Source organism: Phaethon aethereus (assembly GCF_964289735.1).
Source record: "Phaethon aethereus genome assembly, chromosome: 10".
Classification (NCBI taxonomy): Eukaryota; Metazoa; Chordata; class Aves; order Phaethontiformes; family Phaethontidae; genus Phaethon; species Phaethon aethereus.
In genome coordinates, this window is record NC_138586.1 from 14,252,131 (window position 1) to 14,324,219 (window position 72,089).

Sequence of the window (72,089 nt, forward strand, 5' to 3'; positions counted from 1 at the left end):
GGTGGGCTGAGATGAGTTACTGGATTGTTTATGAGCAGATTTAGGCACTAGTGGAGAACTTGTGTGCTCATGTGCTGATGTATAGCCAAGAAAAGTATTAAAAGTACTTGATATATTCATATTAACTGAAAAGCAGTTTGCATTAAACAAGTATATATGTGATAGGTATTTAGTGAGCTGCTGTATTTCTCATTTAGCTGATTCCAATAAGTTAACCAAATAATTTAAGAGTCAGAAAGCGGGAGAGAGCTCATACCTATATTTTTGGTGTTGACTTCTACAAGATGAAATGTAATGATGGTAATTAACTTAAAGTTGTCTATTCTGCCTTGCTGGAAGGCTATGTTCTAGGAGAGGCTATTGCACTGCATGTGTTAATAAATCAGAGCAGAAACAGTTGTACTCTGCAGCTCTATTAAGGAATGTGATTTTATGGTGGACTCAAGATTTGATACCTCTAACAGTTGCTTTTACCTATGCCTTAAAAGCAAGTTGGAAATGAAGTGTGGAATGCCTTTTTACTGTGCCTTAATGCATAAGGTGCATTATCCTCTTCCTCAAAGTGCGATGTAGCTGTGATCTCAATCCCCTGAATGTGAGCAGACATCTAGCATGGAGTAAGTGACTCCATGTTTCTGGAGGAGTATATCCATAGATGCTCCTTGTCTAAGGTCTGTTGGACCTGCTGCAGTTATGGATAATAGTCCGGATAATTGGAGCAATGGCTGAAATCTGCTAGGGCTGGGAAGGGTAGAAAAGAGAATCACCAGGGTCTCTTTCTAAGAACTAAAGTGGCTGAGAAGTTTGTGATGAGCCAAGAGATATAGCATGAACTCTTTTGGGGGGATGGGATATGTTTTTAGACTTCACCTCTGACTCCTCTTAGGAAACAAATTGTCCCTGTGCAAGAGACATGTGGAACAACAGAAACCCCCATCTTATTTTCTAGGCTGGCTTTGTCAGCTTGTGAAGCTGCAATATGTGTATTTATGAATAATTTGCATTTTTCTTATGCAGAATACTGGGTTAAAGACTGCAGTTTTCCTCTAGGAAACCATGGATGCCTCCTGTGTCTTGCTGTAATTGTAGCAGCCAGCTCTGGACTATTGCTGCTGCTGTTAATCCAGCCTTTGCCTGCTTGCTCATAGCTTCAGACTTTTCTATCTGAATTAACATTTTTGAGTGAAATGTTTCTATAAATGGCAGCTTTATGCTCAGCAAAAGCATGGACTGTGTTGCAGCTCTATTAGCTCAATATCAGAACTGAGCTATGGAGGTTTTGAAAGCTAAGCATTGCACTTATCCAGTACATTTTCTTTTTCAAGCAAATGAAATATGTGAAACTAGGTATTGCCTTATTGTTTGGGTGTTTTTTGTTTGTTTGTTTTAAAGTAATGAAATATATTTTAAACTGTTCATTGCTTTTTAGTACCTCATGAACTTTGTCTCTTGGTATGTGTCTGTCCCCTTTGCTAATTTCTTGCCTCTTTAAAATTTTGAATGAAAACATTAAGAAAAATACTAATGTTCTGAAAACTATGGTTCTGCCTTTTATTTAAAGGGGGCAAACTTATTAATATGCCCTAGGCATTTATCCTTGGTAACTGTAAGCTCAGTGTAAATCTGTCTGTAGAGTGCCTTATGGGGCCCTTCTCCCGCTTTAAGTCCAGAGCAGTGTAATTGCATAGTAGTACTTAGAAAACAGACAGCATGAGCTGTGATTCTTTTAATGAAATTTTAGATATTAACTTTATTTCTAATGTCTTAGTCTACTTTACAAGCCCTGTTCTATTGTACATGAAAGATGCTTGGGTTTTTTATGTAATTGTTTTTCTTTTACTTTCCAGTCTTACAAAAACCAGAGAAGTCATTGCTACTCCTTTTAAGCTTTGCTCAGCTCTGTGATAAAGAGGGTGAATGGGGCTTGTTTACTGAAGATGTTGGTCTTAGCAATAAGAAGATGGAAAGTTGGGGAGCAAAAAAACCCCTCATCTTTAAAAACACTTTAACTGGAAGGCAGCAGCTGTTCATTGTCCTCTTAGTGTATTCCCACTTGCTATAGATCATAAACTCCAGTGTGTACAGCTTTTGCCAAGCCTCTAACCTTGCCAGGTTAACAACTGCAGCTTGTTAGTACATTGTAATTCCAGCTATTTCTTCAAAATTATAAAGATAATAGCACTTCTGCTTCAGCACGCAAGCAGTAGCATAAGTATATATTTTAATGAACTTAAGATTTCAGTGACGTAGTAAGCAGAGGTCAAATTAATTCAAATTCTGCTCTTGACTTCAAAAGGACTTTTGGTCCCTGAGGTTGTTAGGGATATGTCAGGTCTCTGTGCACTTTCTATTTTGAGTGTCACTGATCCCAGAAGACCTTTAGGGTCTTGTCTTACACCCACAGTGGCACCATGCAAGATACAGGGGACCCTCAGTGCTGTGTGACCCAAAGGTCAGGTTTTGCTATTTGGCCTTGAAACAACCAGAAAACAACCTGTTTGTTTTGGTTAGTAGTACAGATGGGTTAGCTATTAATGCTGAAGAGTGTTATCTTGGATTTATAATGAATAACCATATGAAAATGCCAGCAGTACCCAAAAAAGCAAACTGAATGCTAGACTTTGTAAGGAATGGGACAGAAAACAAACCAGAAAACATTATGGTATTAACGTAACTGCATCTTGAATACTGTATTGTGTACTTGTCCCATCATTGTAAAAAGGTTATCATAAAGAATCTGTCTCACCAGAAGGTTTTCTCTAAAGAGGACACTAGACAACACCTGTCAGGAATGTTAGAGGCTTGGGAAATGACATGGGAAGAGGCATCATGGTATAATTTTTCCAAATGTCTTTCTACGTGGATCTATGATTTATATTATCATTGCAGTGACTTCTATTAATTAAGTTCACACATGCAAGTATGCGCTGGTACATTCCCATTCTAAATCGTCCAGGTTGCCTTCCTACTGCAATTTACTCTGTTGCTGTTCTCCAGCCTCAGGATTGCCCTTAAAAATCTATTTCCTCTTTAGCGTTTGTAATCCATTGGTTCAATTCTGCTCTGCTACTTAAGTAAAGCTCACCCAGGACATTGCCTAGAAAGAAATGGCAGGATATACTAATGTGAAATTCAATGACCCACTATGTAATTAGTTAAGACTTCTTTTGCATCTGATTTATTAGATTTTATCAAATCTTGAACTCTTTAATTGGAATGAGTGCCTCATTGGAAAAAATGTTGCTTATCAGACATTGCGTTTGTTACTTTAAATTCAAAATTTGATATAATATGGGACTAATGTTTAAAGAAGTGCTTTTGTTATATGAATTCCTTGCTTTACATTACCTTCCTGTATGTGAAAAGGATCTGTGTATCTTTTCACTACCAAATAGGTATGAAGAGCTCTGTTGCCTGTTTTATTGTTAGCTGATGTGTGGTATGTGATCGATATAAACCCAAATATACATTTAAGAGCTTCTCCTGCTATAAAAGAGGGAATTAAGGATATGCAAATATATGCAAGATATGCAAATGCAGAGGAAGTGAAGCCTGTTGGAAGAGCTGTGGTAGCTCTATGGTAGGCTACAGCATATTGTACAGCTGTCACTGCCAGGGAGCCCATCTTTTTCCCCTTTTTGCTGTACTTCTACTCGTTGTGCTTGAAAAAACTTGCTGGGAGACTCCTTTGCAAAACTCAAAATCAAGTTGCAGACTGGGCTCCGAACTCTATATTCCTCATCGTGAGGTATTCCCGCACGCACTTCCTCCTGACACAGGCACATGATCCTCTCAGGATCCCACTGGCTGTAATTCTTAGAAGGAAGAAGAAAAACCTGTTGCTACCACAAGTTGTCATCCTTGTGTGTGGGGAACTGCAGTGTCTGTTAGTTGGAATCCGCTTTCGGTACGGGTGAGAGCCCTGTCTCTGTGGTGAAGACCATAGCCAAAATTATTTCTTGGCTTCATCAAACTATTCCTTTTAAATTTTTCCAAGCTGGAAAGGGCAGTTCCTGTTTTGGTGAAAGGAACCTAGAAACGACTCTTGGATTGAACCAGGCTTACAGGGCAAGAGTGGAAAGCACTGTGGAAACGAGCTACAGCAAAAGACAAAAATCCCTACAAGATGTTTGTGCTGGGGATGAAGGCCTGCCATATGCAAATATTTACACCTTCACAAATCCAAACAAATGTCTCTTGCCTGAGAAAGATTAATTGTTACTCTCTTCAGCTGGCAGTAGGGGAAAGCTGGGATGTGGAGTGTATAAGAGCCTTTAAATATAAGTGCCTGAGAACATTATATCTTGAGGACGAAAAGGAATATTTTCTCCCGTTCGCAAGGACCGATCCTGATAATGTGCCAGGGCTGCAAGAGGAACAACCTTAGTGATTAAAGTTAAGAGTACAATTTTGGTTTAGTGAGTGAAAGAAAGAAGTGTTACTCTTGCAAGAACAAGGCAAGGAACACAAATTGTGCCTGCTGAGGAGCACCGAGGACACGCAGGATAAGCAGAGAGGTATTCAAGCACTGGAGTGAAGTGGAAAAGTAAATGAGGAAAAGAAAACAACAGGGATATAAAAACAGGCAGTGTAACAGTAAAGAGAAATATGTGGCTGTGCTGCTCTTCTGTGCTTGCCACTGCTCCTCCTCCTTTTATTTTGGGGAAAACTGAAGTTTATTGGCCTGAAATGTTGCGGGGCCCTCAGGCAGCCGCTGTGCCGATGCAGATATGGTAAGTGCCCCACGTAGGTGATCGTGTCTCCTGTACATTATGATCGACATGTGGTGGCTCTGCCGCAGCAGTTGGGTGAACCGGAGCAGACCCTACCCCAGCCTGCGAGCAGAGGGGGAAGCCTCTGGGAGCCATGATGGGCTCTGCGATGGCACACATCTCTTGTGCTGGAGAGGTAAAACCTTTGAAACCTTTGCCAGGTTAGCTTGCCCTGTGCAGCGTGCGGGTGACGGCTGTGCCAACAACGCTGGCCCAGAGGGAAGAGGGGGCAGCTGCTCTCCAACGTGCAGCTCCGATGAGACCAAGAGCTGGAAAAGGGGAATATGGCCAGCAGTGCCATGGTTCAGCCACTGTTTGCCAGCAGCTCTGTTGCCTGGTGCCCTTTCTGGGAACGTTTTTTCTGCACTCAGCTTGTAAAAGTTACTAAAATTTATCATGCCAACGCTATAGCCAATGATGCACTTTCTGACTAGACTTCCATCCCCCGCCGTGGCCTCTTACTTACCTCTTCTTTAAGAACTATAAATCCTCAGCCCTTTTAGAGTGATCATTGCTCAAAATTGCTGTCAGACAAAAAGCATAGTAGTGATTTCTTCAGAAGGTGAAACCTTTTCTTATTAAATAATAGCCCTCAGCTTTCAGATTAGTTTAATTAAACACCACATTCTAAGCCTAGTTCATCTAAAAGCTGTTTCCCAGATGCTATTTAGCTTGAAACTGAAGAGCTGTTCTATTTTCTGTTTTTTCACAAAAGAAAATTCTATCCTCTATTTCCCCAAAAGCTTGAAGAAGTTCCTGGGCTATGTCACCTAGTTCTGAATTTCAAAGTTCAAGCAATTTCACTGCCACTAGAAGTGGCAGCCCCTTTTTGACTGTTCTACAAAGAGCATAGTTCCATTAGAAATCTTGATTATTAAATCAAAGTAAGATTGTTTCTTTCGGAAACCCAGATTTGCACTGATATCACAAGACAAGATTGTACTCAAATTGATAACTGTCCTAGGCTTGCAGTGAGAGTTTTGCCTACATGGATATTAAATTACATCTGAGCCGTAGAGCTAGAAAGAAGCGTGTTTCTGGGGTTTCTACCACTAGTTACCACTCTTTGATTACTAGTTGGGCAGAGATCTGAAAGTGTTTCCATTTCCAGAGTGACGTTTCCTACCTGTTAAAGCAGGCTGGAAAAATGTGTATGAAAAACATGACATTTTCTTGATTCACTTCTCTAGAACTGGAAAAGAAACATCAGCATTAAAAAGCATTTAATGTTAGATTCTGTTAGAGAAGAGATTGATCAACTAATCTTCCCAAATGCAAACCGATGGATGAAAGTGTCTCTGAAGAAACCTTAGAAGTCTTTGATCAAAAAGGCAGCACTGGCATTCCTTGCCAGGACCCTAGCAAATGGATTTCAGCAGTTTGTATTTGATATGTGCTTGCTTGGTGGCTTCCTTTAGAGCATTTTCAGTTCTGCAGTATTTTAGAAAATCAGCAGATTTGAAAGCACAGACCTGAACTTTCTCTAGAAAATGCTTTAAAGCTTTTTTTTTAAAAATTATTTTTATTTAAGATTTGTCCATATCTAAAGGTCTTTTGCAGAAAAATTCTTTTGCTTACATGAGCTTCCCATGAAACCCTGGCAGACTTACTTCAGCTTGCCCAGTGGCCTGTTGGTCACTGCTGACACCGCTGTGGTCCAGGTCCAGACCTTGGCCCAGCCAAATAAGGTCAGAGCTCTGGAGACAGCAGAACTGGGAGATGAAAGATGCATTTGTTCCTGGGAGAAGCAAACTGCTTCATTTTCTTGGAAAAGCACCTACAGTTTCCAGAAGAATAATATTCACAATTTTGCTTCTGCAGGAAATAAGGCATCTTTAAGGCTTTAGTTCGATTCAGAAATCTTTTGAAATATCAGAATTGCTCTCAGAAAAGGAGTTACCAGCTTTGTCTAGAAGCCAGTGATACTTGTCTGTATGCTTTATCTTTCTGCGTTTGGAATAGCTTTGATCTGGATATACTACTTGATTTTTTTAATCTTACTATTCTGTAAAATACTGCCTTAAAAATGATGACTTTCAAGTACTTCTTTGTCAATACTTTGCTTAGGCTGGCTTCGTGCTTGTCGTGGGACATCAGCCTTGTAAAAACTTACGATGCCATAAAAAGCATTTTCATACTGTTTGGGCTTTGCAGAGATAGGCAGTTAGGCCGTTTAGGGAGAATCAGTGGAATCAAGGAATGGTTCAGGCTGAGGTACAATCCTTGAGAAAGATTATAAGGCGGGGGGAGCACAAGAGGGCCTCTGTCCTGAAAATTTTCTCTGACTAGCTTTTTAAAAAGAAAAGCTCTAAATGCAAAAAAAGATGCAGTTCCTTCTATTAATGCACATTTTATTCCTTGGTAACTGTTTCCAAGCTATATTGTTAATGCTGAAAACGAAATCCAAACTCATTCTAGCCTTTGAAATTGCTTGACAGTTTTTCCTCTCCTGTTTTAAAGCTTGTACGGGTGGGTTGAATCAGTCTGGTTAATGCTTTTTCTGTAGTAACTTCAGTGGCAAGGAGTCTCAGGCTGGAGTCAGTGGCTTGAACATGTAGGGAATTCCTGAGCAGGGTTAAACCTTTCACAAAGAGCAGCAAGCTGTGCCCGTTAAACTAACTCAAGTGTTTGAGTCCCTCTGCACCCCTGTGCCACTGTCAGTAGCTCGTGTACAGCAGCAACAGAGTAGGTGGTTGCACAAATTCCCCAGCAGTTCAATGGCATGTGTGCAGTGAGTTTGTAGGGGCTTTTTTTGCCTTGCCTGCTTCAGCTCCATCTGTGTTTCATATTGGAAATCTGCAGCTGTAGGGATGTTTGCAAAGGATTCCTTGGCGGTATGCTGTCAAACACCAGCCAGGGAACATTACACTTTGGATGGAGGAATCGTTCCATCTCTCTGAAATTACTTGTTTTCTTGATTTCATGGTGCTGAGTCCAGAAGGAGGAAAATTGGTGGCTAGCAGTGTTTCTGCTTTGGTTTAATTGAAGAGGTCATTCAAAAAAAATCTTCGTGATTTTTGCATTCAAGTACCTCTTTTCCCTATTTCCCAACTGCATGGAAAGCATTTTGAATTTAGTGCCAAAACTTGTCTTTTCCTAACACACAGACATAAACCTGAAAGTGAGGTTTTTGATATTCTGAAGGATAAGGTGAGAGTGTGTTGAATGAAGAGAAACTGTATTTGACTGTAGATGAGTGAATTTGCATCAAAATTATTGTTTGTTCTTAAAACAAATTTTCTTTTTTCTGAAAGCTGTGTAGATTTTAAAAGAACATTTACCATCTTCTTAATCTAGTGATCCATGTTTGCAGTCAACTCATAATTATTCCCAAAATAGAGACTTATAAAACAGACTAAAGGTCTTTTCAAAAACAAGGTAGGAACCTGTTGCTATCCAAATTCAGGTAAAACTTGAACTTACTGTTATGTAATGGCACAGATATTACATGTTATAGTTATGTACTAACAGAGATTTCTGACAGTACCATGGCACAGCAGAAATCATGATCATCTGCTCCAAAGATGATGGCAGTTTTAACTTCTGACCAAGGATTTCTAATGGACAGAGTGACCCTGGGTGAATCACTGCACTGTAAGTCTCGCACCTTGGAAAGTGTAACATACAAAATCTTTTTAGGAGAAATTAAGTTTAAAAACATGTAAAGACCGGACTATAATAAAAAATCTTCAGCAACAGAATCTGATCAAAGGTGAACGAGGCAGACAAGCCTCAGTCCCTGTGTGCTCAGGGTCTCCTGAGAGCTGGCTTATGTGATTTCTATCACAGGCGGAGGGGAAGCTGCTGGTGTCTGAGCTGTGCCATGGTTTCAGCCTTCAAGGGATGTGGGAGCAGGGCGCAAGACAGCAATGCCTGCTGCAGGGGGGGCTGACTCTGCTCCACAAAAAACACCTGTTGCTAAGTTCCCAGGCACTCACAATTCAAAATGCACATATATAAAAACCCGCAGGATAAGCTGGTACCCAGTCTGCAGCCCAAATGTCATGTTGTCAGGCTGATACTGGGAAGTGGATTATTTATGGTTTATTTTAAATACATTAAAGATATTAAATTTATTAAATATATTTAAAATAACTAAATATTATAATAATATTTATTATATATAATAAATAATATCTTCATTAATGTGATGTTCTACTATCCTTTATCAAATCAAATGTGGAATTTAGTATTTACTGACTGTCCACCTTCCCTGGGCTGAAACCCTCAGTAGAGAAATCAGGTTTAAGTATTTATCTGTAATTGTATTTCGCTTCTGTGTAATTGTGAAGATTAATTGACAATCTGCTGTCCCATCAGGGACACTTCACCCTCTGCCTTTGGCCAGCAGGTGTGGGTGAAGGGCCTTCTGAGTCCACTCACAATTGTTTCCTATGATAAGAGCGTATGTGGTGTCTGTTTTCAATCTGTGAAAATCCACGGGTCTTTGAAGTTGTAGCAAACTAAGTATGCTGGGACATCAGTGGTGATTTCAGGACCATGAGGACGTGGGGGAATTCTTTAAACAACCTGGAGTTTTGCTGAAAACGCCCCAGTGCTTCAAACTGAGGCTTAAACTGATACCATGATAAAAAGTTGGTATGTCATTTGTTTTCCTTGATGTAGAAAAAAATACAAACCCGAGGAGGCAAAGCAGGGAGGAACAAGTATGATGCTAAATATATTAATACCTACTATAGAAGCAGCTTTCCTTCTTCAATATTAATTTTGCTGAGAAATAAATGTGAAGCACTTGTGAAATAAGCAATTTAATTTGCCCATGCTAAATTAGTTGGTTAAACTGAAGAAAATGCAGTTTATGTTTACTAATGTTACTGTAGCTATGAAGACTTTTGCTAAAGAATTCTCAGTGACATTACTGGTGGCTAATTTGGAAAACATTTCTATATGTGACTTCCATACGCATCACTGCTGGCAAGGGGAGATGGAAGCCTGATTGTGCAGGACCTTCATTGTTTCTTCATGTTTTGGAATGGATTGAGGAATATACTCAACTTGGAATAAAAAATTGCCCAGCTCTGCTGACTAACCCAAATGTGCTTCCAGTATGCTGCTGAAGTGTTACTCATTGGGATTATTTAGAGGTGCCTCGCTCATTCTTGGTTCCCAGGCGAATGTGGCCACTGGCACAGAAGCCAAACGTAACTGTTTATGTATAGTATTATCTCTTCTGCGCTCATCATCAGTGTTAAAGAGGCCCTGCCAATAAATGCATGGGGTATGCTGAATATTGCTGCGGAAGGTCAAGGTTTTGTTGCTCTTTGCACTTTGGTACTGAAGAACTTGATAGAGAGGAAAAGAGGGCAAACTGCTGTAGTTTCCTCTCTTTCCCACTCTGGAAGAAAGAGCATCCAAGATGCTTTCCTTCTGGCTTTGCCTTTCCTTTGTGGCTCCAATCTGAGCTGATAATTGCAGGTGTACCTAAAGCTAAAGAGCCTAATGCGGAGGTGAAGGAAGGATGCAACAGCAGGTTCCAGTACAGAAAACTACTTGAAGTTGTTTACATGCACCTGAGTTTACAAGCTCAAGCTGTAAGTAACTAAACTGAAATAAGCTCTGTTTGTTATGAATCTTTATTGACTAAATTATTTATAGTGCAAGTAGCTTCTACAAATGACCGCAGATGTAGGTAACTTTATATTGCCTTTCTCACTAATTGGAATAATGTCACTTTGACTCCATGTGACATTGGTTTGGATTAATTACAAACTTTCCATACAAACTTTCCATACAGTTCTCCATCCTTGAGACACACAGTGTGGTAAGACTTTTGGAGGTGGAATGATTGATACCAAAGAATAACAAATTTAATAGCAGCTTTTTCACTTCCATCCACAAACTACCACTCTTTGTTCTTCTGTTTGGCTACAACATGTAGATGGCCTGGAGTTTGGGAGAACAATTTTAGAATTGATGAACATCTCAAATAATTATTCTAAAACAAGGTGTTGTTGCTGTGTGTCGCTGTGGTTGTTGGGCACGTGACAGTGGTCTTGCAGTATGTAACAGAAAATCAGAAGGGTCAGGGAATCGGTGCACCAGGCTGTCAGTTCCTTCATACATCTGCATAGCTCCTTCGCTTCAGGCTATCTCCATCTCCCTACCACAGCAGTGTTCCATGAGTAGTGGAATTTGTGTCCCTTTTTGATTTTGCTGCCTAACACGGGAAAAGAAGTAGGCCCTTATCTTTGTTACTGACAACAAAATAAAATTAACATTTTTGAGATGACTGGAAAAAATAAAACAATTCACTATCATAAAAGACTTTTTTTGCAATGCTTCTTTCAAGTATTGTAGAATTACAATATTTCATTATACTAGTTAATTTCCAAAATAAAACTGTTGCTTTTTCAGGTCGGGTTCACTGTGTGTTATATGAAAAATATTTAGTGTCAATGCACAAAAATATTCATGTAAGCCATCCAAGATATCAGAATTTCTAGAAAAGAAAATGATTACTAATTGTGGATTTTTCCCAACCTACAGAAAATTCTATTTTTGAATATATTTAACATAATTTCTCATTATGTAAGTATGTTAAAATGTACAACACCCTTACCACGTCGTCTTGCATTGAATGTCATGCTGTGAATTACAAATCTGCTAATGTAGATGTAGAACTTGCACATTCCAAATGTGAAGATCTATTCTCTGTTCCAAGTCTTTTGTAAGACCATCTGTGATTGCCAGTTTGTAAGAAGTGGATAGGAGCAATACGTGCTTCCATGCAGGTTGTACATAAACTCTGTACTCTTGCTAACTACTGTAACATGCAGTTTGTCAGCTTTAGAACACCAACCAATTTTTTGTCTTAAGTTATGATAATTTATGCAGTATTTATGTATTGAAGCTTTTCCATAACTGCTTTCTGACTAAGAAACCATTAGAGGCCCAAATTACGAAAATCATAATTAACTGGGTATGTGGTATAGCTGTCTAGCAGTGATCTCTTTATGCAAGAGATGTGGTCTGCCTTACAAATGAGGATTTAATCATCAGCTCTATACTAGATTAGTACAGGGGAGAGAATCTATCACTACAGGTTAATCGGGCATAATGGGGGCTTTTTGACAATGGAACTGGCTCAGCAAGAAGTGTAGCGCTGTGCTGCTGCGTGGATTAAGCTGGCAGAAACCCAGGTGTGAAGTAGAGGAGTCCTAGGGTGACAGAGAGCTCTGTGGTTCGGTCCCTTTTCTGGGACGGAGAGGGGTTAGCTGGCTGCACTGGGACTGCTGCCTTGTAGAACCTACTTGCGCTGCAAGTGTTGTCAAGCGGGTACTGACATCAAACTGCTCAGCAACCAGAACTTGCAAGAGACTGGCATTTTGGGTTTTCTTTGGTGTTTGAGTTGTTTTTTTTTTTTTTTCTCTTCTCTCTTCCTTTGCAGGACAGAATTATTCTTTTCAGAGTGAGGCTGATGCTACCCATCAGTGTGGGGAGGCCAGTTTAGCAAGGACACAGCTGGAGAAAGCCCTGAGGGATTCTGGCAAGGTTAGACCATGTTCTCTCTGAGTCCATCCATGCATACAAATGTGCTGCTTTTGTCAGCTGGTAGTTATTTTTTTGTCTTTTCTGCTTTCACCAAATGGCAAAGTTGCAATGATCCTATGGATTGTCTTGGATTTATGAAAGTCAAAGTACATGGAGAGTTTTAAAGCAAAAGATGGTTTAGGCTGCATCACTGCTGTTACCCACAGTCCAGCAGGTGTGTGTCTTGGGGAAGACCAATGCACACAGCAGTACCTAAAGCTATCTGAAACTACGCTGTCTTTTTAATTTGAGGCTTCTCTTTTTCCCGTAGGACATAACTGTCTGTGTCAAACAAGGTGTGCAACAGCATCCATGTTGTAAGACCTGGACTAAGTATGACATGCTGGTCTGGGACATAAACTGCTGTGGTTGGATGCTGGGCAAGCTAGTGATCCTGTGATGACTTGGGCTTGTGAAGATTGAATGGGTAAATAACTGTTGAATGGGTAACAGTAACTGGTCTGAGGCACATATGACAGAGGCAGAGAGCAAAGCCCAGCTTTGCACGAGTGTCCTGAGAAGGGGTGATGAGCAAGACCCATTGACGGACTTTCTGGGGTGATCACTGTTTAGGGCACCAGGGAGAATGGGAAGCAAATCCTTTCTCTGCTGTAAGCTTCTTCTGGACTTTGGGGAAGTCCTTCTTTGTGCTTCAGTTCCTCTGGGACAACAAGAAGTGTGGGGACCTGCTATGCAAGGAAGACTGCTCAGATACTTGGGTGAGCTGCTGCAGGGTCACATTAAACAATTCTTTGATGTGAATGAGACTTTGCCAGGCTCTGTCTTGATTCACTGACTGGCTCGGCCATGGCTCTGTATGTTTCTCCTAAAATGGTCCTTGCAACTCTTTGTGAAACTAAAGTATAGTTTTATTTTTTTTAATATATGTATTCTTTTTTTTGTATGTATAAATCTTTTATAGAAAGAAGCAGCAAAGCTTCCCTCAAATATTTTCTGTCTTAAAAAAAGGAAAAAAGAATCTCGATAGAAAATGTGATTCTTCTGTGTGTCTCACTGAAATTGAGCATTTTGGGTTTTAATCAGGATGTTTTTTCACCTGTTCATTGTGTCTTTTGTTGCAGCTTGAGTTAGAATGTGTTTCTGGTCGAGATTTCTGGTGCCCAACCTTGCAGAGAAGGAGCAATGCCCAAGAGGCAGGCTCCCATTCTGACTTGCCAAGATGCCCTGAGCATGATACTTCTTATTGACACACAGCCCAACAAACCAAGTAATATTTTATAAAATAGATGAAACTAAGCATCTTCAATGCAGCTATATGAAAATATTTGAATTACAAGTACACTTTTGCGGAAAGATAAAGTCGGGTAGTTACAGAACACTTGCTTGACCTGCCAGCTGGCAGAAGAGCTGTGTTTCTCCCCCAGCCTCTCCATCTGAATGCAAGAGGTCTCTTGTTGCCTGTCATGGTTCTAATTTTGCTGGGGAAAAAAAAAGGAAAATCTGCATCAATGATGCCACAGTCTAAACTATTAGGAACTGTAGAGTTTTTTGAGCATTTCTTGATCGGTGTGGATTACCACAGATAATAATAATATCTTACCACTTTTCCTCTGTGCTGCGAAGATTGCTGTCAGATTCTAAAGACTGCCTGATGCTTGTCAGGGGTTAGCAAAGCAAATTAACTCGGTGCAGGCTAAGTGAGGTAAAGATGAGCTTAGGATGCTTTTTACTTGAACATTTCACCAAACTTCAGTTAAATGTTTTTAAGGATTAGAAGACCTGACCTACCACCTCCTACTTATTCCAGACCATGTCCTGTCTGTCTGTCAAGCAGAAGCTCTTCTCATCTGGGGGAGCAGTGTTTGTTCTGCCTTCCCCCCAAAAAAACCCCAAATGTTTGAAGCGTTGGTGGGTTTCTGTTCCCCCACAAATGAACTCCTGAGCTCTGCATCACGCCTGTCAGTGGGCCTGTCTTCAGAAGCAAGTATAAATCATGCATTTATTTTAGCCCCATTTCCTGAGGCAACTAAATCTTATTCAGGCACATTGCCAGTCTGCAGTCCGTCCCTCTGTGTTCACCTGATAACTTTTTAAGTCCTTGACAGCTTTTACCAAAATCTGACAAAGATAGGTATCTAACTTATGGAATTCCTCCATATTTTATGAAAACAGGTGGCTAATGAAAGGAAAGCAACCCAATTAGTGTCCGGAAGGGAAATGTTTCATCATGTACTTAGCCCTTGAATTCTTCAGAGAATTTACATGAATTAGAAGAATCCTAAAAAATACTTGTACCCCAAATATAACAAAACTTCCGCTAGTGCCAGCAATGTGTTATGCATCACAGAGTCCAACCACAAACCTACTGGCATTGTTAGTCCTGCAGCTCATACTTTCTTGTTTCCATTAAGTATTTTAATGAAAACAAACAAAACTATTTAGGAAGTTGATGTAAGATTTGTATTTCCACACCAGCTGTTTCTTTTACACCATTATTTTTGTATTATTGTAGTAAAAATAAGCTTGTATAAAGATGTGAGGAAACTAATGTTGTGAACTGTCTTGTTCAGTTTGGGATGGATTTTCTCAGTGTGAGTGTGTGTGGAAGGGGACAAAGAGCTGTTGTCCTGGGCTCTGAATTGGTCTGGGGGTGAATTCAGCTTTGACCCAGCTTTGAGCAAGAGATTGGACTAGATGACCTCCTGAGATCCCTTCCAAACTTACTTGTGCTATGGATTATAGCTTGACTTTTTAAAAAAAATTGTAATTAGTCATTATAATTCCTACCTTCTTGTTACATTTCCGTCTTTTTATTTTTCTTTCCGCCATTAAAAAAAACCAACTGTTTTTATTCCAGCACCCACCCCTCAGCATCGCCCAGCATCTGTGCTCTCCCAGAACACTTCCATGAAACTGTGCAGGGAGGCCACCGCAATTAAAGGCCGTTGGAGACTCTGTAAAATTACAAGGTATTATTTCTGATACAGTCACGGAGACACATTATGTCTGGCAACTACTAGCTAGCGGGAAAGAGAGGAACACTTTTTACATTGTTTTATAGCGTGTGTTTTCAGTACTGATGTTTGAACCACCTCATATTTCTGTGCCTGCTCTTGTACCGATCAAGCTGCTTTCTGGGCCTCAGCTAAGGAGATGTCAAAGCTAAATTAGTCCCTGTAATAAGGTGCTCTATCTGGATGCCTCACCTAGCTGGGGAACAGTAGCTAATGCGTGAGGATTGTAAAAGCGTGTACTAGTCTAAGAAACACGTTTCTTGATATAACTGCAAATTGTTCACCTGACAGGGCGAGGAGCAGAGCTTGGGCAGGCTCTTTGGGCGTGCTTCTGGGGACATCGTGCTGCACAGCTTGCTGCTGTGCTATTTTGACAAATGAGCTACTCGGAAAAGGCTAAGCTTTGAAGGTGCTCCATGGAGCTGGGATCACAATTTTGCTAATCATATTTATGTTTCTTTGACAGTAGCTGTAAAATTACATCAGAAGCCATAACTTTACTTCAATTTTGGAATCTACGACTGTGATAAGACCAAGATGATGCTCTTTATTGCCACTGAAACAAAATGATTTTTTTTTTTTTTTTTTTTTGAATTATGTTTAGTGATTAAATCTCTTTGGGAGGTGAGGGGCTTTTTAATTGATGAAAAATACGTTATATTATTTCAGAGAAGGTAAACGGAGTATAAGCAGAAGTAGAACATGGACCCCAAAGAAGATTGGGAAATATTGCCTCCTTTATTTAATAATAATTCTCCAGTTAGAGTTGAACAACTTTGTTACAGCTGTAACTGTATTTTTGGTCACAACTTTTATGACACGGAATACATTTAAGCTCCCTTTCCAGGGCTCAGGAGATGTTCTGTGTGTTTGGTTTGAAAAGTATGGTTAAGGTCACTTTAGACTGATATAGAATTAGGGTCATAAAACTGAACTGCTGAAACCATGCAAATTTTGAAACACATTTTACTATATTTGAATGTTTCATCAAATGTTGTGCATCGCTTCTTATGCTTTACTAATGAAAAAGCCTTTACTTGGGATTGTACTGCTGTAATGACTCCAAATTTGATTCCTGGGAGCTCTAGATAAAAAAAAAAAAAGCGCACACTAAAAATCTGAAGAATTTTAACCCATATTGCCATGCTATCCTTCATCGAACAAACACATTTCTAGCCAAAAAAGCACTAGACAGTCCCACTCCTTTTGTTCTATGTAAATCTATTTATGAAAGACAAACACTTTTTTTTTTCCCCCTTTTCCCAACAGACAGTTATTTAAACAAATATCACCCTCGAGACAGGAAAATGCTTTGACCATTCCCTTGCTGCCTTTACTGGAGAGAGACAAATCCATTAAGCAGCATCTCAAAACCAGGGGACTCTGAGAGGATATTTGTTTTAAACAAAACTATTCCTTTTAGATATTTGCAGGTTCATCAAACAGTGCTTAATCTACATGTCCTAAATATTATAGCTTTGCTTCTTCAGGTCTCAGACCAGTCTCTGCAACAATGCAATTTACTTACCCACCACAGCTACCCAAGTCTTACCCCCAGGTGCTATTCAGTGCCCTTTGCTGTTCTCGGAGGTTTGGTTCTGTGCTCCTCATGGCCTCTGCCTCAAATAGGGACTATTTTGATAGAGGAGGGAAGGAAAAGTGGCACATTTGTGAAAGCGGTGTTCTGTTCCAGATAAGGCAGTAAGATGGGGCAGTGAATTTAGAGAACAGCAGCATTATCTGTAAGCACATGTTTTCCTGTGCAGACCATGTGTGACAAAGGGCTTCTGGAAAAAAGTAATTGCCTTGCATTTCTTCTTAGTCCTCATATTCTTCGCGGAAGAACTAGTTTATTTCTCTCTTTGTCCACTGAAATAGCCAGTGCAAAGTCTCCAAAAGAGCTCGCAATAACTCTGTCTCAGATAAGCCCTTCTGCACTGTTCTTTTACCCACTTGCTTCCTTTGACATGTTTGAGCACAGTTACTGCTTCCAGATCTTGTCTTGGTTAACCACCATTAGATCATCATTACCTGGTGTTTTCTACTTCCTCTTGTTCTCTGACTGCTTCTACCTGTGCTGGATTTTGGGTTTTTCTGAATATGAACCTTTTCTTTGTTCTGTCTGCATGCTTGTGTTGTACATTGTTATATTCTGTATTATAATCCAAACAAACAGAATGTTAATAATTAGATTGGAAGGAGCCAAAGGAGACAAAGTTATGAATACGACTGCTTATTATCTTTCAGCTCTGTGATTTTGATTCTTTTCTCAAACTACAGAACTACCTCTGCAATTGAAGCAGCCACTATATTCAAGAAGTGTTTGAGTGGAAAATATTTTGGCATGTCATAGGAAAATGACACAAGTACTGGGAAAGGTTTGATGATGGTGCTATTCTGCAAGGTATTCATGCCTCCGAGGACCATCAGTTTCTCTGATAAATGTTAGAACAATGAGCCTGTCACAAGAGAGCATGTGCTAGCAAAAATACTTTTCATCTGAGGGTTGATGTTTTCAGAAAGTGTTGGTGTGTCTTCTGTTTGCCATACTTCACTCATGATGCTCGCATATGCGAGTATGCAGAGATGGCGTCTAAGGTTAAAAGAGATGAATGTGCAAGTTTTTTTAGGCACCTTGAAAAAATTGTCTCCAGAGGTCTCCACTCCAACTTCAGCCCCTGCCTTTCTAGGTGTGATGCTTTCAGCTCTTTTTTCTGTGTATGAACCCCAAATCCCAGCCAAGCTGGTCATTGCCGTCAGCAATACTAAGCAGCTGCAAAAGAGGAAAGGTATTGAAGGTGGCAGAGGAAGGTTTGGAGCCAGAGAGAAGAGAGAACACGGACGATATGGAGGGACCCCACAATGTCCTGCCATTGCACCTGAGGTTGGAGTAACTTCCCACAAGGACGAAATCTGAGGGTAAGTTTTGTGGTACGGCTGTCTGACTCTGCTAAGCCCCTCTGTGCCACCTTGCCCCTGTCCTGATGTCCAAGCACTGGTGCCTATTTGCCGTAAGCAACCATAAGAGCTCGTCATACAGGCAGCTAATGAGAACAGCGCCTGGGGGAAGAGCAGCTGGGGCACCGAGAGTGTGGGTGGGCACTGAGAACAAAGAGGATAGCCAAACTGAAGGGAAAGTTGCAATCTGCAAAATCAGGCTTTCATTCCAAAGAGGTTCTCAGAAACATTTATATGTATGCCATTAGTTTACTAGTGTGGTGGGCAAAGATAGCCATGTTTTCTATGTTGTGGAGAGCTACGTCTTAATATTGCACTTCCCTTTGAGAAGGCAGGGTCCCAAAAGGAGCTTCTAGGTGTTACCAGACCAGATCACCTGGGATTCACCTGGTAGAGCGTCTTCTTTCCAGGACAGCTGTAGAAAAAGAGGCCTTGAAGAGTGGGAGCTGATATTTTCCAAAATTTGTCAACATTCACTGTTTCATATCTTGCTGTTCTGGTGTTCCTTGCAGTGCCCTGCCTCTCTCTAGTTCTTAAATTTCTAAATCTCAGTGATATCTAAGGATAATGAGTTTCACAGTTTAATTGCACTGTGTAAAGCAGTATTTTTGTTTATCAAGTTAAAATTTCACTTTGAGTGAATGTCACATTTCTCTTGAGTCCTGGGACCTGAGGAACAAAAGACACTCATTCAAAAATACTTTAAATTGGCTAAGGTGATCTAGAAGTCAGGAGAGCAAGCCTCTACAGGTACATGCATTAGTCATCTTCTGAAGTGCTACTTAGGAAAATTTACGTTTACTTGAAATTCTGGAGATACTGCTTTAGCCAGCATCTGATTTCTTCTAATTATTTTGACTAATCACAGCACAACGGTGCCTGTAGAATAGAATATGAAAGCATCTTCCAGCATCTGGTGCCTGTCCCTTGCTTCAATATCATGAATTGATCATGACTCTTCTGGCATAAGTAGGTTTGCAGCTCCTGTGTAAAATCAGAGAGTGGACAGCTGAGTTGCTCTGCTGCAAGAAAAAATTTTAAATTTTCTTTTACTAACCTGATTCCTGAATGAGCCAGGGCCAGTTCTCTGCTGGTTTCATGACCCTGTGCCAAAGGCAAAAAAAAAAAAAAAAAAAAAAAAAAATCTGCCTTTTAGTAGGGCCTGTTACAATAGGACAAGGAGTAATGGTTTTAAACTAAAAGAGGGTAGATTTAAACTAAACTAGATTTGGACTAGGTCTAAGGAAGAAACTTTTCACAATGAGGGTGGTGAAACACTGGCCCAGGTTGCCCAGAGAGGTGGTAGATGCCCCATCCCTGGCAACTTTCCAGGTCAGGTTGGACAGGGCTCTGAGCAGCCTGGTCTAATTGAAGATGTCCCTGCTCACTGCAGAGGGGTTGGACTAGATGACCTTAAAGGGTGCCTTCCAACCCAAACTGTTCTATGATTCTATGAAAGTGGAAGCTGTTCTCTTTCAACATATAATCCCTTAATTTGGAATCTTTGCACAGTTTTGAAGAGAAAAGTCTTTAGTGCATGTAAGTAAGTATTCTTGTTTTAGGTTACTCTCCTTTTTGGGCATTTCATTAAGTAAGTAATTACGTTAGCCACAGGTCTCCTGACATCTGTTTCTGGCTCTCTCTTTTGCATCTAGGTAACAACAGTGAAGAATCAAAAAATAAACATAAAGATAAATTTTTTACTCTATCTGTTCACCCTACCATAAACATGTGGGAAATTTATGGCAATTAATTATGTTTGGTTTTTTTCCATGTCAAATAGCTATTAGCACCCTTGAGCTTCATTCTTTTGTAGATTTCTTACTGCCTGTGAGATTATTTTTTTTTCCGGTTTTGTTTTCCCTTCTCTTCTGATGGTGCAGAAGAATGGGTTAGACTTAATCTAGTTATTTTTGCAGTTCGAAGTGAACACACACGCACAGAGTAACTGCAAACTGTTATGATGCTGAGACTCCTCCTGTCAGGGTGGCTATTTTAAAACACAAGCCATAATGGCAACGTGGGCATCAAACAGGCTGGGAAAGAGAATTTCCCATGGAGTTAGTATCGCTGTGTATTTTGCTCCTAACCTGCCTACATAAAATACTTAGTTTTTCTATGAGATCTGCAAGATGAGCCACATCAGCTCTGAAATTTCCACCTTTAAGAAAGTTTGATAGGCCATTTCTTCCCACCTAATTAACAATTCTGTTACCTCCAACTACTCATTTTGCTCCTACAGTTTATGTAAGTCAACAGTACACAGGAGCCAGAAACCAGTTTATCATCATTGCTGTGCTGTATGGTTGCCTGAAGGTGTGGAGAGCCGACAACCAGTTACTGTCTGGGGACAAGATTTCACATAATTTTAGAAATGCAGTTTTAAGGCATCACAGTCTGTACTTTTGGGGATCCTAAAACTAGCTTTCCTGCAAAAACACCTCCAAACTCCTATAGGGTTAGAAACTCTGTAGAATAACTGGGAAAATGAATTTTCATTATGGATGTGAACTCACTGTTCTAAATAAATGTTAATACTCAGAAGTAGAGATGGAGTGTACAGATTTTTTAATACGAAAAGAAGATATATAGCCAGTACTGTTGTTCTTAGTGGGGTTTTTTCCATGGAACTTCTTATTAAAATAATTTAAGAAATTATTTTACCATGGAAAGCTAATAGCTTCAACCCTCCCAACCATCCCCAACTGATATATTCAATATCTTCAAAATATCTTCAAATTTAGATTTAAAAGTATTGTGTATAGTTTCTCAGAAAACATTTAAAACATAGTATCGGCAGACTTTTCTTCCACAGGATTTCACTTACACCATAGAAAAACAGAACAATTTTAATATGGAGAAGTCTGCCAGCTGAACAACGGTGGTGGTTGACTCTGACTCTACTTTCTCGTTGGTCCTCCCTGCCATATTCTGTGCCCATCTCATAGACTCCTTGTATTTTATCTGTCTTGAGTACTTCTGTACTGCTATCCGCTGCATCTTTTACAACCCCTTTATGTGTCATACTGAAAAATCAGTGCCTACATCATATATGTTGCCTGGGTTTATTGTCGTTGATTTAAGTAGGGCTGCACTTGGAGGAGCATATTACTCAGATATTCATAGATTAATATGATGTTCTGTTTTCTTCCTTTGTTGCATGGCCCTTGGAAGAAGGGCCATGGGGTGAGAGCCAGCATTTTTTGCCTCAAATGGTATGGCCAACTATCTTATCTCTTCTGCAAATACTCCACCTTCCACAGATGGAAGTACCTGTTGGTCTTGCATCACCTGACCTACAGCATCCCTCTCTTGCAGCAATTTGTATGTCATTTCACTCACCTTAAGCTCAAAAATAGAATATTAATGCCAAAAGTAATTTTCAGAGTCTGGTGCCCTTGGTGTCAAGCATTATATCATCATTGCACTAGTACAGCAAAAAATGGAAACCTGCCAAAGTGAATTCATTGTCTGAAGTTTGTTCTTCATATATTAAAACAAAATCAAATTCTTAATCACTTAACACAGTTTCTTTCTACCTCTGTGGAATCCATGTCTGTTCTTTAAACATCCCTGTGTAATGACTTTCAGGGCTATTGGCTTTTTACTTTTGTAGTTCAGTCTCAGGTGAACAGGGAACACCGAATCTTCTCCAGTCCTTCAGGCAGGACCTACATTAGAAACGTTTTTCAAAGACTTGGAATAATGTCTTGTTGGTGCATTGCAGAACTGTTGTGAGCGAGGAACCCCTGAGCTGAAAGCATTGGTGGCTCTGGAGTGTGTCTGTAGGATGTATATACACCTTTTGCACATTGCTTTTCAGGGACTGTGTACAATGACAAAAAGATGATTCTATTGAGTTGTTTGGTGCAACAAAACAAAACAAAACCTTCTCTATACAGAGAAGGTGCACAATATATGTTATCTTTGTTGTTCAGGTACTGTACTATACTCTTTTAGCTCAGCTGCAGCTCTGATGTGACTTTGGACACGTTATTTCTTCTGTTCCTTCCTGTCCTGTCTGTAATGACAGGGTGATAATTCTTCCTCTGCTTATTTCTCATTCACTTAGTTTGTAAGCTAAGCTGTATGGGGAGATAATGGCTTCTTGCTTTGCATAAATTTCAGAGCAGGGTTTTGGTCTCATTTGTGACCCTAGCTGCCATTATTAAGCAGTAAAAAATGCAGTTTGTATTGCAGGTGCTTTACTTTATTTTTTTTCATAAAATTTTCCAAAATGCATCAAAGAAAATCAGGAGAATATCAGCTGGTTAGTAACTGTTAAATATTGGGAACTATGATGGATTCTCTCTTCGTATGTATTTTTAAAAGGATTTTTCTGAAATACTCTGATTCTTGAGGGAGTTTGATCAGGAGGTCTGATGCTCTTTATTTGTTGCAGAAGCTGGGGCTGATGGTGGTGTCTTTTGGATCTGTGCCCCATGAGTTGGCATGCATGGCACTACCAGAGGCTGTATAGGAGGGATTATTTAGCAGTTGTGGCTCACGTATGCTGCTATAAATACAGGCTCAATTCAAAGCCACAGCAAATTCTGCTATGCTAACCCACCCAGCTATCCTGAGCATTTGGGGGTAAAGGAGAACTGAAGATGATTTGGCACAGTTCCTGAGGCATGTGAAACCCCCAGGATGTTGCACCCAAAGCACTACGTGAAAGGACTAGTATTAAGGTTCCTAATTCAAGTGCTTAAAATTTAGTAAATGCCTCCCCCTTGTGCATGTGCATTAGGATACAGCTTGTATTGTGTGGTCTCCTGCTGAGTTTTCTTCAGGAATGAGTAACTTCATCTGGGGGTGAACTGGGGTTTTGCAGGAGTCTGTGGCTGCTGATCCTGATTTTCTGTTGTTGCAAAACTCTGAAGGCATCAATGACTTTGGAGTTACAGGAGGAAAAGGAAGGATCTCAGACATCTCCTTCTAATCTGAGTTGCAAATTTCAGTTGCCCTGAGATTTCATGGAGAGTTTGATATTTGGGGAGCTGACCCAGCTGATATTTGGGGATTTTTAAAAATATGGAGAGGAAGAAAAATAAAAGACAAAGAGCAAATCTCAGCTCTTTTTTCCTTCTTTTTTCTGGTAGTATATGGAACTTTACAGTGTCTGGGTAGAATACTTCTAAGTGTTTATCTGGAATAGTCTTTATCAAAAGGATACTACAAATATCTATGTGTCGTGGTTCAACCCCATCCGGCAACTAAGCCCCACACAGCCATTCGCTCACTGCCCCTGAGTGGGATGGAAGAGAGAATTGGAAGGGTAAAAGTGAGAAAATTTGTGGGTTGAGATAAAGACAGTTTAATTGGCAAAGCAAAACAAGGAATTCATTCACCACTTCCCATCAGCAGGCCGGTGTTCAGCCATCCCTGGGAAAGCCGGGATCCATCACACGGAATGGTTACTCGAGAAGACAAATCCCATCACTCTGAATGTCCCCCCTGTTCCTTCTTCCTCCGGCTTTCTATGCTGAGCATGATGTCATATGGTATGGAATATCCCGTAGGTCAGCTGGGGTCAGCTGTCCCAGCTGGGTCCCCTCCAAACTCCTTGTGCACCCCCAGCCTACTTGGCCAGTGGGGTGGTGTGAGAAGCAGAAAAGACCTTGACTCTGTGTAAGCCCTGCTCAGCAATAACGAAAATATCCCTGTGTTATCAACACTGTTTCCAGCACAAATCCAAAACACAGCCCTGTACTAGCTACTGTGAAGAAAATTAACTCTATCCTAGCCCAAACCAGCAAACTATAGTAGGTCCTTGAAACCAGACCATATTACTTCTGACAGAACAGCCATATTTCTAAAATCCCATACATCTCTTTAATAGCTATGAATATTCAAGACAAGTGTGATATGAAGACAGATCTAAGCCTGACAAGCTCACCAGAGCTCTCCTGGGTCAGCAGTGGATACATGTCTTTTCAGGGACAGCTGCATATATCCAAACACTTTGATGTTTAAGAAAACCTTTTCATGTAAAAGCTGCTTCTCGTAGTCTGGTCCAGGCTGCACATGGATTTTTACTCCTTTACCTTACTTGGCTCACCACCATCACTGATGGCTGATGAACGGCGATTCAACTCAAATGCTGAATTCTCTATACCAGTTCAAAAATCCCATTGTCAAGGATAAACTGGCCGCACTTATGTCCAGAAGAGATATTACCATGTGGAAATATGCATTATTATTCTGACTAGTAAATTTTGTGTGAAAGAAATAAAACCAAACACGTTGTGTGTTTATGTAGAGAATGAGAATAGTATTTTCTTTTTTTTGTTGTCTAGCTAGAGAAATGTATTTCCTGTCACAACTGTTTCCAAGGAAGAGCATATTTCCATTATTTGCTCATAATTTCTATTACTTTTATGTGACCTGTTTGCACTTCCAAATGCTTAAAGGTAAGTCGGAGATCTTTGTTTCTCAGGGCTGAAATTTCTACATAACTGTTACACGTCCACAATCTGAAACTTAGACATTTGATAGAAAAATGCATTATGAAATATAGGTGTACCAGCAATGCTTTAATTTAGAGAGTATGCATTCAAATGTTAAAGATACTTCATTTCAGAGACATATTTCATATACCTTACTAACACTTTTCTTCTATCTGAAAATGTCACCACAGTCAAAATGAATACAATTTAAATTCCTGAGTATTAATGTCATTACATAAATAGAAACTTCCAAACATCATATTTTTTATTTATATTGAGTTTATATTGATTTCTTTTTTCTGAGGATTGCATTCACTGCATTAAAACTTTACAGAAGAAATCAATCATTTTTTTTGCACTTACAAAGAGTCTTTTTTTTATTAGCTTTGTTTTTAATGTGACTAAGAAAAGACATAGTTTCTTAGCTGCTTTGTAAAAGCTGTTGTGTTTTCTCACTGTGATCTTTTCACAAAGATCAATTGGGAAGGGCAGGAGATACTGGACTTTCAAAAATACAGGACAGGCATAAATACATACCCTTGAGCTGTCCCTATCCCTTGTGTGCATCAAACTTCTACTTTCCTGGAGTGCATAAAACCAGAAAACACATTAATGAGCCTGTACCAGTACACATGCATGCTTCACAGTCATTCTAGTGGTGTATCTCATAACTTAAACATGAATTTTAACTTTATATCTAGCCTATTAAAGGGGAAAGTATAATTTCATGTAGCTATTAACTTCTCTAATGCATGGCGACACACTGGAATTTGCATGGCAAGCTGATCAGGGCTATTTTGCAACAGATTTATCTATTCCTCTCTCATCCCTCTCCACTCCATCTTTTTGCTTCTGTGGGGCATTTAGTCTGTTCAGAGCTAAATAATTGCATAATTTAGGAAAAAGGAGCGTTGAGAAGCTACGTTTCTTAGCCGTATATCAGACAAGGTGTTGATGTCAGATCCTGTCACTAGACAGGAGGGACATCAGCACAAAAATAAGTCTTTGTACCCCTTGACCTCTGTGTTAAGAAGTATTTATGTAAGAATTAAGCTTCTGCTGCGGTGAACAGAGCTGATGTCTGTGTTTCCATTTATTCAAAAGGGGATTTCTTGCAACGCTTGCATCCTTGAGTAGGGCAAGTGAGAGTCACCAGCAGCCATTTTCCTGTCTTTAGCATTGGACTAGTTGTATTCTTGGGAAAAAACGTAATTGCCGCGTAAATCATCCCAGCCGCAGTTCAGTCCAGTTTCAGTAAGAAGCCTGATGACTTTGTCCTGACCTTTGGTAGTCTCAAATATGTATATATTTCTAATAAAATAAAAAAAGATGCCCATATAGGCTTTTGGGTCCTTAGCTTATAATTCCTATTTCAATAGAACCCAGAAGCACTAATGTATTAAAAGGGCTCTACTCTATTTTTCAGATAAATGGAATTGTCCTTTTCTTTTTTTCCTAGGCTGAAAGCTCATTAATAATAACCATCAGTACTGAGATTTCATAGCTCACCTTGGCTGAGAACACAAAACTCCACAGTTGTTGAAGGTCTGTAAAAATGATGTGAATTTGTCAGAAAATTATTTTTCTAAGGATTACAAAATTGCATTACTGTTGCCTTTGAATGAGATCTTTCAAATATATTATATAAAATATGATCTTAATGGTTCATGGTGTAATTGGGTATAAAAATAATAGAAATGAGTGAATATCATTCTTTCTGGGAATCACTCTTGCTAGAGTTCACTAACAACTAGAAGAACATACTTTACATTTTCTGTTAAATCATGATCTACTAGCACCTTTAGCTTAGATGCTGCAAAATGTATCTTTCTGCATCCTATTCAATGACTTTCTTAAACTGTTATCCTAAATTTTACACTCTTAAAAACAGAAGAGAATTTTCACTAGTTCATCTGTGTCTTGCTTTTTTTGCTAGACCTATAGCTTAACTTACAATCCCATTCTCTTCTGTGATTTCTAAAATGGTTTGTGTTCCATCACTCATTTTGCTACTTCCAGTGTTCTGGTTCCAATATATGTGGTTTCCAGTGCGAAAATGATATATTTCAGCTGATTGGCATTCAGCACTAAAGAGCTAAGTGGTAAGTTGCCAAGTTCTAAACTTTAATAATAACCCTTCGATGCCAGAATGTTGTTTGATAGGATGAAGCATTGTTTTTCTGTCCTGTACAACAACAGGACCTGCTACAACAGTTTCTGTCATTTTATGAAATACTATGGATACGTTTTGTGAGAACTCCTTCCCTGAAGACACACTAAGATCTATTTTATTGGGCAGCCAGACAGCTGGCTTTTATTTTTGTTCATGGTCTCTGCTGTGTATGTTTTCTAAGATAGAATAATATAGATTTCTGATAAATCTTTTTTGCTCAATGAGGAAAGCATTTTACTAGTTGGATGCTTTCAGATATAAACAAACCCATCTGTCCTGTTTAAAGCACAGCAGAATTAAGTTTTGTATCAGAAATAGTGTAGCCAACAGGACTAGGGAAGTGATCACCCTCCTGTACTCAGTACCAGTGAGGCCGCACCTCGAATTCTGTGTTCAGTTTTGGATCTCTCACTACGAGAAAGCCGTTGAGGTGCTGCTGGAGCGTGTCCAAAGAAGAGCAACGAAGGTGGAGAAGGTTCTCGAGAATAAGTCTTATGAGGATCGGTGGGGGTGGGGAGGGGGTGTGTGCGGAACTGGCGTTGGTCTGGAGGAGAGGAGGCTGAGGGGAGACCTTATCGCTCTCTACAACTACTTGAAAGGAGGTTGTAGCGAAGTGGGTGTCAGTCTTTGCTCCCAAGTAACAAGTGATAGGACGAGAGGAAATGGCCTCAAGTTGCACCTTTGTGCAAGTGAATTTCTTCACTGAAGGGGTTATCAAGCGTCGGAACAGGCTGCCCAGGGAAGTCGTTGAATCAATGTCTGTGCTGGTTTTGGCTGGGATGGAGTTAATTTTCTTCAGAGTAGCTAGTACAGGGCTCTGTTTTGGATTTGTGCTGGAATCAGTGTTGGTAACACAGGGATGTTTTTGTCATTGCTGAGCAGGGCTTACACAAAGTCCAGGCCTTTTCTGCTTCTCACACCACCCCCCCAGTGCATGGGCTGGGGGTACACAACAGGTTGGGAGGGGACCCAGCTGGGACAGCTGACCCCAGCTGACCTAAGGAATATTGCATACCGTGTGATGTCATGCTCAGCATAGAAAGCTGGAGGAAGAAGAAGGAACAGGGGGGACATTCAGAGTGATGGGATTTGTCTTCCCGAGTAACCATTCCATGTGATGGATCCCGGCTTTCCCGGGGATGGCTGAACACCGGCCTGCTGATGGGAAATGGTGAATGGATTCCTTGTTTTGCTTTGCTTGTGCACACAGCTTTTGCTTTACCGATTAAACTGTCTTTATCTCAACCCATGAGTTTTCTCACTTTTACTCCTCTGATTCTCTTCCCCATCCCACTGTGGGGGAGTGAGTGAGTGGCTGCATGGGGCTTAGTTGCCGGCTGGGGTTAAATCATGACATCATCCCTGGAGGTATTAAACGTACACATAGATGTGGTGCTTAGGGACATCATTTAGTGGTGGACTTGGCAGTGTTAGGTTTAGGGTTGGACTCGATCTTAAGGGTCATTTCCAAGATAAATGATTCTATGATTAATTCTTCATTGTGAGTGTAAAGCTTGTTGCTACTATAGAAAAATGTATTTTACAGAGTTAAAATAATTTAATTGCAGGCAAATTCTCTGATTTTATTTGTTTGTTTGTCCTTCCATGTTTGCTGATGCTGTGCTGATTTAACGTTCATCATGCACTGCAGGACAATAAAATACCATATCTTCCTCCCAAATAAAATATGACAAAGATATGTTGTTTACCAAAGTCTACTGAAGTTTGAGACTGAAATTGCATAAGGAATTCAGTGGCTACGTTTTCAACTTTTCTGATGAATTTTCATAATTAACTTCTCATCACATGGGGTGATAGCGATATGGGGTAATATAGGAGAAGGATAGTAATGAAGTAATCTTGTCTTACCTGCCAGCATATGCCTCTTTCTTACAAACTTTTTTGCCTTTCTGTGGACTCTCTTTAGAACAACCCTTTTTGGTTGCCAGCTCTGACAGCCTCCAATGCTGTAATCATGGCTGTAATATTAGAAGTCCCCAAGAATCTGTAACACAGCTGTGCTCTGATAGCTGACTCCTATAAGCACGCTTGCAAGAGATACCAAAATCCTCAGGTAGCACCTATGGAAATTAGTGGATGTTTCAGGTGAGTACCAGCTACCAGCTTGTCCTTACACAGCAGCAGATGCAGTAGCTGCTCAAAATCCGTTGTCGATGTCGTTAACGTGTTGTTTTGGAGACTCAAATCTCAGTGGTGTGTCCTGAAAAATATTACATATAGGAGAGCTCTGAAAAAGACACCAGGACAGGGAAACCTCTACTAGACAGGAAGGTCTCGAGTCTCTGTAAGTGGGTGAGCTATGGCAACAGCTATGTTTTTTGACTACGATATTGGGCAATATGAAGGACTATATAATAAGAATGGTCTAGATGTGCATGTATGGTTGTTACACACGAAGACGTGGTAATGAAAACTCACTTTAAATTCTGAGTTGTAACATCAAGCTTTAGAAAATGCTCAAATCTTTTTGGCTTTTGTTTGCATAAACATTATAATGTACCGTTTAACTCAAACCAAAGATTTCTGTTGCTCAGTTTGCCTTTTTTAATTTATTTCTTTTTTTTACCTTTCCAGTACCATCTTGTTGCAAAGTTGCTGTAGCAGGATATGTCCCATAAAGAAGCTATTTCCAAGATAAGAACTTGGTTCTTCTGGAATAAGATTATCTTGCAGTTCAGCGTTTCCTTTGCTACTACAGTAACAATGAGATGTCTTGTCTTGTTAGCTTAGTGACTAGGTGCTTAATGTACTTTTTTTCTTGTGCCAGAGAAACAACAGCTTAGCTAAAAATTCTCCTGCTCCAGGTTTTGGTAGACAATGTCATAATGTTCACTGGACACTAATTTAGAAAAATCTATTGGAATTGTAAGCACTGTACACCTGTGAACAGAGCCACTGCTTGTTTTTGCCATTTCTATAGTTTTACTAATGTTACTGGTGAAAAGTATGTTCATAGGCAGCTCTGCTTCTCATTTTTGGAAATAACCAGCTTCTTTTCCCCACTTGTGAGTTGAAGCTGTTAAACTGCCTCTCTAATAAGATTTTGCAGTCTGAGAAGAGCTGCAGTCAATGTCTGTGACAATAAATAAGTGAGGAAGAAACAGGTGGGGAGAGAACAGGCTGCTGGTCTTATGCTCAAGGCCATATTTTCATACTTCTAGATAACAGAGAGTTTTGCTCTTCTGTAGCAGACTTTCAGCTGGGGCTGACTGCACCAGTGCCTCTTTTCAGTGTTGGTTGGCTCCGTGGAGCACCATGATGGCCGAGGACCGAGATGCTCTGAGGGTGCTTGCTGCTGGCTGGGCTGTCCCAGACGCGCTGCCAAAAGGTGCGACTACATTTCTGTTAAAAAAAAAAAACACAAAAAGAAAAATGCTTGTGCAAAGGCTGCAGCTCATAGTTAGAAACACTTAGCTTCTTGGAGTCCTGCAAATGATCTGCAACCAGGGTAATTGTACTGACAGATCCTTCTCTTAAAATGTGCGGTAAAGCAAACTGTATCTGTTGTTTTCTACTATTTTTTTTCCTGACCTTATTTCACACTTGCATTTCTCCTTAAGCAGTGTATCTGCACACTTTATTTTTAAAGAGTGGCACTGTCACTGTGTGTTTTATAGCAGATAGCTGCTTCTGGCCATTTCAAGACAAAACTCTACCAGGACCTATGTATGTTCTGCATTGCTGTGCATTACTTAGGGCGTACAGGGAGCAGCTGCTGCTTGCTTGAGACCGGAGGAGAAACACTCATTTGATGAAGAACCATCTCTCATGCCCAATGAGCACGTGCTGGCCTGGGGGCGATTTGTGGGCTGGAGTGTGTTCCTGCACCCAGGCTCTCCCACGGCACAGGGCTGTTGGGAGCCATAGCTGGTGGGCATGGGGCAGAGCTGTCCTCGAGTTGTCCATCAAGTCCCAGATGGCCTTTGAGTGGGGAGGGAGTAGGCTGCTGCCCCTCGCTGCTGCCCAAGCAAGACATCTTGGAGAGTATCTGCTGCCTCAGATGTGCTAATCAGTTAGTGTGGTGAGTGGTAGCAGCTTGTTTGGTTTGTTGTATTAAGCCCTGATGCCCCTGGGGATTAAGAAAGAAACCACTTGTATGCCATGAGGCATCAAAGCTTTCTCATGTGCTTTGGCGGACTGTTCTCTGCCTTCTGGTCTAGCCTGGCATTGCGGCAGCAGGGTTAACCTGCTTTATGTACACTAGGTAAGTGCTAGTGGAGGTTCAGTGTTTCAGAAATAACATATGTTTTGGGGGATTCACAGGCAGCCACCTCCATCTTCAGTATCAAGTTGTGAGTAATAATGTAGTAATACCTGCCTAATAACTGCCATTTGCCTAGGCTTTATAAACATTAATATTTAGCTTCCTTATATGCGGTGATTTCATTTCCAGAGAAATATTCTAGTACTGAGTGACTAAATGGGTCTGACTGCAGGAGGATACTGCCACACCGCTCCCCAAAGCCCAACCCTTGGCAGAAACTCTTCACTTACATGGATGATTGTCTCGCTGAATGGCAATCTGTGCTGGCAGATGCAAGGGATGTTTCAGCCGGAGGTGCTTGATGAAGCTTTTCTCTTTCCTTGTCTCTTTTCAGTGACATACTAGAGCTCTTGGACTCCCTGACCACTGAACGTCCCCAGGGACGTGGCTTGTCACAAGTTGTACGTTGAGGTTGTTCCCTGAGCGCTGACTTCCACCAAGTGTGGGAGTGTGCAGCCCTGCAGCCCCGTGTTGGTACAGGCTCTGCTCCTGTCGCTGCTCTCCTGGCAGTGAGCCTGTGCTGCTGAGCTGGGTCTTATTTCTTTGAGTGCTCCAACATCTTCAGCAGCTCAAGAGAGCAAGTTATCAATAATGCACATTAATGGTATTGTTAGCTGGGGCAGGTCTAGCCAACAAGTTCATTAAACAGCTCTGAGGTTTTCTAGGGCTCACTAAAATTTCTTGTTGATTAATAGTGGGAGTTGGAGCTTAAGGGGCCCCCCTAGAGACCACAATAGCTTTTCCTGAAGTACATGAAGGTCATCATATTCCTGAGGCCCGATCCAGAGTTTCACAGAACAGCAGGAATTGTTCCAGAGATTCCAGGGGGACTCCTCAGCCCTTGTGTTTGCAAGTTTAGAGCATTGCTACTGTTAGTCAGACATAAAAAAAATTGATTTTTAAGGACTCATAAAACATAAGTATCTCAATCTCACATCCTAAATTCAACTAATTTGCGAAACTCTTGAAGATTAATCTTCAGTCCAATTCCTTTTGTGAATTTGAATGTGTTTACAGTGCTGTGTGCCTATTTTCTGTACTGTGTGTTTTTAGCTCAGAAGCGCTTGCTTTCCATGTAACTGAGGCTCATTATACCCTTCTCTCTCTGATGACTGTACTTGTCTATCAGTGAGGAATGAGAATGGGGAAGTTGAGATGGTTGTGGTGCCACAGACTATTTCTGCTTTTCCCCCCATCCACTTTATAACTCCTTTATTTCTGTAGATGTCAGTTATTTTGCCAGCTGCAACTTAAAATTTCTGACAGTAGTGCAAGTGGATTTTTTTCCTTTTGCATACCTGCCATTACAGGCCTTTAGGACATGTTTGGGAAGATGATGAAAAACAAACCTGGAGAATTAGTATCAAAGAAACTTGTGAGCAGAGGTTCACAAGGTCTTGGAGGCTCGTAACAAAAGTGCCAGGTTTTAGAAAGCATTTGCTGCTCTCCTACCAAGAAAGATAAAACAAACATGTTGATTAAACAGCATTGTACTATTACAGCATGGTTACTAACCCAAAGGGACAGTTAATGAGTGCTGTGTACTGCACCATAATCGTTCCCGGAGGATGTTTATATGCCTGTAACCCTGTCACATCTAAAGAATGATACTTCCTTCAGAAGTCTGTGAGTACCGCGATCCTTGTTTGAGGATGTCTGGGGTGATTGCAGTCAGTTAACAAAAAAAACCAAACAAAAAAGCTGATAAATCTCAGACAGAATCTAGATCATTTTCTATGACAGGCCTTATGGCTTGCAGATTTTGCAAGTATTTAGGGACAGGTATATAATTTTTCATCAGAACAGTGCACCTGCTTTTAATGAAATTACTTCCATTTATGTATGTGCATAAGTGTTTGCAAGATCTGAAGGTCTTGGGGACTGCATGTGCAGCAGAATGCTTGCATCACCATCTAGCATCTTGTCTCCATATAAAACTTCTGCTATAAAAACTGCCAAACAAGATCTATAGTGTTTGCTTTGGGTGGGTTCCAGTTTCCGTTCTACCCTGAGAACAAGATTCCAGCATCATGCAAGAAAGGGAGGGGATTACATAGCAGATTAGCACTTGAAGTGTAGTGATCTGTAGGTCACTTTACCACCAGGCAGTCCTAATAAAATAACTTACTCCTTTTAAACGTGTGCCAAGAGATCCAAGCTGTGAGATGCATGGGATGTGTAGTACATCTCACAAAAGTAAGTTCAATCTACTTGACCTTTTCCATAAAATGGTTCTTCACAGAACATTTGGTTTTAATAACAATCCAAGTCACAGTGAAGAGTCAGTAAACCTCATCTGCTTTCTCTGGTATTTCCTTACAGCACAAAATAAAAAGTGTTCATTGCTTATTTATTTTTGGATATGGAGAGGCAGAGGTGTGATAGTATGTCTTGGAGAAATTCAGTTGAGAGTGAAATTATGAATCTGTTAGGAGATTCTTTCCAGTTTTCTATACATACCTAATGGCTATGATATTTCTTTTAACTTATAAACCAGGGTAAATGTTACAACTGGGTTAATATTCTTACACTTCTGTTGAAACCAACAAACTAGCAGTTGTTCTTGGAGACAGCAGTGAAAATAATTTTGAGCAGCATGGAAACTTCTTGTTCTGTGTGCAAATAAACCTCTGCTGCTTAGTGAAAAGTCCATAGGCAACAAAGGTCCACACCCAGAGAAACCGGAGGCAGAAGCTGTCTGTGGAGACCTGGCAACTCTCAGCGGTACACCACTGCACGGGAATCCAACCTCCAATTTTTCAGCCTTCTGCTCTGCTGGCTTGCTTTTATAATGTGCCATAAAAACCCTTTGGCATGGTGACAGTTTTCTTTGGTGTCGGTGTCCTGTGAGCCTCAGTTTTATCTTTTCCCAGACTTCCACACCCTGGATTTTGGATGTCCTAAGTTATCTATGGCTTTGGGATGCTGTGAATTCAGGCTGGCTACAGCCCAGAAATATGCTCAGGCATCTCATGCTTGTTCTTAAAGCTAATTCATGGCTTTTTGCTTGCAGAAAAGAAAGACCGGGGCAAATCCAGAGTAGGTATTTGGGAGTGTTCCAGAACAGTCAGAACTTTCGTGCCCAGGCCAGAAGTGGAAGGCTGTGATTTCACCATGTGCTGGTTTCAAGGAAGGAACATCCTAGTTTTCTTTCAAACAGGGAGTTTCCAAACTTCTTAGGATCTGTAGGTTATTTGAAAATCTACAGAAGTATCCCTGAAGGCTGCAGTTCTTTGCCAGCACATGAAACTTGGCATAGAGCCAGGGGCGGCTACTGCTGCCATTGCTGTTCTGCCAGCAAAGGCACCCAAGTGAGCTGAATTTGGGAATCAGTTCTGCAGAGATGTCTCCTCTGGTCCATGCTATAGCACGCTTTTGTCTTTGGAGACAATGGAAGCAAATTCTGACCTTATCTGCAAGTATTGCTACTGCTGAGTGATTGAGATTGATGATAAGAGCCTGACATTTTTTCATGGTTAATTAGTTTAAAATGAGAACAGCTCTTGTATTCACTGCTGACTATCAGAGACAATAATTACAAGAGTATTTTGTATGAACAATCCATATCCTGTCCGCTTGGGCTGGTGCTGCTACCCAGCTGAACGTTTCAGAAAAGACTATTCACTTTTCATGATCATCAGTAAAAACAGATTAATGGGAGAAGTCCCTTCAAAAGGTAAAAGGAGGACAGGCTCCTCCGAGCAGCACTTGTCAGGTAAGTGCATATGCTGAGTGGAGAACGGTGCACAGAGACTGGGGGTCGCTGCCTTTCTAGCTTTGTGATCTGAAGACCTCCTTTCCAGAAGTCGTGCTGCAGTGCCTTGGCAATTCCTGGGTGACTCAGATGCGTGTAATAGATAAAGCCCTTTTTCTCTTTATTAGATGACTGTTAGACTCGGGCTGCCAAATTTGTGGGGAGAAACAAACTTTCTTAACTGGGCAAAACAACAGATGTTAGACCCATTACCTACAAGGGAAAAGGAAATAAAGCACAAAATCTAAAATAGAAGGATGCAGTTTTCTATCCAGTCATGCATGCTTCCTCTTACCTAGTTACTGAGATGAAGATATTAAAGCATGCAAATGAAGTGAGCTTCAGTATGTGCAATGATATACTTGTGAAGGAAAACATAGCTTGGGAAGTTGCAATTAGGATCTGTGTAGCAGTGTATTTTGACTAGTTGCTAATAAGTGTCCCAATATTGGCATAAAATGAATCTAGATTAGCTAATAAGAATGTATTTTCCATTCCCTGAATTGCTTCTCGTATGGTTCCTGTGAGTGGTTGTTCTATTTATAATGCTGTTAAAGGACTCTCTAAAATGAGGTATTCTGGAAGAGCATGTTTGGTGCCAAGGGTGCTGGTAATGGAAGTAACTTCTGATAGAAATGCCATTTTACACTGAAATAGGTCTCTTACATTATGTAAACAGCACCAGGGAGAGTCAGCAGTTTTAGTTGTCTATAAAACTGAAACAAAACTGTCAACATTTTTTATTATTGTCCAGCCTGCCAAAGGTGCAGGCATATGGGCTGTGATCATTCAGACATATTGATGACCCTGTGTTTGTGCAAGAAAAAGCTGGTGCTGGGGTCAAAGATGCTTGGCTGCTGCCTCGGAGAGCTGAAAACTTCATGGGATACCTGGGGGTTTGTGTAGCTGCCGCTGCATTGCTCTGTCTTGGCTCGGTGTGACATCAGGGCGAGTGCCCTGGGCAGGAGGAAGACGTGTGTTTGGTACCATGCCTGGCTCTGGGGATGTCTCTGCACCACGGGCTCTGTTTGTGTATCAGGTGGTGCTCTGCCGACCTGAACTTTTAGCCTCCCTTACGCAATTCCTTGTTATTTGTCTTGCAACAGCAATTTCTTGCAGAGAAGTCACAGGCCTCCTAATAGTTATTTTCTAGCATGGCATTACATTTTCCTTAAATTTTCTCTTAAATATTTTTTCTTAAATATGGCCAAAAGCCAGAGGAAATGGATGCCTTTTCCTATTGTTGAGGCAGTTTCATCCCTATTCTGATTTTCACAGAGAAATGCTCCTTAAACTGTATTGTATCCTCAATGCCCCCCCCCCCCCCATTTTGATTTAATCTAGCATTGGGGAGTCTCTGAAAAAAGGAGATCCTATGATATCTTTGCATAGAATAAAGTGAGATAAATAGCTGGGAACCATTGCCCTTTGGGAAAGGAAGAAAAGTAAATATTAGCTCACAATTCTTTACTCTGAGAGATTCTGGGATTTGGGTCTTCCAGATAATGAGACATCTAGGAAAGAGCCAGAGTACTGTAATGATCAGAGGTGTTTTTCTCAGCACTTGTTGCCTCTCTGATTTCACATAAGCCATTATCACAAAAACTAGAAGGGTTTGGTGAAAAAAATGAAACTTTTTTTAAAGACAGAAAAGGCAGATTTCTTGTAAACCTCTTTTCCCTGTCTTTACATTTGTATTTGCTTTTCTTGGGGAACAAATATAGGTGAGAGCAAGTGGAGAAGCTTATGTTTTTTAAGCGTCTGTGAGTTAAATTTCCGTACATGAGTTTCTAGTTTGGTTTGTTTTTTGAAGAGAAGGGTCATAATCTCTACCAGTTATTCAAAACCTGCCATGCACTAGTCTTCAGCCTATCTGATATTCTGGACAGCTGAAACCCAAAGGTGTCATTTGGATTAGAGTAACTTTGAAAGAAGTCCATGAGGCGTAACGTTGTTTTGCTCCAACTGTGAATCACATCCACTGTTTTCTCAACTTCCTTCCTAGTTGCAGACCAAGCTGGGATACAAAAGCTTGTATATCAAACAAGCAGTCTGAGACACGTCTTTCAAGTAGTTCTGTTCACTTCACAGTGACCCCATGGTTGGATTTGACTACGTTTCAGTTTGAAAAAAAATATTATTTTGACTCCATCACAAACTGCCAACTGGTAGATGATGAATGAGCCTTTCAATTCTTTGTTAATAACTTAATAAATAAACAAATACATATATAGAAAAGGTCAAGGCTTTTTTTTTTCTTTTTTTAAGCATAGTCTTAAGAGAGTTCTCCATGTATTATTATCAAAAGATGACAAACAGAAAATTTGTCAGATCTGTTTTTTGGAAGAGATCTAGGAATGCTTAAAGCCATTTGATACATATTAAAATATACCTATTCACAGCAGAGTATGATTGGTTAAGAATAAAATATTACATCAGTCTTCATTTTTCAGAATTACATGTGAATTTTATGAACAAACATGATTCAATGTGAAGTACTTGTGTTGGGAGGCAGAAATGGCTTAGAATTTGAACAGAATCCTGAAAAATGTGCTCTGAAAACCTGTCCTCTGATGTCCTTTCCCTGACTGCCAATCTTAACTGTAGAAAGAAGAGAATTCTTTAAAAATATTTTATTTCTCAGACTAAGAAGAGTCCTCTGAATATTAAAAAAAACCTTCGTTAAGAGCTGAACTGAACTTAAAGATTGTGTCTCTGCTGCTCAAGTTAGGATTTTTTGAAGTATGACAGGCAGTTCATTGTATAAAGTAGCGATTTCTCTTTGTATCCTTTTCAGTGAGGCATTTGATATCATCCCTGAAGGCTAGAAGAAAAAAAGACTGACTGATGGAGATAGGCAGTACTTTTTCTGCAGCTCCACGGTGTCCTGATACTCTTCTTTTACACTGGGAACAGCCCAAGAATTTCTCTAAACATTCAGTCTTGCTCATTCATATTTAGGTTTCAGTTTCTACAGCTAGAGAAATTCTGGTTTTATCCCTTTTAGGTAGTGCTGTATGCACACAGCAAATGCATTCAACTAGACGTTATTTCACTGTTGATTGTGCTGTCTTGGAGAGTAGCCTCAGTGTGCCTAACTTGCTTGCGTCGGAGTAAAAGTTTAACATGAATTGCTCTTCTCTTATTGAATCCAAAGTAATTATATGGCAAATGCTCTGGCCCGTATAAACCTCTCTCTTTAAACGCAGCTGGATGTTTGTCTTGTTTTTGAACACCGATCTCTGCTTTCCTGAGATGAGATCCTCCAGAATTTCTTGTTCCCTTTCATACCAGGGAAAGGAGAGGTGACAGTAGGGAATGGGTTTTTAAAAACTCTTACGGTATCACCTACAGCTGCATCAACTAAAACTCGTAATGTACAAATCACACAATCCTCAGTAGAATATATTTGTCACTGTTGACTGTTTTGCATCCACTCAGCTAGCACACTTCATAATGTGCTGCCTGGATTTCCATGGTGATTTGTATTCTGACTGCCTATAAGCAGTGAGGTCAAAGCTTTTTCTTAGCTTTATCTTTTAGGTAGATGTATTAATGTCACCTCACTGTAGACACAAAAACACACAGATGCATCTCTGGAGGGACGATTCAGAATTGAAGGACAGCTGTATGGCAACGTACATCCTCCCTTGTAATGTAATCGTTATTGGACATGGAAGGTTTTCAAATGTATTCTTTTTAAAGCAATTTAGAAATCAATAGAATGGAATGGAATGGAAAAGCTCATTTCTTATCTGGAGTCTGAAGAGGTAAGAGTTTGGGGACAATGTGATATAAGGCACTGGGAGGCAGAGCTAGAAATGTATACTGCATCCACCTCATAGTTCATTTTCAAATGTGGAGAGAGTTAACTTGTCGTGTGTCCACTTTGGGCAATGCATAGGAAGCCAGTTTGTGTGTCTGTGCTGGACCGATTGCTCTGTGAGAAACCCCTTCGTGACGCAGAGGGAGTGCAGTACCCGCAGAGCGTTGCGTTTGGGCTAAGCTCGACCCTTCATCTGTGGGTCTCAAGAAGTATCACTATGTTTAGACTGGGAAATTAGTCTCATGACTTGCCTAATTACTGATCTACTGAGTAAATGTTACTGACGGAAACAAGATGACTGCATTTATTGCAGGCAAATGTGGAGTGAGTCCATACAGTAACTGCTCAGCTCATTGATCAGCCCCAGAGAGGCTGATGGGTCTGACACCTGCTGAGCTCACGCTTGGCAAGTGTGTCCACACCTGAATGGGGGATGCTCACTCGTGTGGACTTAAAACTTTGAAAATTGGAACTGCAGAGGGTTTGCTTGTAGTTATTTTCAAGCTGACGCTTGCAGGGAGGGCTGAAAATGTGGTGTGACTTACTGTGCATGGCAAAACAGCATTACTTTGTAGGAACAATATGCTTTGTGGGAATCCAAGCAAACTGAGGGTTTTTGGGAGATTATGAGTTTTGAAACTGTTTTAGGGCAAAACTATTCTGATTGCTTAGTGTTTCTAAAACTAAGTAATTATTAATCACTAGTAAACAGTGTTGTCAGATGCATTGAAAATCTTCTGGGTTACAGAAAGCTGTAAAGCCTTCTCTCCATTTCTTGCACACCTACAGGTATAGGATTAAGTGGTTCTATGGCAGATTTGCCATATTTCTGGTTGAGGGTCTTGCAGTCCCCTAGCTATCTGTTGCTCTGACCTTTTTGCTGCCTCTCCTAAAGCATCACTCTCAGACCTTCCGGTGCCACTTCTCATTGGCTGCACTCTTTCCAGCAACTCTTTCCATTCTGTGCTTTAGGATGGAGACTTCTGGTGTTCATTGCAGTCATCTCTGTGAGGATGGCCAAGCTGCCCCTCTGCAGGGGTGATAATGCTGCAGTTAGGCGGGGACGCTACTGATAAAGCACTACTCCTTATTCCAGACAATCCGGTTTAGGAGGAACGTATTGCAGAACCAATAAGCAGTTCACAGGTATATTTAGGTGCCAGACTGCCATTCTTATCTCCACGGAGAATGGGCGAATTTAATGTCTTTTCTGCGGGTCTGCTTTGGACTTCTGTTTCTCATTTTTCAATTCAGACATGAGAGAATCACCTTCCCAAGTCCTGTTATTATCTCAGCTCTCTTGAATCAATTCAAACTCAAAATTTCCCCTTGCTAAGGCAGGGGGGGAAGGGCATAAATTCCAGGAGACTTGCTCCCTGCTTCCTGTCAGTATGTGGGATTAATGTTACTTCTCAGTGACATTAATTACCATTGAGTTAGGAACACAGACAGCTGTGCACTGACTATGATAGATAATGTATTTCAAAAGTGAATACAGTAGTTCTTGACTCTTCCATAACAGAAAACATATTAGCCATGCTGGAAGTCCCTTGTCATTTTTAGCCAGCAGGTATATTAATGAATGACAGGAATAAATATACTTATTGAAAATTCAGCTAGGTCGTTATTATGAAATGATTCTGCAAAGTCTAGCTGCCACTGCATCTCAAATACGCTTTCAATGGAGCCCATTTTAACACAGATTTGTGTTTTCCAGGTTGCTGTGTCCTACAATTGTAAGGAGTGCTATATACTGCCCTCCTTGTAGTACTCGTATAAGATTTATGCCTTTGCCCCTGCCAAAGAAAGTACCTCAGCAACCTCTCTTAGCAGCTGCAGATCTATATTCCCTCAATCACTCTTCTCAAAGACAAAGTCAGTACTTATCCCCTTGGCAATAAACGGACTTAAGTAATGAGATAGTAGAAAGCATGGCAAGGACTTCACTGTGGAGGCATGTCCAAGCCAGGAGGGTTAATTGCAAATGCTAGTGCTTCAGAGCAGATTTACATGAAACACCTGCTAAGCAATTTTTTAAGTGTGTGTAGAAAAGTTTGTTGGCAAAATATTTCTCTCAAAATTATGGTAACTCTGGATTAAGATGACCCAGGTGTTCAGGGTAGGACTCCTGTCACTCTCAGTCCTGGCACATGTCCTGTCTTCCTGCTGCTGCTTGAAAAGGCTGCAGTTCTAGAAGTCTTGTTTCCTGCAAGCCCCATGCAGATATCTTGAATACCATAGGAAGTCTCAACCAGCACTGGACATGTGTTGACACTTGAATTTTGCCCACAGTTTGATCCATGCATGTGGAAGGTGTTGCTGGAGCTGGTGGGCTTTCTGCCTTAGCTTTGGAAGCAGAGAGCTTGTTAGTGGCACAGATTACCTGGTATCAACATTATTGCTTGCTAAAAGGACTCGAATTAAGACTGTTACTTGCTAATACACTTGGGTTAAATCCTCTGTCTAGATGAGATGGCCAGGGTCTGAAATCTGCTCTCAAGCTGTACACATTCTGCTTCTATCACAACAAATGTCCCTTCTGCTCATCTCTAGTTCTTGTTTCACTGCACTGTGTCTCTTACGATTGATTTCTGGTGCCTTCGTTGGTGATGTGAAGTTAATTTTGGATGTCTGTGGCAGATTTTCAGCTGCTGAGCCTCTGCCCAGTTTCTTGTATTTTGGAAGCTCTGTGCAGTCTTGTCCCTTCTTTGACTTCTTGAAAGCCTTGAAGTAGGGGGCACTGGGGATGTTGTTTAATGGTCCTTGGCCGTGCTTTTCTTCTGGGAAAGAAATCCTGTGCTGCAGAGGGCTCTTGCATGCCCCCTACTACTGTATCAGGTGGATCCCTGACACTCACTATGGTTCTGCATCACTACCAGGCTGGGTCTCTGCAGGGCTCCAAAGACAGGTTCAGCACCGAAAACCTTAGTGACAGCAGGCTGTAGGGGTGGGCATGCAATTTGCTGTAAACCTGCTGCTAACCTAGTGTAGATTTTCTCACTTCGATGTTGGAGATTGTTGTGCAGAGTCACATTGGTCGCAGTTTCTGTGTTGGCACCGTTGCACTGAAAGTAACCCAGATTAGTGCAGAGTTGGGGTCTCCTAGCAAAACTTGAGTCCTCCCATAAGACCTGGCCTGGGAGACCAAGCTCTTGGAATACTGCTTTCAGTTTTGCTGAAAAGGCAGGGATTGCTATGAAGCTGCCAACCATGTTGCATGCCTGAGCCCATCTGCAGCATTACCAGAGATACGGTTTTATCCTTAGATTCACACAGAAAATGTTGGTAGAAGCCATCACTTTTGAGAGAGCCTGGACAGGAACCTACCTTTAGAACAGTAAATCAACGTGCCAAGTGCCAAACTGTTCTGAGTAAGTGCAGGTATCTTAGAACAGAATAAGTAGTCATTAAGCAGAAATGATTTTTCAACATTAGCTAGGGCAGAGCTAGTGCTTTCCTGTCCAGAAATCTTGCAGACCTTCTGGCTGCAAGGGAAGCAGTGTCAGGGAGGCACCAGTGCCACCTGCCCAGCAGCAGGTGGACAGCCCTGACCACCACCTCCACCAGCCCAGCTCTGTGGTCCCCAAACAAGTTTACCATTCATGCCATTTCTGGCATCATCTCAGGAAGAATGTAGGATTTCAAAATTTGGGCAGATCAGTGTTGAGGATAATACACATTCCTCTACAAAGGCCAAATATTAATGTGAATTGCAGTTATGACTAAATCTGGGCATTGACTCCCACCTAAATAAGCCAAAGACCTGTTATAACTGCAGGGAAAAAAGAGAGCACAAGTCAGTTAGTTTGTTCATTAGGCTTTGTCAGATCTTTTTTAGTAATGAAGTTGAGGAAGATCTGTAGGAAGCTTTAAAAAGATTATTTCAAATTTTAACAATTATCTAGAAAGGCAGGAGGTCAAGGTTGTTATTTGAACAGTATTTGCAGCTACTATATTTGTGATATGGGAAATCTGTCAGTCTTATACATCTGCCTGGAATCCTGTTTATAACAGTGACAACAATTTTCAAGCTGAAAAATTCTTGAAATTCATATATATCAGAAAGATTAGATTTTAGTTCTGACTGCTCCCTGACATCATTCTTTCTCAGTCAAAAGTTAATTGTCTCTAAATCAGATGCTGCTTCTCCTGCTGCCTTCAAATGTGAAGGATTATCAAATTGCATGTCCAGAGATTCTGTGCTGCATTAATAATGTTCCTGTGCAAAATCCTAACAGAACTTATTTCTGATTATGAAAGTTATATATCCTTATTATCTAATCCTTCAAACTAAATAGCTTCAGCTAAAATCCGTTCTGTAATACCAGGCAACAGGATGGTCTGAGCACAAATGAAATTAGAAAGTGTATCAGTGTAAATTCACCAAGTATGCATCATGGATCAAGGGCTCTGAAATATCACCCCTGGGAATGAATGAGCTGAAGTCACTGTGCCAAATTCATTCTGGGTACAGCATTGCATTAGGTTACTCTCATTCCTAATGTAGCAGTGAATTTGGCCCAAACTGAAATCCCTATAAATCAGAAGGAACAGAAAGGACAGATGCTGTATCTTGAAAGATACACTCCTCTGGAAACTGTAGCTCCCTCTTCTGCCTTTTCATCCCAAGGAAAGCAGATGGTTTCTCACTCACCCAGCTATGGTGAAAGTGCAATGGGTAAAAATAAAAGCAGAGGGCTCGATTCCTTCCATGGTTAATCTGCAAGTGGTCCCACAAACTCTGGTGGGAATGCAGAGAATGGAAATGAGGGTGAAGCACAACCCAGAGACCTACAAGAGAATTTGTCTAGCATTTACTCTTAGAAAAGTGAGGGAATATGCATGTGCTTAAAAAGAGACGCGAATGCACCCCACTCTTTCCATCTTCTCACTGCTCTGGCAGACTGCTGGCCATGAGGAGCAATCCTCAGGAAGCTGTGATTCTCTAGGCACTATTCTTCCTCCTCCCCACAAGTAAGCAGGAAGCTTACTAGCTCAGACTGTAATTAACAAGAGATTTAATTAACCTTTCTGGCTCTTTGATATAATGCCTAGATTCCGGTATCTGTGGACATCCAGTTTATAGAACAATAGGGGGGAAAAAAGTCTGCTTAGTCAAAGAACAAGCCAGCAAAGAAGGCCCTTTCTTCTTCATGTCCTTCAGTTCTCAAAAGAAATATGAAGAGCGTCTGTTAGTAACTGTTGACCAATAGTTCAGTGCCAACCAATGCTGAAGTGACCGTCACAGAGGTTTATCAATACAAATTAATCAGATGTTATATTTCAGTGGGATTTACTTCGAGTAAAGTCAATTCAATGCTGTGATGAATATTAGTTAATCACAGGTTCAGGATGCCAGGTGGGAACTAACACTACACTTAAGAATTCTTAAGTTTTAGGATGATGATTCAAAATGCGCAATCACTAACCTAACAAGGCAAGGGCTCTCAACCTTGAGGAGTGACCTCAGTGGCATCCCAACCCAAGGGGAGAGTCCCTGACTGCAGACCTGCTGCTCTGAGGAGGACTGACTCAGTAGGCTCCCTGGCGGGGCTCCATTTATACTCTAGTTGAATCTGACCTGTGGTCACATATGGTCACATTAGTTCTTACTGGTTGGAGACCCCATTTTCAGGATGGCAAAAAGCCGTCGCTTAGCCTAGTGATGGGTGTACCTGCCACAGGACCCATTTAATTTTTATAGGATTTGGAAAAAAAGGTCTGTGGAAGCTTTCCTAAATGCTTTTTGTGAGGAAATAAATTACTTTTTAACTTTGGCTTTTTTGTTCCTCTTCAGTGAGAGGGGAAGCAAACTTGTTAATAATAATAATATAGCAATGATTAAAGTAAACTGCTGTTCAATATATTTTTGCTTTTCTGTTCTTCCCCAAAGCTAATCTGATGAATTTGTTCACATCAAAGTGGAGTACATTATTCATGTCATCCTATGTTACATCATGTATAATGGGATGTGACAACTCAAGGTAACGCATCAATTAGGACAAGGCAGGAGCAGATTTGTTGATGAAAGAGGGAATGTATATCTAGCTTCGGGCATGGTTGTTTGGTGTTCAGGAGTGGCAAGAAGGCTATTTTAAAACTTCAGAGCTAAATTTGGAGATCATGTGCTGTAATTTAGATTGTCTTTCAGCCCTTCTGTTTGTAAGTATACTAATTGACATAGCCCAATACTCATGCAGTTACTGATACATGACTCAAAACCTTTTAATTATCCCATCTGTCACTAGTCCTGTTCTGAGTGCATTTGGTCATATGCAGGTGATGGGAGTGGGATGGGGGCTGGAAGCCAATAAAAGGAGGTGATTTGAGGTACTGCCCGCAATTCAGTGCAGGCATGAAATGAGAGTTTGCTTGAGTTTTCATGCTTCTGTTGATCCAAAAGGAATCCGATTTGTTCAGAGCCGCTGGTGACAGTTTGTGATATAGTGGCTTGGTTTCATCCTTTTATTAGTTGGTAGTAGTGAACAAAATGTTAAATCAATAGGTTATTGCTTCCAGCAGGTCAAAGGTTTTTGTATGGCTTTTGTAAGTTATTAATATATGGAGCCTTGGATTAAGAATGAAGCATGAACCTTCCTTTGGAAGAGAAGTATAAATTTGCAGGGATGAGGGATCAAGACAAACCCCATCAATCTGCAGGAATGAGGGGGTTCTGGGAAAAGAAGCTAAATTCTGGCTGAGACCTGGAGGAATAGGAGCACAGTAAGGAGCGGAGAGCAGGTGCTCAAATGATGTGGAAGCACAAGGGCTCTGCATCTGCAGAGATGGTCAAGTGCTCCCTGGGAACACCATCCAACCTTCTTGCTCTCCCTCCCGCTTGGGAACTGATGTCACTTTTGGAGAAAGTTGGGAGTCCTCTACGGCGTGAAAGCAAGGACTCTTGCTCCATCTGCAAGCTCCCTTAAGCTCTGCTGGTGCTTGGAGTGTTTGCTGCTGAGACAGCTGTCACAAATGGACACAGCATGTCGTCACTCTGACACACAGCAACACGATGTGAAATGAATGTGTGAATGGAGCAAGAGTCCTTGATTTCATGTCTCCATGAAGTACGTCCAAAAAGTTCTCCACAAATAATCTATTCACCCCAAGCAGGGTCACATGTAACTGTATTCTTTCAAACAGAAGTTTCGCTAGCCTTTTCCTAAGGACCTCCATGGTGGAGTTTCCACAGGATCCCTAACCGTGCTAATTATAATTAGTCTGAAAGATCTTCATATCCAACCTGATCTTGCATTCTTCCAAATATAGAGATTAGCCATTTGCAAGGGATTGGATGTATGCTGGAGAACTGAACCAGAAATTAAAATCATCATGACAAATTGCAAATATGGTGTAAGACCAGTTTAGCAAGATGCCACACACTACACCAGGCAGCAACCATCGGCTGCACAAACGCAGGCTGGTGAGCCTAGAAGATAACAGATATGCTGCAGCTGTGTGTGCCGTGCTACAAAAGAGTTGGGAGCAAACTGGAAGGGGTCTGGCAGGGAATAACATGAATTGGCTGATGATTAGGAAGTATGACCACTGGGGAAAGCTGAACAAACTGGGCCTGTTTTGCATCTGTCTCTTCTCCCAAGTAACTAGTGATAGGATGAGAGGAAATGGCCTCAAGTTGCGCCAGGGGACTTTTAGATTGGATATTAGGAAAAAATTCTTTACTGAGTGGTCAAACATCGGAACAGGCTGCCCAGGGAGGTGGTGGAGTCACCATCACTGGAAGTGTTCAATAAATGTGTAAACGTGGCACTTCAGGACATGGTTTAGCGGGCATGGTGGTGTTGGGTTGATGGTTGGACTTGATGATCTTAAAGGTCTTTTCCAACCTTAATGATTCTGTGATCAAGAACTGAAAATGGGCAGTGTAGCGATATTGCTTCTCTGAATAGAATACCCTCCTCTCTGTGTTCCTTATAGAGAGGTCTTCAGTTGTGACAAAGAAGATTGAGGTTGAATGCTAGGAAGAAGCTTCCTAAAGGAGCACCAGAATTTATTTGTCAGGGAAATTTAGAGCCTTCATTGGTGAAGATCAAGTTAAACAAACTCCTCTGGAAAAACAGAGGTGTACTGGGGCAGGGAGCAGCCCTCGGCCCTCTGAGCAGTGTCTTCCAACCTGAATATTGTGTGCTTTCTGTATCAAGCAAGGCCATTGTCATGGTTTAACCCCAGCCAGCAGCTAAGTCCTGTGCAGCCGCTCACTCACTCCCCGAGTGGCATGTGAGAGAGAATTGGAAGGGTAAAAGTGAGAAAACTCATGGGTTGAGATAAAGACAGTTTAATAGGTAAAGCAAAAGCCATGCACGCAGGCAAAGCAAAACAAGGAATTCATTCACCACTTCCCATCGGCAGGCCGGTGTTCAGCCATCCCTGGGAAAGCCGGGCTCCATCACATGGAATCATTACTTGGGAAGACAAACACCATCACTCTGAACGTCCCCCCTGTTCCTTCTTCTTCCTCCAGCTTTCTATGCGGAGCATGACGTCATATGGCATGGAACATTCCTTAGGTCAGCTGGGGTCAGCTGTCCCAGCTGGGTCCCCTCCCAACCTGTTGTGCACCCCCAGCCCACGCACTGGTGGGGTGGTGCGAGGGGCAGAAAAGGCCTGGACTCTGTGTAAGCCCTGCTCAGCAATAACGAAAACTTCCCTGGGTTATCAACACTGATTCCAGCACAAATCCAAAACACAGCCCTGTAGTAGCTACTCTGAAGAGAATTAACTCTGTCCCAGCCAAAACCAGCACACCATTTTAACATGTTCTCTCCCCAGTCATCTTCTCCCCCAGTGTAGCAACCCCTGTTTTCCAGTCTTCCTAGTAAGTTAAATTTTTTACTTTTCTGACTATTTCTTCTGAACTCTTTTCCACTGGTCCTGGTTCTTCTTGAGCTCTGGGTCGTCTAGTTGAGGCCTTTCCTGAGCAGAGCAGAATGAAAGCATTGCTTTTGGTGTCTCACCTCTGTACACCTGCCTTGTCTGTACATCTTGGCATGCTTTGGTGACAGGGTTTGTTGGGGTTTTTTTAAGCAGTCGTATAACATCATTTTGTGATGATCTTGTGGTCCATACGTGCCCAGTATAAAATGCGAATTTAAGAAATAGTAAGCTGTGTGCAAAAATAATCTTGTTTGATTTTTGAGTGTGTGGTTTTTTTAATGCAACAGACGATTTTTATGCAGGATTAAGTCTGTATAGCAAAGGGATTATACTGTATATGTCAAATTTCCTACTGGGTATATTTATAGGTATTTCTGAAGCAGAACATCTCCAGTGAGAATATTTAAAATAAAGCAAATATCTTAATTGAGAATTAAACAGTAGGATATGTGGACTCACGTGTGCATGCACATAGACACAGAGTATTTTGAGGATGGTTCATATCTTGCTTAGGTCTGTATTAGCTTTCATGGAATATCCTCTTGTTTGGCAGTAGTCAGATAAATAAGAAATCAAATAAAACTGCAGTGTATGAAATATTCCAGTACTGGTGTTGAAGGTTTTATTAGATTCAGAGTGCATTTAAAGATCAGTAGAAAACTTCAGGCATTTGCCAATGAAATGAACTTGTGAGAGTGCCACTGCTCTGCTTTCCTCCTTGGAGGATGACAGGGACAAGCAAAGGCAGGTGAGTTACCAACTCTTTGAGTGATCTAAATTTATATCGCAATTCCAAGTTAGTTGTGTGAGAGAGAAGAAATAAAATACTTATTTTCTTCATGATGTTGGCTGGAGGAAGACAGATACAGAAGAGCAGTGAGAGAAGTGCTCCCAGTCTTCCAGGAGACACGTGGTATTTGAGAGCACTGTGAGTGTATTGATTGGTAGAGCTTAACAACAGATTCAGTAATTTGAACTTTGTGACACTGGTGTTTTTTTTTCCCCCCTTTGTTTTCTCTGCTGAATTACAGAAGTTGTCTATGTCAGTAGTTAGACACGTGCATGTTTTCTAAGCTCAGCACTAATTTTTCTGTAAGAAGCCCTTTGGGTGTCTTGTTGTGAAGCATAGTCTCTACCTCTCAAATGCTTTTTGGCTATTTCTATGGGTACCATCATTCTTTTAAAATTGTGAACTTCCTGGTATGTATGCAGCATTCCAGCTGTGATGTAGGAGCTAAAACCAAATGTGCTCCTGGGCTTCTGTTTGAAATTGTCTTTCTTCCTTGAGAAAGAAACTTACCGCAGCCTGTGCAGCTGAAGACTGTTACTGCTCTGGAAGCCTCTTCCCTGGTGTCCAGATACAGCCTCCAACTGTCTGTCTTGGAGACAGTGAGTGTGCAGTGCCAAGCAGATCTGCCCGGTGGGTGGTGCTAATGATTTCAGCGCAGTTGCATATTTGCTCATGATTTGAAAAAGAAAGTAAGATGGGAAGAAGAAAACTTTCGGCGCTGGCAGCAGAAGTATTTCTGGAAACTCATTGGTAGTTGAAGTGTCCTCAAGATTCTGCTAGAGCTTTAGCACAGGTGTGTGCCTCTTTTAAATATTAAAATGAGAAAACCTGTTCAAAATACTCCAAACTACTTGATTGTTATTGCAAAAGAAAAGCACTTTTTCCCAAATGTCATTGTAATTTTCTATTAATTTCGTATGGTACTGTCTGAGTAATAAAGATATTAAATATTGACTGATTCCCTGCTCTCCCACTGCTCTCAGTGTATCTATGAAGGGTTTCCCAGAGGAGCTTCTGACAGGCTTTAAACAATCAACCATGACAGCGTGGAGGAAAAAGTATTGTCTAGCTTGCTAATCTCTTAGGTCTTGTGTTTTCAAGGCGATTTTACTGCATTTATCAGTGTGTCCTAGTTCCTGTTTCCCTTTATAACCATTGTGCTAGTTTTGGATGTTGACAGGCTTTGGTACCTCATGGTTGGATGGTCTGACTTAAAAGTCCTGAGACGTCTTACTCCCCAGACAATACTCCCGTAGAGAGGTCCCGCCAGTTTCCCAGGGCCATCCATCCATATGTGTTTTGGGGGTTTTCCATTATTTTGGTTGGCTGATATTTTTCATGTTCCCATTTTCCTCCTCTTAACACAAATCTGCCCACATTTCCTTGGTGGTTTGTCTGCCTTCTGTGGGAGGACTTGAATATTAGTCCTTCATCTTTTCTGGGTATCTCTACTTTTATTACTCTCCCCTTTCATTGATGAATGAAATATGTGGAGACCAAGATACCGTAAAGGACATAAGTCATATAAAAAGAATGCAAGAAGTTAATCATGTTATTTTTACCTGTCACCTGTCTAACATCTGAGTAAAAATGCAAATATTAGACCAGGTGATTTCAAGTGGAAGTATCTATCTGTGCTTTGCAAAAGGTTGCCACATCTTAGTGGAAATAATTATCTTCTGCACAATTGTGGTGATAATCACGTGCTGTTACAATGAGTGTGTTATCTCAGAGTTGTTAAGTTTAGCAACAGCCCTGTTTTCTTCATCTTCCTAGATTCAGCTGATTCACATTGATCTATTTGCTTACAGGGATTAACTTTGGGGGGAAAAAAAAAATCCATAACTTGAGATGTTCTATGAATTATGCAGTCAACTTCCCTGTGTGTGGGAAAATCGCAAGGTCAGAACAGCTAGAGTGCGATTGTTCTCACCCTGGGAAAAAACAACTTTCTGGGCATGATGTCTACCCTACCAGACTGGTGCTCTGACTCAAAAAAGCAGTAATGTAAATCTGTAATTCCAGCACTGCTTGTATGCCATAGCTTTATTTTCAGTGTCTTAACTTCTTTTGGCTAGCCAGTTCGAAAATTAAAAAAATAAAAATAAATTTAAAAAAATGAAGCTCCTGCCTGGCTTTAATTGATAAAAGCCAAAGATGAGCAAAGGGCACTTTTCTGTTCCTTGTTTGGTATGGCAAAATACAAAAACTTTTTCTGTGTTAAACAATTTTTTTTTATTGTTAAGCAATAAAATGTATTACATAGTGATTTGTTAGTATTATTATTTGCTAGTAAAATGTGCTGTTGTCTTTACAATAGCAAGCCTTAGAAGAAGGAGGGAGCCTAGGAAAAAAGGACTTCTAAAATACTAACTCTGAGAATATTAGATTCATCATTGTGTGGGTTTTAGAAAACCTAACAGTTTAAGAGAAGAATGATTGAACAGTATGCTTTTCATGGTCACCTGATCTCCATTCCATCCATGCTTTTATTAAATGCTTTTTACTTCGTGCTTCATTTGACAGTAGATTTCGGTATGTTGGATTAGGTAATTGACTGGATGCAGTGTAAACCTCAGCAGTTCAAAGCAAGCACTATAAAGCTCTAAAAAGTCTATTCTACCATTTCCATTAGCCTCTATAAAGTGTTCTGATAAGATCAAGATGCATAAGATATTGTATGTTAAATTATGCAGCCAGCTGGCTGATAGCGCTGCTGGAGCTGGGGGACTGATAAAAGCTATTGTTAGGGTCAGCTAAGATGCTTCTTCCAAAACCTTCTCTCCTGTTGTTGCTTTTTGAACTTTGCATATTAAAAGTTTTTCTGTTTAGTCTCTTCCCAAGGGCTTGGAATATTTTTTTACCACAGGATGGTTTCAATGAAAGCACTAAACCAACTTAAAGTAAAAGAAGCAGTGGACAGCATTTCCAGAGAATTATTTTTCTTGGGTTTTATGCTTCTGTAGTGTCAAACGTGTTGAGCTTTGAAACTCAGTCAGAAGACAGTAATTAGCTTGGGCACTGTGTGATAGAATCTTGAAGGAAAAGAAAAAAGTGCTTATCTGAAATCTGGGGGTTTTAGTAATAACTGAGAATCTGTAATGAAAACACCCTTATCGCAGCAGCTCTGAGTGGGGATTTAAAAAGAAATTGGCAATGGAGGAAGATTATATTCACATGAATGTAGCAGGGAGCAAGGAAATGAAGCGCGCAATGAGGGTGCCCTAACACAAATGTGTTTCGGGCTTTATTCTGTCTAGAGCAAACTGGGTCCTGACTGCCCTAACGTACAAAGTTGACTGACCAGCTACATCTCTTGTTTGGTGCTAGAGTCCTTTGTAGCCACAGCCCAGGTCTGTAGCTTCTTTTTGGCACTGCTTCTGGACAGGAAGGCTTTGTTCTCTGGAAGTCACGGCTCCCTTCCTACCTCAACACTATATCCAAGGGCTGGGACTGAACCAGACTGAGACAAATAAGTCTCCTTTAATGTATTGTAGTAAAGCATGAGTTTCTAAGGCCCAGTGAACAGAGGGGATATTTAAGACTGTGATACTGAAAAGGAACTACTAAAACTCCTCAAATGAATCTTACTAGTCTGGAGTCCAAGGTGTGGAAAAAGAGAGGGCGTGCAGAGGGATATGGCAGAGGAGTATAGAATCTCATAAGGATGGCGGGTAGGGATTGGTGGCGTGGTCTCTCAGGCGGTGCTGGTCCAAGAGCAATACAGTGAAGGTACCAAGTGCTGGATTTGGTGTAAGCAAAGGAGGATCTCCATGCAATGGACAGTCAACCTAGGGAGTTCTTGCCAAGAGGTGTCACGAGCACAGTTGTTTACATTGATTCAGAAGAAAATGGGACAAGATCCAATGAGGTTTATGAAATGCATAGAAATAATACCTGGCTTAGAAAGCTGCTGGCTTGAAAAGGGTTGAATACTAGTAGAGTATTAGGGGGATGTATCTGCCTTCCCTGCCCTGTGCCCTGTCCTTGGCTTCTGCCTAAGCTAGGTGAACTTTTGGCTTGGCCCAATATAACTGTTACGTTCTTGGAGGCCTAGGCACAAAGGAGTAAAAAAGGAGTGAAAATGCACGTGTTCAGCACATCTGCTTCATTCCAGAAGCAAATGCTTTTTTGTCCCATGTACAAATAATTAAGTGGATGCTTCCTAATTTATGTTGTATTAAAGTACTACTGATGTCTGGCATGCTCCGTTTCTAGGGATGTGAATGAAGGAGAAAAATTTTGTGGAAAAATGAAGTAATGAGTCAACAATGCTCTCCAAGGGGATGATGAAGGTAGTGTGGCCTTCCAGATTTGTCTTGTGCAAGTTTGCTGGATCACACCTAGAAAACCTCTTAGGTGAGCACTACAAAATTGTGCAGCAGGCTGAGGTTTCTGTCCTGGGCCAGCTGAATGACTTGAAGGATTAGTGAACAGGAGGTAGCCAGAACAGAACAGGCATGTGTTACAGGAACAGTGGCAACATGTTTGGGTAGAAATTGTGGTCTTAGGCAGTTTGTATACAGCCTCCCAGCTGGGTTATTCAGAAAGGGAAATGTTCGTTCTTCTTCTTTATTGTCGATGCAGCCCTAATCCTTCTTTTTTTTCAAATAGTTTGTTTTAACCTACAGTGTGGCTTAGGCAAAGCAGTCTCTGGGCTAAACCCAGCTCCCTTTGAAGCTTAACAGGGTTTATATTTTCTGCTTTGCTGCTGCTGGCCATGAAGCAATGGGGTCCATTGCTCTGGGTCCTGCAGCTTTAGAGTGGTGTTTCTTTTCCTTGAGGACTGGTGCTGTTTGCTGCAGATTCCCTCATGTCCTGCCTGGCTCCGTAACCTTGCAGCACACATTTTCCTTTCTTTACTGTCCTCAGGCACCTGGAAAGCAATTGTCTGTTTCTGTCCTGGAGTGCCTACAAGCCCCATGCTGTCCTGCCTCCCACAGTTGACTGCTTTTAAAAAGAGAGTGCTGCACCCATCAACAGGTGTTAGCAGCATCTGCTATCAACATGGCATCACCCTCTCAGCCGAGCAGCATCCTGCCAAAGAGCTGGCACTCGCCTTATTATGCATACTCCCCATCTGCATGCAGATTCACTTAGCACCTCTTGCCCTAGTGGAACTGGCACGTGTCTGGCTGTGGGCCCAAAGCCACCCAGGCATATGGGCTCGGTCTGCTCCAAGCGTGTGCAGCGGAGACGGTGCATTTGTAAAACAGGAGCAGGATTCCCACGTTGGGAAGGTAGTGCAGCTTTCGGGCCTGGGACTGGCTTTTTAAATCCCTGTGGGTTGAGTACGCTCTGATCTGTATTTCTCTGGTTCTCTTTGGTATTATTCAGTGCTGTGACAAAGGTCTATATCAGCTCTTTTTCTTATCTCTGCAGAAGGCCTAATCTTCAAAGTGTTTTTTCCTATTTGGTTATATTTTTTCAAATGCAAATATTAAAAATCTGATTGCTGATAATGTATGTACAGAGCGGCCTGTTTCCTGTGGGTAATATACTACCCTGAGGATCTGTGGTGGCTTTTGTTATGTGTCTGCCATGTCTTTGCTGCTATGCTGTGTCTCCCTACTTGTAATTGCAAAAGGCTATGGAGTCATCTGCTTTAGCTCATTTTCCACAAATCTAAGTAACTTCTGCCCATCACTCTCCCCTTCCTGTGGGTGTCTCAACACATTGTTATGTGTCCCTAGATCCTCAGTTTAACCTCTAAGCAGAAGTGCTTGAGCTTAATACTGACCAGGGCGGCACTGTGATTTTGGAGAGACTCAGGTTGCTCTCTGGACACCCCTGCTCTACCCCTTGTATGGGGCCATTCCAGTCCCATCTGATATGCCACACCTACGAGCACATTTGTCACCTGATACAGAAAAAGTGGAATGATCCTTCTGATGAGAAAGCCGATGGACTTGAACCACAAACCACTTGAACGACAAAGCCCCAAGCCCACGGAAGGGACGTGAAAATGATGTAAACTTCATATGATGCCCTTAAATCTTCCCAGCCTTTTCTGATTTACTCAGAGAGAAGCCAGAAAAGAATGTCCTAGACATCATGGTCTGGCCTGTAGGACCATCCATTTGAATGGCAGTGAAGTTTTCTCTGAAACTTATGACAGAGACATTGGAAAATATCCCCCAAAATATGTTTTGCTTACATTTGGATGCTTAGCAAGAACTTGTTCCATCTGAATGACTAAGCAGAGTGCACAGAACATCTGGGGCACAGAAAAGGTTTTCTTCCTTGCTTTAAAGGCAATTACCAGCAGTGCTACCCCTCGTTAGCCCTGCTAGAAGGGAAGTTGTCCTGTTAGATGCCACAGTAATCCCTCCTGGATCTGTGTAGGTAAGTGCATGGCTTACCTCGACGCTTGTCCCTCTCCAAAATCTTTTTTATTTTGTCTGTTGTCAAAAATATTGTTTGTTGATTGACAATTTCTTTTGTTAAATTTAGTGCAGAGCCAATCACAAAAAATTAGGCAGGCTGTAGTAGTAGTAGTATGTCTGATTGCCTTTTCTTTGGAATTAGTATTCCAGGAATCCTGTTTTAGTGGTTGTACTGCTTAGCTACTGAGCAGAAACTTTTAATGGGACAATATTGATCCAGTTAGGGCCACCAGAGCTTGCAAGGTATGAATCATTAGGCAGCGTTTGCAAGGGGTGGTCTAAGGACTTCTTTTGTCCAGGCAATTTCAGGTCAGTCAGTTGGATTTCTGCATTGACTTTTAAAGTAGTACTTGTGTTAAAAATCCATCTGGGTTCTGGTAACGTGATAAATCTGGAGGACTCTAATGGACTTTTAAAATATATGTGATGCATAACAAAGTTTCATCTTCCTCCTCAGTTATTTGTAAAATCTTTTGCATACTTAGTAAATATACCCTTAAGAGATTAGCTGAAGGATAATTGTGATAATTGTGATAATTGTGATTGGGATATTGTGAAAGGAATTAAATGGAACCATTAGTCTGAATTGCATAAAAATAACTAGTTGATAAAACTGAACAAAAGTGACCATACTTAATCCTGAATGATTCACCAGTGCTAATATAAGCATTCAATGTGCTAGGTGGAGCTAGCATGACATTTTTAAAGCAGCAATAGAGAAACCCAGTCCCTCTATAAAAGGACAACGTGTGTATATATTTTAGATCGTTCACCACTAAAATTAATGATAGGTTTTACCCCACCTGCCAAAGGTTCTTAGTAATTTTCTTTCTAGCCCAAGTTCAGATAAACCTTTTTAGTGCTCTTGGGTTAATATGTTCAGGCTGAGCAATCACAATGCACCAGCGAGTGTCCTGCAAAGGGACCTGGAGTCAAAATCTGCTGCTTTGGCAGCTGGAAAATGCTGGATCGACACCTCAGCCCACGGCTGGAACTTCAGCTGTGGCATCCTGGCAGCCTAATACAGGGTGCTTGTGTGCTTGAACGGCAGAGACTGGGACGCTGGGCACTGCGTAAATGTGCTGACTGTTGGGCTCCTTTGCAGTGTTTCCCGCCTCGTGCTCCATTAGCCACCGGCTAAGAGAGCGTGAGAGAGGAGGGAAGGCAGGACAGAGGCCCTTCCAATACATCATGGGTGCAGAAGGGGACAGCATCATGTGCTCCAGGAGGGCCCTTGGGTGCACATGAGCTCTTGAAACTCCCAGGGAAAATGGAGAGTGCGCAGAGCTGTCCACAGCTGTACAAGCTAGGACAAGGCTGAGGCAAAGCTTGCTGAGCCATTTCAGAGCAAGGTTTTGACAGCTACTGTGTGAGGAAGTGTCTTCTCAGCTCCAGGAGGTGCAGGAGGAACCGGTCCCCCTTCAGTGCTGTAGTTTGTCAGCTGTGATATCTTGCTCCTCTTTCACTTTCTGGAGTGAAAACTGGGGTTTCTGGACCTTGCTGATGAATCCAGGATTAAATGACAGACTCCTTTGTGCTCTGACTCCGTCAGATGCTGCCCTGAGCATGGATGGGCTCATGCTGCAGCTGAGCAGCATAGGAACACCCCAGCATGCAGGTTCCTGGTGTAGTTTTGTGTGAAGAAAAGACCCACTGCTTCCATGGTCACCTAATGGTTTCCTGGTGTTAATATTGGTTCAGTTTTCACAAGATCCTCAGTGCCAATAGGTGAGACCCTGTGTATGGAGAACTCTTCTAACTGGTATTGAGCGCAGGGGATTCCCAGGGAGGGGATGCTGCGTCTGGGAGTAGCAGGGCAGGGAACAGCAAGGCAAAGGAAAGATGGAGATTGCGCTGTGGGCACGTATCAGAGAGATGGCCTCCAGAGTGGAAGAGTGAAGCTAGAGGTCTGAGTGTGGGCTTGACAGCTCTGTTCCATGTTGCTTGGTATGGACTTTGGAACAGAAACCAGATTTATCAAATTTTGGCAAATGTATGGGCTACAATTCTTTTAGAATTCTTCCAAAACCATGAATGGGTAAAATGGGTATAAATAGAAAATTTAACTTGGATATAAAGTTTTATGAAATTATTGAGGAAAGGAAAAGTTTCATTAGGAAGAAAATCCATGGAAGGAACATGAGGTGGGGGAGGATACCAGAAGGCCTCCACTGACTTTGGTGCGGCTCAGTGTGCCACTGGGTGCTGGTGAGCTCCCACAGCTTTGTGGGTCATGAGCTTGTGCAGCCCTGATCACTGCTGATGACACGAGCTCATCATTTGACACCAGCTGCAGTGTTTTTTCAAGAGCTCTCTTCACAATATTTCCACAGTATTTTTATCTCCCAGATGACCACAGACCTTGGTTACCTTTCTGTTTTTGGAGTCTGTGATGTTGCAGGCAGACGTGGATGGGGTCTATGTGGCATTGCCATTTTCCAAAGCACCTCCCAAATGAGTGTGGAATCATTAGGGCTGTTTTAAAGGATGGGTTATAAGCTTAAATGGTTAGCCCAAAGTAATTCATCATGCCAGCACCAGAGCTAAGACAGAACCTACGTTTCCCAGCTTGCCGGTAGCAATAAGCATTACTTTCCTGTTTGCTGAGCAGGAGAGACAACGGCTCTGGAGCAGGAAAGTCAAGAGATCTAAAAGTAGCATGTTCTTCCTGTGGCTTATCAGACATTCACAGCACATATGGCCAGAAAGGAAGTTTAAATAATTCAGTCTCACTCCTTTATAACACAGCTCAATTTAACTTAGTTATCTCTACAGTAAAGCTATTACCTGTGGTTACCTTCCTAAAATACTTCTAGCTGCAGTTTGCCTGCACCAAGAAACAGAGGATCTAGTGCTTGCAGTTTGGAGTTTCTATCAATGTTTAGTCATTCTTGCTGCACCTGACTCATATGAGAGTTTGTCTTTCAGTTCTCAGGTGGTCAGTCTTGCCATATTTGGCTACAGCCTGTTTTCCATTTGGTACCCGTTGTTTTTTTCATTGATGGTAATTACCTGACCACCAGTTAGAACTGTGGCCCCCGATTACTGAATGATGCCTTTTTTTCCTTTGAGAACTCTGTTTTGTACTTGTAGACACCATAGCTGGTTGTGGCTACAGGGTTCAGCCCTGTTGTCTCTGACTGCACAGGGCATTCAGTATATAGAAGCTTATTATCTGATGAATTATTCCTGTGGTCCTATTTGAATGTTTCATTTTTCAAATACATTTGAAAATTTCAGAGAAATCCAGACTGAATTCTCAAAAATAGTTCCAGAAGGAAGCCTCAATAAAGGTGAAGCCAGCAAGTTTGTTAAAGGCAGCTGGAGGGACTTTTTAATGCCCAGGTTGTCCAAACATGCTCTTTTGTCTCTGTGCCAACATATTCATTGAATTCTGCAAACCCATCTCTCAGTGCAAGTACTTCCATTTCTAAATCACAGATACAAGGAGGGCTGTGAAATTCTAATTTCTAAATGCAACAGAATATTTTCAAGGACAGCATAAATACTGATTAAAAAAAAAAGGCAAAGCAATGCTGACATTTTAAAGATACATAAGCAGTTATATCTGCTTCTAAACAGTCCAGGTCACATGGGCGTTTTTTGTCTTGCAAATATGGTGTTTGAAAGGGCATTCAGGTCTCTGATGTCCCTAGCTTTTTTCTCCAGTAAACTCCCGTTGTGATCCGCATGCACCTTCTTGGGTAAGCACTGCAGACTGGTCCTGTGATGTTTCCCAGTGAGGTGCTGTAGCCTTGCGATGTGGCTTGGGTGCTAATGCCTTTTTTGAAGTTCTGAAGTTTTCCCAATGTAAACAAACCTCAGATTGTCAGCTCACCATGCCAGTATGTGTGCAAGTGTTCAAAACTGTATATGCTTTAGTTGCTCCATTTGTTAGCTTTTCTGGGAGTTAGTTTCCGAGACAACCGTACCTTAAAGCTCGGTGCCATTACTTCTCAGCCTCTGTGCTCTGTTATTTGCCCCCCTCCCTCCTCACTAACCGCCTTTGCCGATGCTCCTATTTTCAGCCAGGTCGAGCTTTTTTTTGGTACCTCAACCACCTCTACAACCCTCTCTTCTGTCTGCAATCCTCTTGCTATCAACCCAGCATTTCCAAACTGTAGACATCTCTGGGGTTATGGTAAGTGCTCAGTAGCTGGTTGCTGGTAGGGGCCAATGAGAAAACCTGAAGAGTGATCAGTGGTATAAAATGTTTGGGAGCTGCTCTGTTACGCAGCCTGCAGAAGAGTAAGTGCAGAGAACCCTGGGGTGAAAGGCCTGGCATATCCCAAAATCTCCTTAATTTATTTGTAGCTAAGAGGTTGTAGGGAGTACAGAATTGGGAATTACTCTTTATAGTTTTTGGGCATGTGTGTGAAATGTCCTTCTAAGAGAAGCTTAACTACTTGGCTTCATCTAACAATTTGGTAAGTTTTTTTTTCTTGGAAGAAATTTTCAGTCCACAGTCTGTACAGGAGCTATTCACTAAACTGAGTATGGCTCTTAGTGCATGTTTCAAAAGTGAATACAAGGCTCAGGAGGACAATATCCCTGCCTGCTGCTTACACAGACCATCCTGGCTCCTTCCAGTGCTGCTCTTGCCATCATTACATGCAGGAGTTCGGGTGCTTGCCCGTGGCAGTGTTTGTGGTGGCCCTAAACAGACTCTTCAGTGGATGAGGTGAACAAGTGAAACTCCAGCCACTCACCATCACTCTCCAGAAGTCTGAAATGATTGTGCTGACACTGATTTTCAGTACAGAAGCCCTTTCCTCCCACTTCTAAGGATTTTCTTACACATCGCCTGAAGGATATACTGGCAATAAATCTATGAATCATTTACTTACCTGTTATAAACCAATTATGATCATGTGCAACTTGGTAACAGCAGATTTCCTAAAAAACGGACAAACTATTTCATAGAAGATGGGTTAGCCTTCAGTAGTAGAAGAATAACTATAAAGGGAGGTTAGATGTTGAATTTCAGGAGTAGGGCAGGTTAATTTTGTAACATGAAGAAGATTGAGGTCAGTATTCCAGTATGACCAGGTGACCCGCCTAGTGGATGAGGGAAAGGCTGTGGATGTTGTCTACCTGGACTTTAGTAAAGCCTTTGACAGTGTCTCCCACAGCATTCTCCTAGAGAAACTGGTGGCTCGTGGCTTAGACAGATTTACTCTTCACTGGGTAAAGAACTGGCTGGATGGCTGAGCCCAGAGAGTCATGGTGAATGGCATTAAATCTGGCTGGCGGCCGGTCACAAGCGGTGTTCCCCAGGGCTCGGTTCTGGGGCTGATCTTGTTCAGTACCTTTATTGATGACCTGGATGAGGGGATCGAGTGCTCCCTCAGTAAGTTTGCAGATGACACCAAGTTGGGTGCGAGTGTTGATCTGCTGGAGGGTAAGAGGGCTCTGCAGAGGGATCTGAACAGGCTGGATCAATGGGCAGAGGTCAACTGTATGAGGTTTAACAAGGCCAAGTGCAGGGTCCTGCACTTCGGTCACAACAACCCCATGCAATGCTACAGGCTTGGGGAGGAGTGGCTGGAGAGCTGCCCGGCGGAAAAGGACCTGGGGGTGCTGGTTGACAGCCGGCTGCATATGAGCCAGCAGTGTGCCCAGGTGGCCAAGAAGGCCAACAGCGTCCTGGCCTGTATCAGCAATAGTGTGGCCAGCAGGAGTAGGGAAGTGATCGTGCCCCTGTACTTGGCACTTGTGAGACTGCGCCTCAAATCCTGTGTTCAGTTTTGGGCCCTTCACTACCAGAAGGACATTGAGTTGCTGGAGCTTGTTCAGAGAAGGGCAACAAAGCTGGTGAGGGGTCTGGAGAACAAGTCTTATGAGGAGCAGCTGAGGGAACTGGGTTTGTTCAGTCTGGAGAAGAGGAGGTTGAGGGGAGACCTTATCACTCTCTACAACTACCTGAAAGGGGGTTGTGGTGAGGTGTGTATTGGTCTCTTCTCCCAAGTAACTAGTTATAGGACGAGAGGAAATGGCCTCAAGTTGCACCAGGGGAGGTTTAGATTGGATATTAGGAAAAATTTCTTCACCGAGAGAGTGGTCAAGCATTGGAACAGGCTGCCCAGGGAGGTGGTGGAGTCACCATCACTGGAAGTGTTCAAAAAATGCGTGAACGTGGCACTTCAGGACATGGTATAGTGGGCATGGTGGTGTTGGGTTAACAGTTGGACTTGATGATCTTGAAGGTCTTTTCCAACCTTAATGATTCTGTGATTCTGTGTTTTCTGACCAGAGATAGCCACAGTATTTTGCAGGACCCATGCAAGTGAGTGATTCGGTACAACCTCATCCTGCCAGGTCTCCATCTGTCCCCTGCCTGTTTCCTTTTTTTTTTTCCCCAAAGTACCCATTTAAACTAGTGTTGTTATTTTTTTATACAGCCCTGGTAGGGTCAGCATGCTGGGTGCTCTTGAATGTGGATGCTGTCTCATGGGTAGTTGCTTGTTTTGTGTGTTAGGCATATTTTTGGTGGAACATATAGTTTAGTACAATTGCAATATGAATTTTGGGTCTCGAAGTTGTTTGTAGGCATCTTTAATGATTTAGCTTTCTATAGTATGACACTTCATGGCATGATGTCTCCTTACACTCAAATCTTTTTTAAAATGAAGTCTCATATTGCCCTGAATCAAAGTGATAATGTACTCACTGCAGCTAAGTGTGGCCGGCTCCTACCCCCGCACACATGTGCATAGCTCTCAGTGACAGATCTGGCAGTAAGGTCTGACCCTGCTGGCCTGGGCTTTTCACACCAAACCACTCTGTTGGACACAATAGAATAACTCAAATCAGCACTTGCTCTGATTAATTTAATAGGCAGTGCTTTCCACTGAATTTATTTTTGATCGATCAGTCACTTTCAAAAAATAGTAACGCCTGTCCATAGAATATATCTATTCAGTATGTTGCAGGGGACTGCTACGTTTCAGGACAGATACTTGTAGTGACGTGATGGTAGTCCCTGTGCTGTGTTTCCATACTGATCGGATGACTTTGTGAAGCATTATACTTGAGAAATCCTTGGCTATGCTCGGTAGAACAAATTTTATCTTTGATACTCAGGGGAAAAACTTCAGGAGTATAGAGCCCTACGCGTCTCTGCTAGCATTTTGATTACTACTTATACAGGTTTTGCAGGTCTGTGTCAAAAAGCTTTTAAGACACGTGGTGCTTCATAAAGACAAATTTGAACTAAATCACTGTGGTATTTTTGCACAAAGCTGCATGGCCTGGAAGCAGTGAAATGTGCATTGCACTTGTCTCATCAGGTGATCATGTTTTAATAGCCCCTCTGCACTAGCACTATGGGAAAGCAGGTACTTATTATGCTGTGATGCACATTTCCATCAGCAGTAACTCTTCACTGATTCTGTGTTAATGGTATAAAGCCTGTACCTTTTCTTTCAGGCTATTTTTCAGAAAAACCATGCTTAACTTAGAGCTACTTCACCATAGTAATTAATTTTGTCATTTGTGTTCTCAGGCTAAAAAGTCCACCCTCCTAATAGCTTCCCTCGTGGTGATGGAGGCAGGTATTGATCAGGTTAATTTTGGTGCCTCCAGTGGGCTTGGAGAATCAAAGGTGTTAACATGATGCTGTGTGAAGCAAAGCGATTTAACAAGGTCCAGGGCTTCACATGACTCTGTCCTGCCCAGAGAAGCATGTTGTGTATGGCAACAACCACTGCTGAGAAAAAAGTAGACATTTTTAATAGGGTAAATTCCCTCTTAAACAGACTTCTAGAGCATGCTTCAGATGCTAGCTGTTTGGGGGGAAAAAACTTGATGTGGGCTGGATCTACTGGCACTGTTCTTGTGGAATCCAAGCTGTGACATACTGAAGGACAAACTGGAGTATCCCAGGACACACAGAAGGGGATGTCGGGAGATGCAAAGAGAGAACATGTGGCTTTCTGCTGGTGCGTAGCCCACTGGCCACAACCCTGTGGCAGGAGCGAGATGGCTCTAGCACCAGATGCTAAAGCCAGTCTGATACCTGCTGAACTCATCACAGCTTAAAGCATGTGTGGCACATTGGGTGTCAGTGTCTCACAGCTCCTGGCTCTGAAAAGAGCTGCAGAAGGGATATCCTTTCTGGGTGACATCAGGGTGCAAAACTGCACCTGCTGCTGCTGTAGTCCTGGCCAGCATCTCCGGCGGGAGCAGTGCCACTGCTTTCTCCTGCCGAGCCCAGAAGCGGGGCACCATGCCCCTGAGGTGTGCCAGGACCTCCTGCCCGCTGGAGGTGACGGCTGGGACTGTGTGAGGAATATGGTGTGGCAGTGGCCAGGCTGCCGCATGTCTGGCTGGGATGCTGGTGGAGGGGCCAGTGGTGGGGGTAAGCATTCAGGCTGCGTGACAGGGACTTGATTTGGCTCCCGGGACAGTGGTGGTAATGTGGGAGGCCTCACTCCTAGACCCTGATGTGGGGGCTCTCCTGCGAGCTGCCCCTTCCCTTCCCGGCTCCCGGGGTGCTCTCCTTCCCCTGGCCCGGACAGGGCTCCTGCCCGGGCTTCTCGGCTGCGGACAGATGGGTGAGGTGCTGGGGCTGGAGCTGCGGGCGTTCGCATCTCCAGCAGGCACATGTGAGCAATGTGCCTTTAAGACTAGCAGGAGAGCAATAGTATCTCCCTCCCTCCTGTTAATTGTAGCATGTTTTTCAGCCATGCTTTCCAGTCACATTCGCAGGCTGGGAGAGAGAGCAGTGCTGAAGCTCGCTGGCTGAGCGCTGTCTGGACAGCGCGTGCTCGCCCGCAGCGTGGGTGCCCGCAGGTGATGGGCTGCACCTGGGGCAGGAGAGCTTTGTGCCAGAGGCAGGAGCCCTGTATGCCCGAGTTTCGGTGACGCTGCGGGCTCACCGCGTCACCTGTGCCCCTCACCTCTCGCCTGCGTGGCCGTGGCCTCCAGCTGCAGGTCCAGCGCGCTCGCCACCCCAGCGGGCCCTCGCAGGGGCTCCGCATGAGCTATGAGTGGCGCTTTGCTGGTGCGTGGGGACCTGCAGCGGGTGATGCAGTGGGAGCTGCGTGGTGCCTGGCTGGGGGTGCTGCGGGCTGCTGTGGGAACGCCTGGCTCCATGAGCACAAAGTGACTGCAACTAACTCAAGGTTGGGACTACTTCTCGGAGGATGCCCTGTGTGTCTCCAGTCACTCCTCTCTGGCCTCACCGTAGAATATTTGGAGTTGCTTGCTTGCCCCTGCCGAGGGGGGACAGAGACATAGGCCTCCAGACGGTTAAGAGCATCTGCCTTTACGCCAAGTGTTCGAGCAGGAAATAATCTGCAGCGATACATGTGCAGCAATTCAACTGCTGCTGCTCTCCCAGGCTGCCGCTGCTGCAGTTCGGCGTGTGAGAGAAGCTGCGCTGCTCACAGAAGATGCTTTCTTGGTCTGTCCGAAGTGCCAGGCATGGCAGCAGAGCCCTGGCTGTCTGAGCTGGGGTAAATGTCTCCATCCAAGAGGAATTATGTTGACTTGCTGGCTCTGCTGGGTCACTGAGGTAGGTGCTGCTGCTTGTGCGATATGCCGTGATCTTTGTCGGGGGTATACAGTCCTCTCCTCAGCATGGGCCATAAAATTGAAACAATCTTTCCGTAGGAATGGGGTTTAATTTGCAGCCTAATGCCGGACAGAAATACGTGTGTGTGGGTTTCCTATGTGCAGCAGGGAGGAGAGAGCAAAGGATACTTAAGCGATACCTTCCATGCCTGGCAATAAAGTTGTTGCACTTAATTGGAACAAACTTGCCTTGGTCTCTGGGAGATGCACCTGGGAGCTTTTGCTTCTTCCTGGCGTGTGACCTTTCCAAGGGGCTGGCTGCAGTATGCTGGGTTATGCTTCGGTTCAGAAGCAGGGACACAGTGCACTCTACAGGTCCCTTCATTCTGCCCCCATGGACGTGGGGAGGAGGACATCCACACAAAGAGAAAATGCTGCCAACAGGAAGGTGGTGTGTTTTGGAGGAGTTAAATTGCCCTAAAGGGAAGAAAAGAGGTGCTCTTCTCTGAGGAAGAGAGAATTTTAAGGTCCTAAGGGTTGATCTTGGTGTCTGGAATTAGAGAAGGAAATTTGTTTTAGAAGCAGCCTGTGTATGAGTCTGGTTTTTGTGTTTTGCTTTCCCAGCTCTGTGGAGAGTTTTGTTCATCTCTGCTAACTGCAAACCGTTGCTTGAGGATTTTTTGCACCATTACCTGGGAGAGAAATACTGCCAGTGCCATCAAATTTCCTTAGGCTTCTTTAGGAAGGTGTCTTCTTGGGAAATCCCTGACAAAATCAGTAGCAGTAACCATGTTCCTTCCTCACTGGCAGGGCATGCATTTTCAGTTTGTCTTGAGACTTCCAGTGGGAGCTTCACTCTGTAAAGATTAAGCTGAAGGGGAAGTTTTCAAACAATTTCCCCCAGAAAAGAAGGGTGTTGGGCATTGGATACCTATTTCATTTGGTTCTCCTGATTGACTTACATACGTAAGTTTGCATGTTGGCTCCTGAGCACGTGAGCACAGACCCTGCCAAGGAAACCTGGCTGTGCAGAATAGGTAGGTGCTGCCTGGATTACATACCTGGATCATGCGGAGAGAGGTTTGTGCACGTTTCTGGCATCGCAGATCTATTGAGATAGCAGAGCCAACAGTGCCATTGCTGTGCAACACTTTCTGAAGTGTTTTGTGGCATCCTGGCAGAACAAATGTGTCATTCATAACTGCACTCTTCAGGAAAAAGAGCAGGACTGTCGTCTGCACTGCAAATCTTTTTAGTCACTTTTGTTTTCTTTAGTCAGGGCTTCCTGACTGGAATGTGTTGCTAGCTGAGCAGTTTGGTCACAGCACTTATTATTGCCTCCTCAACTTCCCCAGGGCTGTTATCCCATACTTGACTCAGCAATGACATATCTCATAGTGAAGGCTGGAGAAGAATCCCACATTTTAGCTGTAATTTGGGCCCAAATGCAGGCAAGAACATGTTTCCTTTTTTTGCAAGAACAGGACACTTGTGCATCTTCCTTTGGGATCCTGTAGAGATCTCTGCTGCTCTGCAAGACCTCTGTGTTGGAGGTGGAGGAGCAGAAATGGGTCTGGTGGATTCGCAGCTGTGTATGAATCAAGAAACCACAAGCCCTGCTAGGGACGGAGGCTGTGATGGTGACTGGGGAGTAGTTGCTCCTCTCCATCCTGGGAAAGAGGTTCCCTTCTCACTCACACACTAGGTAGAGCTGGGCAGCAGTGCTCCATAGCAACACTCATTTCTCCCACAAAGAGGAGAAAAATGTCCTGGCTTCATTCAGAGGGGTGAAAGCACAAATGTACGAACACCCAGTGGAGTCTCACTGGTGTAATACTGGTGTAAGGTCATCTGAGTGACTTATCTCTGGAAGAGCACCTGTAAAAGCTGGTGAGCATTAAATAACCTGTGCAGGAAACACTAGAAAAAAATATATGGTAGTCATTCCATTTACTGCTATTTGCACATAGGCAGAATGATGATTAGAACTGGCTGAATTAAAGTAAAATGCTTCTCGCAAACATGCTTTCAAAATTCAGAATTAATTTGGTGCTTGCCAGCCACCAACTGTTTTGGTTGTCTTTGTGCCCCTATTCCAGCAAGTGCATTTTTCAAAAAATATTTTGTGAAAACAGCAAAATGTTGGAGCATATTCATGTGTAATGTGGTCTGGAGGAGCGGATGGGAATACGTGCCTTACAGCCGTACTCCCATCCACTCAGGAAATCAAACCAGTACCTTTGAACTACTGATTATTTCTAAGCAGCCTTTCTGGTCAGTAATAAAGTTTTGTGTTAAACTCTAATTATGTGAACTTGAGAGCTACTTGCTAGAGTTAATAATGGTAATTTTTAAAATTGCAGTTTATTAAATGCGGGCTGGTCAACATTGCGTGTCGCACGCGCTGTACTCGTACCTTCCTCTGTCACATAGCTGCCCATCTCAGAGAGCGAGGGCAGGGCGCTCCTTGGCGTGCCCCACGGGTGCTCTGCTGCAAGATGGGGCTAAGCTTGACGTTCACCTGGGCCCAGTGGTGACCTGGCAGCAGCGATGCTGGGATCCCTGCGGCGTTGGCCTTTTCAGAGACAAATGCCTGGCCTTAGCCATCAGGTCCTGCACCGGGCAAGCCACGCTGGGACTGGCCAGTTGTGTGCTGCTCGGCAGTCACAGGTGGTGCAGGGAATGGACAGCGGACAAGTGCAAAGGGAATAAATTGAATCTGCAAGAACTATTTGCTAGGGAGTGATTTCCCTGGTTTCTGCGGAGAGGTAGATGAAGGCCAATCGTTAGGTGCCTGCAGTCTTTCAGTGACCATTGCATTTTTGTGCTTTGGATGCTGCTTGTAAACCAGCTACGGGTGATCAAAGCCTGTGATCCAGAAACTGTTGAGTCGGAGATAAAACTGTGCCTTTCTGATAGTGCCTGGCGTATCTTTAAGAGACTGTCCTACTGCATTTGGAATCTATCTGGCTTTATACCACTTATAAAACGTGTTCACAGTAGGTGGTGGCATCAGCCTCCTCTTAGTGAATGCAGATATTTATATTATGCAAAAGGTTTTCTCACTTTGCTGCTTTCAGATGATGACTGGAGATACCATTCTTGCTAGATAAAAAATTGAGTCTGACTTTAGAGGTGAATTCAAAGAGCAATTTCTATTTAAAATATATAGCAGCAAATAGGAACAAAGCTGCTTAAAGATTACTTTAATGATGAATCATTATATGGCTCTCACCAGCCTGAAAAGCAATAAAAGTCAAAATGGAGTGCTAGGATTTAGTCACTTAGAAAATGTGTAGAAAGGAACCTGTATTGTAGAGGAGGTTTTATACCATATCAAAGTAAAAATGTTTTGAGTTGCAAAAGTATCAAGTGACTTTCCACCCCAAAGATATAAGGCAGCTGATACCTATTGTTTATTGTTCCAGTGTTATTTTCTATGGTTGTTAGTCACTCTTAATATTAATTTTTTTTTTTTTTTAAACCCTGGCTGATTCCCCCCCCCCCCCCTCCTGTTTCAGGGCAGATGCTGTCATAATGCTTCTTTTGAATGCTATCATTTTTATTACTAATTCTAATTAAATGCTATAACTTTTGAAAATCAGATTAATTTGAACCATCAGCCCAATGCAAATGCTGTAATCATCAGAGATCATAAAATGTTTAAGGGACCATAATTTTACTACGGAGCTGCAGTGGCATGCGTCCAAGGATCTTACTACCTTCATTCAGATGACGTGGATTGTAATGCGTGCGCCTCTGCGTAATGCAGCACACATAGAAATGATACGTTCCTCAGCTGTTGAATTGCACATTCTAGGCACAAGTCAACAAACATTAGAGAAATGGCATCACCTCTCCCATCTCTGAAATACTCTTTCCTAGCTAGAAGTGTTGTATGAATTCTATGGTTTCTGCACAACAGATAAGGGGGCAGATGGAGCTGGGAAGTTGTTGCACACCAAAATTGCATTTTATTCGTGAGCTACATATGAGTAGTGGACACAATAGAGGTAGCCCAACTGTCACCCAAAATGTTTCCACCCTTGGGCCACAGTCTGTGAAGTCAGGTTGCACAGAAGCTACTTCAGGTGGTTTGATCTCCAGCCAGGACACACGTGGATCATCACTTCAGTGTCCTGGGCAGCGGGACAGATACTGGGAGGTTCTGGTAACCTGGTTCCTTTGAGACCAATTTTTTGTATTTTGGTCATGTTTTCCACAGATATTAGGTAGCAAATCATTAATTTTAGTTCCAACTCAAGCAGTGGCAAAGTTGGTCTCCCTGCTCTGTCCCAGCTTTATTTCTGAGGTGATGACATTGGAGAAGATCTCACTGGGTCATTATGGATGTAATTACCTGGCACTGAGAGACAGAAAGGCATTAATCCGATGCTGCAGACATTTACATTGGAGTTTGTTGTTTAGACTTTCTTCATAGCAGAAGGAAAAGGACCTCTGAGGGAGCCATTATCCCTACTTATTTTAGGACACTACAGTGAGATGACAAGAAATGCCCAGTCCTCTCTAGTCATGCAGATGGAGCCTGCGTAACTGCCGTGGGGTGGTGGCTGCAGCACTAGATGAGGTGAACCCCACCAAGCAACGGCAGCTGGTTTCGGTCCTCGTCCAGTGAAGTGCCAGCTCCACCAGGGCTGCCCCAGGCTCTTTTGAGGGGTTTGGTGGAAATGAGAGGCGTGATGGAGGATCCGACCCTGCAGGTTTAACTCTGCTTTACTGCACTTGAGTTGCCTCGTCAATCCATATTATTGAGTGTAGCTGTGAAGTATGTGCTGTGGTTCGCTGCTGAGCATCCCAGTAGCAGACACCCCGTATGTTTCTGCTCGCTGGGACCTGGTACTGCTGTTTGGTTGTAAATAGAATCTCTTTGATCAGTACTACAGGTCATGCTTTTTCCCTTCTGTTAATCAATAAAATCTTCCAGACTTGTACATGCCAGGCTTTATGGTGAAAATGAAGTGAGAAAATCTGTGTCAGTTTAGAGACTGATGTGGATGTTTGTGCCAGTGGGCTTTGTGGATCTCCTGCTCCTGCCCACTTCCCCACCACCTCGATTGTATGCAGGGAGTTCCTATTGCAGGGAGAAGAATGGTAGCATGAGATTTGTCCCACAAAACATTTTATATTTGGGATTTACCCAGCAGGCTTGTTTCAGCCAAAATATGGAATTCAGGAATGTTTTTTCATTCCAAGACTTGCAGTATTTGACCATGAATGCCTTGCTCCGTTCTTTTTCAGTGTATGCAACATTCAGGAAGCTCTGATTTTTTTAACAGCTATTCCTTGCAAAGGAAAAAAATAAAAAAGATTGCAGAAGCATATAAATTATCCACAGTTAAATGTATATAGTGGTTTGCAAACAGTTATTGTGGACATTATTATCTGAAAGACTGTAATTTTGATGGTTCTAATAGGGGCTATTGTAGGTCTACTGAAACTCTTACAGTTATGGTTTAATTTTAATATGGGCTCTATTTGGAAAAGCCTGTATTTTTAAATTTTATGGTACCCAGTATTACATGCTTATGATAATAAAATCATAGTTGAATACTACAATGAATATATCTGTATTAAAGATATATTGTCTTGACAACTTACCTATTTTCAAATGTTGATCATCACCTTCTCTTTTTTCTAAAATGGTGTGCAAATATAAAACCTCATCTAAGGATGTAAGTCTGAGTATTGTGGTGTGAATATGGCAAATACTATCTAGCAGTCTTCAGTTCTGTAAGACATACATGATTGTTAGGATCATGTTGTTTTTCCTTCTGATAACACAGGCTATAGAAAATTTCATCCATCAATTTCTCCTTGCCTTTCAGAAGCATATTCAGCCTTATTTAAAAGAGTGCAGATAACTGGGACTCAGAGGTGTCCTGAGGGTAGTTGTTTTGGTGAGTAATTATTTCCAGTGATTTAAAAAAAAAAATCCAATCTGAGTTTATTTCCTTGTTCCATATGTTGAATCTTCTTCTTCCTTTGTCTACTTAATTAAGGAGCCTGCTAGTAATGGAAATAATTTCCCATGATGTGGACAAATCATTGTTCAGCCTTCTTTTTGCTAAAGTCATCATATCATTTAAACTCTTTCCACACAATCTGTTTTCAGGCCCTCAAATCCTGTGCCTTTCTCTCCCAGTTTTTCATCATCTTTTTGAGCTGTGAATATCAGAGGTGGTTATTCTGGAGCAGCAGGACACCACATTCTACTAATATTCTCATTAACACTTTACGCGGAAACAGCATCAGCTTTCTAACCTTGGATGAAATTGTCTCCAAACATCCAAGTGTGTCATTAGACCCTGTAGCTCCAGCATGGCCCTGGGACCTCATGTTCCATTTATCTGCCCTGACTCCCATATATATTTTTAAGTCTCTGATTTGCAACATACAGTTCACCCCTCTGTAAGTGGGGTAGATCATTCACCGTTGCATTTTTTGATCCTAGACAAGTAGACTTGTGTTTTCCTGTCTGATCTTTGATAGGGCTGGGCATATAAAGGGGACTGAGTTGTTTGGCTGTAGTCATCTCAGTTTGTCGATATTTATCACTTCAGCCAGTTCTGAGTTGCACTGGGCTGAGAAATTTGTCTCTGTAGGCCCAGTTAAAAGCACTTCCATTCACTGATGGTTCCTCATTAAAATTACATCTTGTTGATTATCAGTGATTTTTAAAGTGTTCTGTAGTAATTCCATGTAATGATATTCTTACAGTCAGTGTGTGGTGTCTCACAGAGCTTTTTGCAAAAAACAAGCCTGCAATGCTGGCACATGCTATCTTTTTTCCTCCCAACCTGCTTTATTAAGTGTATTCAAAATAATTTCAGGATTATCCAAGACAGCTGATTGAGGTTCCCATCACATGCAGATCCAGGGTTCCCTTGCAGTCACAACCATCTCTACAGCTTTCTGCTTCCTGATGACTGCTGGGTGATGTTTTCCAGGACAGACTGAACAGATTTCTGTTGAGGTATTCATAAAATCACCCATGTCAAAGATAAAGCAAATACAAATTTGGTGTTTGAGCACTCTTCTGTTTCCCCATACATTTTGTCATTTATGAGTTTCCTGCTGGTGTTTAATTTAATTACTTTCTTTTCATCTGTTAGGAGTTCAGTCCTCTAGCAATCGCTCTGTGGTGTTGCTCTGGGGCTCATGTCCAGGCTGGATAACCATCTTGACCACTTAAAATTGCTGGAGTAATATATCCCTTTGAGGTCCATCAAAAACTCTCCTGTTCAGCTCCTCACTACACACTGCTGGCATCCAGGTCTTTTCCTTAGCTTGATCATCTTTTTCCATTGCTCCTCCCTTGAGGTACTTCCCTTCCAGCAGGAATATAGAGTAAAACCTTTCCTCCTCCAATCGCCATGGTGTTGCTTTCTGTTTCCCATCCCTCAGTGCTCACCCTTTTGCTCTTACTCATTTAGCAGCCCTCGTCCTTATCTCTGGGAATCTACGATTCCACCTTGATTACTTTTTCTCTCTGTCTTTTTGCCATCTTCATTTTTTTCAGAGTTTTTTCTTGAACAGTCCATTTGTTTCCTTGACATAACAATTACTGACAGCCTGGTATCCCGTCTCCAACAGTGGCAAATAGCAGATGCTTAGAGAATAATATAAGAAACAGGGTGAGAATATAACAACCCTAATATATCCTGCCAGCAGTGATCAGTATCATGTATGCCTGACTGTGTTGTGAATGTGTTTAAGCACAGCCCAGTGGGGGCTATAA